We start from the raw sequence: 70,952 nt of genomic DNA, 5'->3' as shown, positions 1-70,952 counted from the left end.
TTTAAAAAAATTAAAAAAAAATCAATTGTCCACAAATGGGTGGCTATCTATCTGAGCACTTTTGTGCCCCATTGGACTGTCTGTATGTTGGACAAGATAGGATGCGCTGTGCTTTGTTTGGGGTAATACGTAACTGCAATATCTCATGGCTTCACATATTAAGTTATTTATTCCTCACTAAGAGGTCACTGGTGATGTGGGAGCTGTGTCAGGGCAACTGTCCTGCATGAATGAAGTGTCTACACCATTGGGAGCACTCTCTATCCAGAGGAGTGAGACTGGAGATTGCCCACTGACTCACCGGGTATTTTTACTCATCATTCACTTCTTCCTACAACACATTTGCCAGAACCAGTCAGAAAATTAAACTCATGTCTGAGGAGCTATGAAATGTTTTCTGCCATGTGCTGGGAAAGGGAGGCTACCCAGATCTTGGAAAAAACACTAGTGACATCTGTCTTCCTCTTTATCCTTGAGTGAAGACCACAGTCTCAATCACTCTACTCTTATAGTAAGACTCAATGCCTGACAGAGTAACTCCTCTGATCCCGTGTATTTCTTCAGGAAACTCTTGGCTAGTCTTGGACCTTGGCAAGTCCATATACAATGTAGAACATGTTTGTTAAGTTCTGAAACAACTTGATCTGAAGAGGCGGCAAATTACTTTGATTTTCTCATAATAAAGCAACAGTCACACCAGCATCCTGGAATTAGTCAAATTTGAGCATGACATATTTTCCTTTTTATATATTGTTAGCTTTGGCTTGTTAGTATTCTGTTTAGGGACTTTTCTGCCTCTCTGTTCCCTGTTCACGAGGAAAATTGACCTGTAATTTTCTTTGCCATGTATTTTTGTTGGGTTTTGGTGTCAAGATTACTTCAACCTTACACAACAAAATGGGGGTTGCTCTCACTTTTTCTGTTTTCTGGAAGAGTTTGTCTAAGGTTAGCATTGTATCTTCTTCAAACATTTCATAAAATTTGCCATGAAAGATATTTTATTTGTGAGAAATTTGTTTTTAATAAAAAATCAACTATTTTAATATAGGATTATTCAGATTTTTAAATTTCTTTTTTTGTTAGGTTTGGTAAGTAATGTTTTCCAAGGGATTTGTCTATTTCATCTAAATTTTCAAATTTATCTACAGAGTTATTAATAATATTTCCTTATTATCTTGTTAATGTCTGCAACATATGTTATGGCTTTTTTTCCCCCCAACATTGACATTAATTATTTTGTACCTTTCCCCTTTTTTGTCTTTCTCTGTCTTAGCAGAAGTTTATCAATTTATTGGTCATTTCAAAGATCCAAATTTTGACCTCTTTAATACTATTTTATTTTTGTTTTATTAATTTTTCTTCTTATCTTTTTTATTTCCTTTATATATTTGAGAGATTGTTTTGCTGTTCTTTTTCTAACTTCTTCTGAGCAGTTATTCTCTATATTGAGAATATTGAGAATCTATATTCCTGAAGAAAATATGTTAAGTCTGCTTACTGTATTCTGCTCATCTTTGTATTTTCTATTGTCTTGTCTTTCTGTGCTTTATTATAGGTCATTTCTTCTGACCTGTCTTTCAGTTCACTATTTCTCTTTCCTTCTTTATTGAATCTGTTATTAAACCCATCTGTTGCAATTTTCACTTTGATCATTGGATTTTTTTTTAATGTTAGCATTTCTATTTGATCTTTTTCTCAGAGTTACAATTATTTAATTTCAGTTGATTGCTGAAATATGCTAAATTCAGTGTTTATCTCTTTGAACATGGTAAGCACAGTTGTTTTATAGTCTTTATGTAAATATGATCTCTTTCTTCAAGCTTTCCAAGTTTCTGGTGGTAGGAGTAGCCATGAAAGGCAAGGGCTCTCTCCTTTGGGTTTCTCTCTTTTTTTTTTTTTTTTTAAAGATTTATTTATTTGTCAGAGAGAGAGAAAGAGAGCGAGCACAAGCAGGCAGAGGCAGAGACAGAAGCAGGCTCCCTGCCGAGCAAGGACCCCCTGATGTGGGACTCGATCCCAGGACCCTGGGACCATGACCTGAGCCAAAGGCAGTTGCTTAACCCACTGAGCACCCATGTATCCCAACTCCTTTGGGTTTCTTTAGTCCTCACTCACATTTCACTCATGACATCTATTATCTTCTTATCTCATTATGTAGGTATCTTTATCCCTTACTAAACTAATGGTTCAAGGTCTATCAAAGAGAAATTTCTCTTTCTGGTTTATCTTTGTCTTTGTTAGAGTATCAAGCAGACTTCCACTCAAGATGCGAAGTTATTATGAATACATGAAGGAATTTCATCATAAATCCTTACCTACCTACCTACATCTCACTTAGTTTTTTCCTTTGGCTTCTTCCCGAACCTCAACTCCTACTGCCTTCCCCATGGCTCACTGTGTTTAAGCCACACTGGCCTCTGTGCTGGTCCCTAAATGAAAAAGCCTGCTCCCACATCAGTGTCCTTATATCTGACCTTCCTTCTGTCTGGAATGCCCTTGCCCCAGATATCCTCCTGTCTTTTTCCCTCCCCTCATTCATGTCTCTTATCCAGTGTGGCTTCTGCAGAAAGCGCTCCTCTGACCACCTTATCAATAACAACATTTGCTCTCCCCTCTGCCTTTCTCTATCCCTCACCCTGCTCTAATTTGCTTCATAGCATTTTTTACTAAGGGACAGAAGGTTGTAAGTGTAGCTGTTTACTGTTCATCTCTACCACAATTTTATAAACTCTCTGAGGGAAGGGTCTAGATCTTTTTGTTGACTGTAATTATCGCCAGGCCTTAAACGGTATCTGGCACACAGAAGGCCCTCAAGAAGTAGTTATTGAACTGGGTGCTGTGATAATTGATTTACGTGAAAGTTTTTAAAAAGTTCTTCTCCAGCAGTTCTGGAAATTTAATATGTCATTATTGTCTCCATGTTACTGATGGGTGGGCTGAGGCTCGGAGAAGTTACTTAACATGTCCGAGGAGACACAGCTAGTGAGTGATTGACTTGGAATTTGAACACAGGCCTCTGCCTTCTACAATTAGGTGGGAGAGCCTGACATAGGTGACAAATGCCTACTGAGACTTGCACAGAAAATTAAGTGACACAGGGTGGGGTTCAACAGCAGTTGGGAAGGATAAGAAGAGAACACTGAAGACATTGGGGGGCACCCTCCCATATACCATTCAAACCATCACCCTGGTCTGATGACCCCCCACCCCTGCCCCTGTATCACTCAATGTCTGTGTGGTGGGTTCACTGCCCTATTTGATTCAAACAGCAGTGTCAACAGAATGACGAGCAGCCATGGAGAGCAATGTCTTAGACAAAAAGGGAGAGGCGGCTCAGATGACGCAAGATCGTCCAGATGTCAAGCACCCTGTGCTTGCACACTTGCCCATTCATGTTATTAATTTTTTCAACATCTATGATAAGAAAAACAGTTGGGCTGCTTCCCCCTGAGGCCTCCCTGGATGGATTAATGCAGACATCTGTGGCTTCAGGTTTTCTGATTGGTTTCTACTGGTCTGGGGCAAAACCAGAAACTTCTGAGCCAAGTGAAGGGGAGAAGATCTGGGGAAAATTGAGGAGGACAATCAAGAGATCAGTGGGAATTTCTCTTGCCAGGATCCTTTCCTATCACTTGACGGTTTAGAAGGGCGGGGTTGGACATCATCCACCTGCCCCCCTCTTTGTAGCTACATTGGCCTCTCACTCAGGAACAAGTGGTAAGAAAACCCATACCCTCTAGAGAACAGGGTTAGGATGCCCCGCACAGAACCAGATGAGCATATCGTTGTTCCCATGATCATTTGGAGATGGGAGTTGATTCCATTCTGGGGCGGGGACCGAGGGTGACAAGGACAGACAAGAGCGCAACTTTGGAGTCAAGCAGAACTTACTAGAATTTGGGTTGTAGCTAGATGACCCAGGGACAATAATTCTGAGTCTTAGATTCCTTATGTGTAAAATGGGGACGATAATAGCTACTGTTTATAAAGTTACTTGTGAAGAGTAAATGGAGTCCTGCATATGCAGTGTCTGAGAATAAGGCTGACACACGATAGGTTGTCATTAAGTGGTACCTCTTATTGGGATGGAAGCCTGACAACCTGGGCTTTTATCTATCTTTTATCTGGGCTGTCACCCAGAAAAGCCTTCTTATCTTCTTGCTGACCTCTCCTTCTCTGTGGTCGATGACAACCTTTTTCTATCTCATAGAACAGTGGCCCTCAAAATTTGTTTTTCATAAGAATCCTCTGGAATGCTAGTTAAGGACACACCTTAACTAAGGTCCCATTCCTCGGATTTTCTGTTTCAGTAGGTGGGGTGGGATCCAGGAATCTGAGTTTTAATCAGACAGCTATCCCCACCTTTCCCACCAGGCGATTCTGACTTTGGGAAACACTGCCCTGGGATTTAGAGAAGGCTGACAAAGCCTGGTTGACTTAAAAGCAAGATATTTTCCTAAAGACTAAAATAGAAATGCATACTCCCTCAAACTCCTTTGGATGTACAGTTTGCATAGTCATAGCACCTTTTCATCAAAGGCAAATGAGATCCAAATCAGTCCTTATTTTGACCCATGAAGAATGGGTTGGGGAGAGATAGAGGAGGCCGAATGCCATAGGGAAATTAACACCAGCCCACAAGACACCTGGGTTCTGGCTTTGCTCTGTAATTCACTAGACGTGTGGCTTGGCATAAGCCCTTTAGCATCTCTAGATGTGTTCCCTCTCTTGTAAAATAAAGTGGTGATCCTTGCCCTGTCTGCGTCTCGGGGATGCTGTGGGCTTTGGTGATATGAACAAGTTTTGAAAAGGACAAGCTCCTCAAGGAGGATGGAAGACAAAGAGCTCTAATATTGACTGGGCTGAGAGGAGAGGTTAATTATCTCCTGTAGCAGTTGGCATCTAACCAAGAAAACAGAAAGGAGCTCCAGTGTTGGCAACAGAGGGACTCTGATGCAGGCAATAGGTCACAACCAGTACTGGAAGCTCTGTGAAGCCGACCAGCATGGCAAGGTAACTGAAAGGTTAACCGAAGCAGAAAGTCACTAGTATAGAGAGAGAAGGGGAGGAAGTGGTGTTACCAGAGTCCCTGATGGGCTTGTCTGGAGGGAGCTGGAGTCGGGGAGGAAAGGAAGTGGCTGCTGGAGGTATGCCCAGGAGAGAAGGCGAGGGAAGAAATACCCTGGCTTCTTCCTTCCAGTCTCTTGCTGGCACCCTCACTGGCTGCCTCTGGGCTGAAGCTGGCTGGCAGGGGAGCCGGGAGCCCCAGGAAAGCCTTCAGCCTCATGTATCAGACAAGGAGGAGGCAGGGAGTGGAAAGGGAGGAAGCCTCTGAATGAAAAGGGGTAGGGAATGGATCTGAGGGCCAACGGGCCAGAACAAGCGTATCTTCTGATCTTTTGCCTGGACATAGGTCTACCCACAGATCTTCGTGAGTGGAATTTGTCCCGGAGCTAAAAAAGCTCCCACTCTCCATCCTGTGCCTCAGCCTCACTTAATGACGAAATTCAGAAATTAAAAAAAGTCTCAAAGGCAAAGATTCAAAGATTACCTCGACAAAGACCAAGATTCATGAGAAAAGACGTGGCACGGAATCAAGTTTTTATTTGAACCTTCAGTCAATATTAGTTTTCCTTGTCCACAGAGGCAGGGAAGTAAGTGTGTGTAGGGAATTCGGCCAACATTTGTCTGAACCCTACCCAGTTCAACAGCAGTCAAATAATGAATCAGATATTCTGGGTCTTGTAGTTTCGGTATCAGCCATGCATGTGTTGCCTTTTTCAAGCCATTACAATCGTATTCTCTCCATTGGGTTGGGAAATGGTCTCTAGATATACTTAGCGCTCTTTTGGTGAAAACACGCTGGGATTTAGAGAAGGGACCACGGAGGGATGGAAGGAGCTGGAAATGCTCATTCCCAGAGAGTTCTGCTTAAGGGAGCGCTGTCGAATATAGAGGCTGCTGGATACAGAAATAGGGCTGTGTGGTCCCTTGGAAAACTGCTTACTTATGGGACAACACGGCCACGGAGGGAGAGAATCACAGAAGCGAGAACAAATGGAGCCGTCCTCCAGTTTGGCTCTCTTGTACACGAGAGGACTGGGTTCCATGGAGGAGAAATGCATCCCCCTTCCCCCCTCCCCCCTCCCCCAGTCCCTCCTCCACTGATCCTGCCGATCCAGGTGATCAGGACGCTTTGCCTAGTAAATGATGAGTAAGCAGGGGCCACATGTGGCCCGTAGAGTTTTGTAATCCATCTTGAGATGGAACCTCAAGATGAAGGGTCAGATACAATGTGACTCGAAGGCCACATGTGCTGGCGTCAGGTGCTGCCCTCCCAAGCCCCCCCTCCATCCCCCTCCCCGCACTGCCTTCAACACCTTCCCAGACCAAAGACTCAGACTCTGAGGGTGGGGGCAGAAATTCTGCCCTTTAAACAAGCCTCCCAAGTGATTCTTACACCTATTAACAAGAGAAGGAAAGGTGCTGAACGGAAAAAAAGTGAATAAAGCAACAAATGGGGAAGCCGTGGATTTATTTATCAACGTATGTATCTGTTCTCCTACTGAAGTCCTTTCCCCAGTTGTTCATTTTACTAACAGTGACGTGATGACTCTCTCGGTACTGTCACCTTGCGAGCAGGCGCTGAAGTATCCTGGGGCTTGTACCTGGATGTGGGTTCACGACGTCGCGGGCTCTCTGCTCAGCGGTGAGTCTGCTTCTCCCTCTCCCTCTGCCTCTGTGCGCGCTCTCTCTCTCCCTCTCTCAAATAAATAAATAAAATCTTTTGAAAAAAGACCATAAGTTGTACAGACACTTGTATTTTCTTTCTCAATTTCGTTTGTGCAAAAAGAGCCACGCCCCCTGGAGGAGACAGTGGTAGTTGCAGACTGAAAGCGCGGCTGGGGCAGCGCTTAGAAAGGTCTGCCTCTACCCGAGAAATGATGGATCACATCTGCAAGTCAAGGCAATCTACCCAATCCAACTTTCCTCTGCTATGATTTCCACGGATTTCTCTGCTGCTGCCATCTGGTTCTCTTCCTTGGGTCCTTCCTGCTGTCTGAAAAGAGGGACTTTGTGACCCAGAGTTGCCTCACTTCCAATCTTGGATTCTCCCAGGAGTTATTGGTAGTTGCCGCTGGAAGCCATTCTAAGAGATGCGGGGAAGGCACAAGGAGCGGGAGAGTCTTCTGCCGATGGTGTCATCAAAAGCAAAGGAACCAGGCTGTACCCCACAGCTCTCTCCTGGTTGCCTTCCCTGATGTATCAGTCATAGTTCTGAAGTCATCGGTCCCATCCCTTTGCCCTCCCCTTCCCTCCTGGCTTTCCCAAGACTAGTGCTCATGAGTTTATGTCTTCCATCTCTCTTATAAGGCGACCTGTTCCCTTTCCCAAACCAGCCACCAAAGTCAGAGTCATCACCCTCACAGGAAAAACCAGATAGATGTGGTATCACCTCTTATCATGCAGGGACGTCATGTGGAACTAGTTTCTATTGAGCCTGCTCGCTTGGATTTCCCACTCCTGTCTTGGAACGACCATGGGGGAAGGGCAGTTTCCAAATATAAGCTCTCTTTCTCTTGCCATTTGTCCAACTTCACTAGCCCTCCTTCAATTATGTGCTTTCCCCTGGCAAGAGCCCAAGACCGTGACAGGATAAGCAGAAGGGACATGGGCTGTGGGATGAGAGGTGGGCAGCTCCACAGAAGGGTACCCCAGGGCAGGAAGTTGGGGGAGAGAGAGGAGAACCCTTAGGTCTCTATGGGTGGGTTGTAGCATGATCAAGAAGAATCTGTTGCCATTAGTCATCCTTATGGAAATGCTCTCCACTGGGGTCCTCTGTCCTAAGGAATGGTGATCAAGAGAACCAAGGCTCTGTGTGGTTACTTGTCTAATTTAATCACTTTGTAGATCTTTACTGAGTTCCAACTGTGTGGACTTTGTTATGCTGGATAGCTTGGGGGGGTGGAAATAATACAGAGAAAACCTGTCTTCATGTCTGTAGTCACTTCACACAGAGCAGGAACTTAAGGGAGGAAAGGGACAAGAAAGCTTTGATCTTCGCAGAGAGAAATGTCTAAAAGAGAAAATGCTATGGGGAGGGGTCAGAGCTGTGTCCCTTAATGGCAGGAGAGGGGGCTAGATGATCAGTAGGCTACAGGTACTCAGAGGAAGCACAGCATCTGGGGATGGAAGCTTCTTGATCACAGATTTTGCCTCTACTTGAAGTTTTTGTCTAGACTGAGAAATGAAGTCGGTAGAGCACCAAACGCAGTACATGGCACATAGCAGGTGCTCAATAAAATCTTCTCTCCCTCTTCTTATTGTTTCTCTTTTCCTTTCTCTCTTTTATTTTTATTCTTTTCCCTTCCTCCATTCCTTCTTGGATCCAGTTGGATTCCACCCCTTCCTCCCTTTTTAGTATTAGTTAGAGTAGGGTGGGCAAACTTCTTCTGTAAAGGCCTGGGCAACAAATACTTTAGGCTTTGCAGCCTATGCAGTCTGTCACTGCCATAGACACACCCCCGAGAACACATCAATGGGTGATTGTGTCTTTGTTCCAATATGACCTCAGTCATGGACGATGCAATGTGCATTCCATATATATTTCATGTGTTCCTAAATATTATTATTCTTTTGGCTTTTTTTCTCCAAAACAAAAACAAAAACAAAAACATAAACAAAAACATAAACATAAAAATAATTCTCAGCTTGCAGGTTGTCCAAAAACAGACCGTAGATTTGCTGTCATTTGCTGATTTCTGATTTAGAGCCATAGTTGTTAAATTTGAGGGTTTACAACCAACTGCTCTGAGGACTTGAGGACAGCTTCATGTCCATTTGGTCCGTCTACACACATTTTGAACACTAGGTTCTCCCAGCCACTGGAGTTACAGCAGTGACAGTCACAGGGTCCTGTCTTTGGGGAGCTTATATTCTATACCCTCAACAAACAAGCGAAGCAAGACCTAGTCTGTGCTCTGGAGACATGGCGAGGGGCTGTGGGGAACTGGGGGTGGGGTGGGGGTGAAGCTGACTCGGTGAGAGCAGTTAGGACACACCTCTCTGAAGATGAGATATTGGCCCTGAACCTGAACTCTGAGAAGGGGCTGCCGTGAGAAGAGCTGGAGAGGAGCAGGAGGCCGGGAGAGGGAACCGCAAGGGCGAAGGCAGGGGTCCGGGCAGAGAGGGAGCCAGTGGGGCCTGAGCATCGTGATCCCGGGGTTCACAGGCGGGGTCCCCTTACGTCAGGGGAAGGGTTTGCCCCCACTTGCAATAAAAATGATGGAGCAAACAGGAAGTGAGTAAAGGGTTTTAGGGTGAGATGTGATAAGGTCTGATTCACATCCCTTGGGCTGAGTATAGAAGCCCTTTCCTAGAAAAATGTGCTTACATGTGTACTCCCAATCATTCTGCTTACTGTGTGTCTTAGGGCCTCCTAGATCTCCCTGAAAGTCCCTTTATGGAGGTACAACCTCAACTCAAAAGTCCTGGCATTAAAGAAAGGGAAAGGCGGAGGCGGGCCCCACATTCTGGAAAGGAAATGGTCTTTGTGTCTTCTGGAAAGTTCTGGACAGTACTCATCCAAATTAGCCTGGTCTCCCTGGTGGGTCATCTGAGATGGGGCTGGCTAAAAAGAGGGGAAAGTAGTATGCTCCAACTTTTGGGGATGTCTGCGAACATATCTCCTTTCTGATAGAAGCCCCACAGTCAAGGTTTATACTGAAAGCTCCAGGGGACAAAGGCAAGGATGGTGGATGGTGAGAGAAAGTCAGGTCGCTCTTTCCTGGGTCCTGGTTGTCATCCACCTTTCCCCCAAACACACACACACACACACACACACACACACACAAACACACATACACACACACAGAGCACCTGCAGACACACCTCCCAGGTGCCCTTCCCAGCAACCCCTGTTAGTGCAGCACCAAACCTCTTGGCTTTGCCCCAGTGGGCCCATGACCCAGGGGCTGCACCTCTGGGTCCTCCCTGTCTCTCGCAGGGAGAGCTAGGCTCTGAGTCAGAGCTCTCTTCTTGCTCTCTTGCTCCAATCCAGTGGCCACCTGTGCTCCCGGGGAGCTCTGGAGGCTGGGAAACCTTCAAACAGCAGTTAATCACTAACTAGCTGGAGATAAGAGAGAATGAAACAATGGAGAAATGCCCAACCCAGAGTTAAGCGCTTCCCTGCCTGCACACGCTGGGACCTGGCCTCCCCGAGGAGGAGCGGGGATCAAACCAAGGTGACTCCACGGGGGGAGAAGTGGCAGGCCAGCCTGCCGGTCTGAGAGCAGCCGCTGCCCCTCCCTCACTGGACCCTCTCCCTTCAGCCAAGCCTCAGCCCCGAGGACAAATGTGGGCAGGGAGCCAGGGAGGGCTCTCTTTATCTTGAAGTTCAGGGTCTGGAATTCAGATTGGCCCATTTATTATGCCAGTTTCGCACAGGACACAGAGATCCAAGATCAATCAGACAGGGTCCCTGCCCTCGTTGAGGTCACGGTGAGAAATGGGGAAGAAAGGAACAGACACGAAAAGGAAGACTTCCAGCCATCCACCTGCTAAAATAGCAGAGTGGATGCCAGGCGGGGCTAGGAGGGCAGGGTCAGCCCGAGCTGGGGAGGTCATATCCACGGTCATTAACGGGGGTGCCACTGGCCGGCATGCTCCTTGGCACTTCCCGTATGTTTTCTTGAATCCCACAGCCTCTCTGCACGGGAGGAACTAGCCCCGACGAGGAGCTTGGTGACCTGCCCAAGGACACACAGCTGGCAAATGCTGGAGCCTGATTCAAACTCAGGGCTTCCCTACCTCGAAACCACATCACTTTCCTTCCAACTGCCCCTTCCCCGTGGCTGACGTAGAAAATGTTCTTAGTGGAGTGTTTTTCCTTCAGGCAAAGACTTGGATTCCGGGGGAAAACAAAAGTCCACACCTTCACTCAGGCTGCTGGCAGCCAATCGTGCCTCTGTGGACATGATGTGGATGGGAGGTGACTTGCTGGGGGACAGGAAAGCTGGGCGGGGTGTGTGTGTGTGTGTGTGTGTGTGTGTGTGTGTGTGCGCGCGCGCGCATGTGTGTGCCAGGAGTAGAGATAAAGAATCCCCCAGCCAGAGAAAGAGGAACCAACCTCTGGGTACCTGGTCCCTAGTTTTTCCCAAGCCCTTGCTGACCCGATGACCCCAAGGACTCTGAATTTAAGCCTTCCGAGAACACCCCTGATAAGCACGCCTGCCTTCTTTTAGACGCTATCTGCAGGGATCTATAGAGCTACCGCATAGCTCTTTATTACCTTCCGGCTCTTCAGGATCTTGGAGATAAAAATGTTCTGCCTCCTGAAAGCTCTGAGAGGCTTTTAGAGAAAACAGATGGAAATGACTGCCAGCTGGGACCTCAGCCCTTCAAGGGGGAGCTCTGCTCTCTGCCTGCTGGGGCACTGTCCTCTGCTCAACTCGCACCAGCCACAGCCACAGGGGGTGAAGGGGGAGGGGCGCATGGTGCCCTGGGCTGCAGGACCATTCCGTGGGCGATGCTGGCTTATCCTTCTTGGCCCAAGACTAGCTGGATGTCGGAGAAGAATGTGTTGACTCGTCTGGGGTGGGTGTCTGGGACAGAAAGCAGGGCGATGGCCTCATGATAAGAAAGGCTCTCCTCTACTTTCTGATGACAGTCCATGGTTTCTGACGCCTTATATGTGCCAGGCACAGAGCAAAGTGATTAACATGTGCTAACTCATCACCTCCCGCCTCCAGTGACTCTGCAAAGCAGGCACTAGTACCACGTCTCGCCCCTTTAAAGGCAAGAAAACCAAGGCACAGTAAGCAGCTCAAGGCTACACGGCTGGTGAGAAGAAGAGTTGGGCTTCGAGTCCAGGCGATCTGGCTACATGATGTTCAGGTTACGGTCCGGGGCTGGCCATGTTGGCATCACCCAGAAGCCCGCCGGGACTGCAGAACCATAGCCCGCCAGCACTCCCGGAGTCAGCATCTGCCTTTCTTGCATGTTCGGCAGGTGAGTCCCGTACATGCTGCAGCTGGTGAAGTGTGGCCCCCACCACATCCCACACTTTTCTCCCTGTAGTAGATTTAGTTCTCCAGCTGTTCACTCATTCACCCAGTGAGTAGTTCCTGAGCTCTGGACGTTGTGCCACCAGGTGACTGATGGCATCCGAGAACCAAATGTCCTTGCGGAGCTGTTGCTTGTGCCTCTTATGTGCACAGTGTGTGGGGAGTGGGGGGGCGTGGCCAGGGCTTGGATCCACATCTGGCACCCCCGGTGTGCTGGCTGGTGGCGAGACCAAGGCTGAGTCATTTCACCTTCTGGGTTCCAGGTTGTACAAAACGAGGCAGGGGAACCAGGAGGCTCCCAACCTTGTGCTGAATTTTCGATGCACAGGGCAGGCTAGCCAGAGGCCATGTGCTGCAGGAGGGAGGGAATGAAAAAAGGAGGTGCTGATCCCCAGCATGGGCTTTCTGTTTGTCCCTCAATTTCCAAGTGAAGAAAAAAGTACTTCAGTGTAAGAGACCCAGGAGGGCCTCCTCTGTCGGTGAAGAGGCAGGCTGCCCCAAGCCTCCCATCCATGACATGGGGTCCTAGGTGTCCCCCTCAATGCTCCTCGATCCCTCGGTGTATTTCTCTCCATGAGAGGCTGCCTCACGTCTGTGGGTCACTGGGTAATGTTGGGCACACATCACTGTAGGCAGAGAAGTGAGGAGGGACAGAGACTCCCAGCCTCTGGCTTTAGGAACCTCACAGCGCGGGAAGGGAAGGAGCAGAAGAGTCTGGACCGCAGCAATGGTTTGGGCTCTCCCCCTACCTCCTTCCCACACTTCTTCCTCTTCCGCCCTTGTCCTCTTGGCAGACCGCTGTGACTTCCTTTCGGTTACCAAGATAGAAACCCAACCCTGTGTTAATACTGGCCCATACTGGGGCACCTGGGGGGGCTTAGTCAGTTAAGTATCTGCATCCTGGGATCGAGCCTCCCATCAGGCTCCCCTCTGAGCAGGGGGTCTGCTTCTCTCTCTGCCTCTGCCTCTCCCACCCCACTGCTGTGCGCTCTGTCTTTTACTCACTCTTTCTCTCTCTTAAATAAATAAATAAAATCTTAAAAAAAAAAAATACTGGCCAGTATTTCGGTAGTTCCTACTTGAAGCCAGTCACTGAGCAACGCACTTTTCATACCTCGTGGAATCCTTCAAACACTCCGAGGACGCACAGGAGCCCCTGCTACCCCCGTTTCACAGCCCAGACGCTGTGGTTCAGAGTGGTTGAGCGGCTTGCCTGAGGTCGCTCAGCCCCTGCCTTGTGCTGCTTGCAGGATTTGAAAAGAGCTTTGCTCAACTCCAAAGCCCACATCAGTAAACCTCTCCACTTACTAACTTGTTAAGATAACTGTGGGTGCTTCCTCAGCCACACCACCCAGCTGAAAGGCCAACTCTGGGAAGAGCACAGAATGCTGCTTGCCAGGCCCCGCCCCTGGGTGACTCTGGCTCGGGGAGTCTGTGTGGGGCCCTAAGGTGCCTTCATGGTGCGGTCGCGCTCCCCAGGAGCTCCTGATACGGAGCCTGCACGGGACCCATCCGCCCCCTTCCCCTGGGAGAAAGCCGGGTTCCCCGGAGGCTGGTCCCAGTTCTTCCACCGCCGAGTAGGAGAAGAGCCCTTGGCTTCTAAGAACGAAGGCAAATTACCTTCCAGAAGCTTCCTGCGAGAGACCCTTGTCCTCAGTGAAAGTGTGCAGATTGAGATAAGGGAGATAAATTGCCGGCATTGCTGGCGGTGGCTGGAAGGACGCGCTGTTTGCCGTCGGGCTCCAGGCCCGGCTCCCGTGGCCTCTCTCCCGGAGACTGCGTGGCGCGAGCCGGCGGTGGCGGCAGAGCTGGCGGGGGACCGCGGTGGCAGGTGCAGCACCCAGGAGGGCCCCAAGTCGTGAACCTTGGAGCTCTCGCGATACCGGATCTTCAAAGCCCAGGAGCCCGGGGCCAGGAGCGCGTGTGGCTCTTGGGAAGCGGCAGGGCTCCTGGCCACGCGTGTGGCGCTGTCTGCTTCCAGCCTCCCCGACGCCCAGGGCTCTGCTCCGGCCACTGACCACCTGTCCTGGCCGCCTCTCAGGTGCTTCTTCAAAAATGATGTACTGATCAGAGAATTTACCTTTATTTAAAGAGTGACCGTATCACCACCTTTCATGGAAAATTAGCATCACTTGCCCCCCCCGCCATGTGTTAATTGTTAATAAGCGAGATGAGAACCCACGGACGGAATTAACTTCTCGCGGGTTCCTGCAGCTGCTCCCTTTTCCTTGAAAGGGGTATCAGTAGACTGAGGCCTCCTTCAGTCTGGAAAGGATCGAGAGACCATTGGAGAGGGCACACCTTTCTCACCAGGTAATTGAATATTGTTGAATTCCAGGCCCATGTGTCATCTGAAATCATGTCATTTATAGCTACTTATAAAAACTGCAGCACCAGAAGATAAGCTCCAGGAGACCTGGGTTTCTTTGTCTTTCTTCCTTTTTCTTTCTTCTTCTTCTCCTTTTTCTCCTCCTCCTATCCTTCTTAATCGGTTTTAGTCCCTGCTCTAGTCCTAGAGTCTGGAACAGTGCCTCGAACATAGTCAGTGTATTTACTCATGTATTTACTGAAAACTTATGTATTTACTGAAAACTTGGACTGCGGGCCATGTGGGCTGGGTGGTCCCATCCCTCACTTCTTCCTGGATGGAGAAGCAGAATGTCAAAATGTGGACGATGTCAGCCTAGCGACAAAATGTCCTGGTTCCTTGATCCTAGCCCAGCCACCTATTTAGGATTGGGAACTCTGGGAAACCAACCCAACGCCTGTCACGGCCTGAGCTTCTTCCTAGTCCGACGCCGCACGCGCCATCCTGGTTTTGTGGGGACCCGATGAGATCATGATGGAAGAGGACTTCAGGCGCCATAAAGCCCTGTACGTGGGGGAAGGGCTGAGGTGTTTGTAAATGGCGGGGGAGATAACTGATAGTGACACTGATGACTTTGTGTCCCTAGGACCTGACTCTAGAACATTTTCTTTGCCCTCTTAAGGAGAACCCACTTGCTTCCCTTTCCCTGGCATTGGGCCATCCTGTTAACATCACAGATATGGTCAGACCTCACACAGCTGAGACCATGTTGGTTCCATGATCCAATGACTACTGGGAGGTTGTGACACCATTTTCCCTGTGAATGCTTATTTTTAGTGGAGCCATTATTATACAGCTAATAATAATGATAATAATAATAATATACTATTAATAATATAAGGAGGCTCCCATCTGTCTGTGATTGAACTGGTCTTGCCTGGAGGCAGGGGAATGGACTCTTGACCTCCTGAGCCTGGTCGCAGCCATCAGGTTCTATTACCACCTTGTAAACATGAGGGTGTTCTATTTTTTACCCCCAAAGAATTGTGGTTGGAACCTACCAGAAATTTCTCACAACACACCTCCTGACTGTTGCTGCCCTTCATAATAGACCTTGTCATTTAAGACTTAATACCTCCTAGACAATGGCAGAGAGGAGCTGGCCGTATGCATCAAGGCAGCAGGATCTAGGTGATGCCTGTCAGGGCTGCCAAGGCCAAGTTCCATTACTAAAGACAGGCACCTGTCATCTACCATGGGGTGACAGCCATACCATGCCATTCTTCATTCATTAATTATATAGTTAGGGATTTCTATAACACATCAGCCACGCGGTGCTAGTCCAGCCAGGGAGAGACACAAGCAAATAAGTCATTACAAATGCAGTGTGGCAAGTGCTTGAGAGACAAAGACTCAGGGGGAATGGGGGCAACCACTTAGTAAGTGGGATGGGGGGGGATGTTGGCAGGGGAGGCCTATCTGGAACTCTCCCCAGAGGAAGGCAAAGTCTGAAGCACGCAGAGCAGTTAGCCAGCAGAAGGGGGAGTTGAAATGCTCTGGGCAGATGGTATAGTTTATGGAATAGTCTGGGAAGGAGGGAAGACGGAGCAGGGGAGAGCAGGGGAGGGAGGCCTGCCTGTTGGGGGTACTGAGTGACATCAATGCGCAGAATGCTGGGGGAAAATACCTGGAGATGTGGCTTAGAAGGGGATGGCAGATCACAAGAGATCTTACGAATTATGCTGGGGAGGCTGGACTTTATTCCAAAGGGCATGGGGCCACTGAAGCATGTGAAACAAGTAGGTGCTTGTTATAGAAAGGCCTCTGAGATCTCTACTCCTACGGTCCCTCTGAGGACAAACCCTTGTGGGTGTCTTGAGCAGCAGTTCATGTGGCATACCTAGGATGGCAGTGGTCCCACCACCACACTGGGGTTTAGGTCTGCCTCCATTCAGCTTCTAGCAAGGTGGAGATTAATGACTCATTCCCAAACAACGGAGCTGTCCTGGGATGGAGGCACCTGTTGGGGTATGCTCACCTGGTTTGCTGATGGAATTATTAAACAGGAATTATTAAACAGGATAATTAAACAGGATGCCAAGCATCTTGTCCTTCTCAAACCTTTTTAATCTCTCCCCTTCTGCTTTTCCCCTCCCCCACCCCCAACACTATCCCCCTCAGCTTTGTTAGTAATGCCAAGGTACTCTGGTTTTCACCCTGTGCTAGAGAAGATGGGAGGCCAGCATCATCTGATTTGGGCCAGGGAAGGAGTATTGCTGGTCTCAGCTGGGAGGGCTGGGAAGGTGCCACTGTTGGAGGAGGACAACCTGGGCTTCTCGCCCTGGCTTTACCCACTACTAGCTGTTTCCCACGCCGCTGAACCTCTTCTCCTCTAGAAGCCTGTCTAGGAAAGATGGGGATAATCAGATGGGGATAGTGTGAGATTCCAAGGAGATTTTGTTCGTGAAAGTGCTTGGTAAACTGCAAAGCACTGAGGAAGTGTTTATTTGGGCGTGATTATGCATTCTTTGCTAGAAGAATCTACCAGAGGGATGGTGGGGAGAAAAGCTGAGATCCATTGTGTTGGGATATTTTTGTCATGTAGACATAAATACACCTGTCACAAAATCTAAACAAAGACGAATGTGAACTTTTTCCCAATCCCACCCCCGCAGGAGCCACTATTCCTGCATTTGTCACATATTCACCCAATGATAAAAATATATGTGTTTAAACAAAAAGAATGCATCATATTTTAAGCTCTATGCTCAGGCTTTGTTTTTGCACTGTTTCATGTCATAACATATAGCTCTGTCTTCTTAACAGGACTTCATGGTGTAAAGGGACCATAGTTTATTTAAGTATCCTACTGATGAGCACTAATGTTATTTTCGATTTTTCATCATATATTTCTGTGGACTTATGTACATGTCTCTATGGGAGAAATTCTAAGTAATGGGATTGCTGAGTCGAAGGATGTAAGCATTATAATTTTGATAGATTCCCCCAAAGTTCTCTTTATAAAGATTGCACAAAAATACCCTCCTACAGTGTTCCTGCCTCTCCCTGCTCGAATCAACACTGGGTGCTGCCTGTTCTGTTGGGGGTTTTAAAGCAATGAAACCTTCCTGCTCCCTGCACTGGTCCTGTGGCCACTGGCCAGCAATATTCCTAGCTCCTCTGCTGGAGTGTTATATGACAGCTGAGGACAAGTGCATGCGACAATGGGTCACCCAATAAAATGGTAGGCACCAGGCCTGAGCTTATCTGGAAGTCTTGCTTTTAGGGCTAAATGGAGTATCTCCATTTCCAAACAGAAAGTCTAGAAGCAAAGGGTAATCTACTTGAAGTACTTGGCACTTAGTACCTGGTCAGGATGGTTTCTGTTATTCTAGAAAGTTCTGACTTACGGATCTCCGTTGTGCTCAGTGGGATGGTAGTTAGAAGAGGAAGATGTGGAGGCTGAGGTGTTAATTTTTGAAAAGTGTCACTTTGTCAAGCTGTGCTGGTCACGTGTCCTGGTCACATCCAGGCCTGGGGTGTCACAAAATGCAAAACACCAGGTAACCAAATTGCATTTCCATGGAAAGAGCCCATGACCTCTGGGAGTGAGCACTCACAGTGAGGGGAGAGGCAGGAGCGTGGGGGCAGGGGGAGAACGGGGAGTCTTTAGTCTGTGAAACCTAAAACAAGGGGCCACTGGAAATTTCCAGGACTGGATTACCAATAGCAGAGGCCCCATGGCTGGCATGTCTGGGATAACCAGAGACTCAGCAACCCGAGACCTGGGTTGATGACCAGTTCAATTGGTTCCATTTTAAAAGTCACCCAACTCGGGCAGGGAGTCAAGCCCAGTGTGGTCTATGGGGAGACAGTGACCAATGGCAGTTGTGGAAGATGGATGGCTAAGTACCGGGAATAAGGAGGCAGAATTCAGCATTATAGGAATAACGCAGAAAATAACTGACAAAGTAGCTCTTTACATAGGTTATCTAAGGTAATCCCCTTAGTGACCCAACACAGTTAGTACTGTTACAGTCTGCATCTAACAAATGAGGAGACAGAAGCTCAGAGAGGTCAAGTCACTTGGTCAGAATCACACAGCTGAAAATAGCAGCTCCGGAACCAAACTTATGTCTGTCAGACTTAACAACCAAAATGCCTGGTAGAGCCTCTATTTCGGTGTGGTAGGGCTCACTTGGCGGGGTGGGGGATGCTGTCCCAGATTCCCTGATATGATAGCGGCAGGTTTTCATTTTCTATTTTGAAAAAGGATCTATTTCTGCCCGGTGGTAGGGCCGCACGAAGAACCACGACTTCCGTTTTTCAACCACATGGCTGGTTTTTGTGTATTTGACAATTCTGTCACACTCCCAACAGTGCGATCCCAGACATCCTCCCACACTTTCTGAGAATATTGGGTGAAGTTGTGTGTGTGTGGTGGGGGAGGGGTGGTTGGCATTGGATTCTTTGGCACCAACTTCCAGGGGAAGAGACACAAGAGGGTTGTGTGGTGTACTGGTCAGGATGGGGGAGGATTCACTTTTAAAATTCCAATGGGGTCTATAGTGGCCAGGTAGAGCCCTTGGCCTTCATGGTGCCTCTCCTAACTGTAATTAGCTAATTAGCTCTGCCATAGGCTGCTGCCTGGCCTTCCTCTACAGTGAGGAGCTCATCCCTGAGATGCAGGTCCTTTGGGATTCCCGTCACTCCCAGGCTCAGATGTACCTACTGGGACTGAGGAGTCCGTGCCTCACTGCCACTGGGGAGGGTGATGCAGTTGGGAAAGAGCGAGGTGCTCCCACGGCAAGGGTGCTCCAGTGGCGAACCCCTCTCTTCTCTCTTGGCACTTGTCAGGAGGCAGGGCTGAGAACTTGGGGAAGAAGGACGTGACCACAGGGGGCCTGTGAGTGGGGCACGTTCACATGGGTCACTTCATGGAAAGCCATGGGGTAGGGACATGCTACAAGAGATAGGATGTGAGGGTAAGGAGGGAAAGCAAGGGTCTTGGGTGGCCTGGCTTTCACACCCAGGCTGGTTCGTTTACTCCATGTTGACTTTGGCTCCATTTCCTAAATTCTCTGAGCTTCGATTTCCTCTACTGTAAACGGAGATTAAAACAGTGACTGCATGGAGCACTGGGTGTGATGAAAAAATAATGAATACTGTTATGCTGAAAATAAATAAAAAATAAATTAAAAACAAAACAAAACAAAAAAAACCAAAACCCCCCCCCCCAAAACAGTGACTGCCTCAAAGCATTTTTGGGAGGAGTTGAGGTTAAGATGCCAGTATTGTGCTTCACATAGTGTGAATTCTCCATGAGGGATGATGTTATTGCTGATAATCCAAGGGCAAAGTTCACACCCACTCTGCAGATGGGAAAACTGAGACTCAAGTTGTCCCAGGTGGCATAGCTATTAAGTGGTAGAGTTAGGATGAAAACTGTCTGTGTCTGGAGTGCCTGGGTGGCACAGTGGGTAAGGGTCTGACTCTTGGTTTTGGCTCAGGTCATGATCTCTGGGTCCTGAGATCGCACCCTGGGTCAGGTTCCACCCTCAGCAGGGAATCTGCTTCTCTCCCTCTCCTGCTGCTATTCCCCATGACCTTGGGCCAGCTACTAAATATCTCTCAGCTTCAGCTTCCTCATCCTTAACATAGGGGATTATAATGCTACCTTGAGGATTAAGTGAGAAATCGCATGGGAATAAAATGTTTCATATCTGGCACATAGTAAGTGCTTAAGAAAAAGAATAAGGCAGTGCCGAGTGGATTGTGGGTTTGGCTTACAGTGCTTTGCCAGCAAGTCTCTTGTTTCCTGCTCCATCAGGGACCCTGGTGAGATGCTATCTGTTTTGGCCACAAGGTCCCTGGCACACTGGCTCATAGGTCCTTTGATTGAACTGCAGTGATCCCTTTTTACACAGCTCCCAGTCCACCTGCAAAGGCATTCATGGCAGCACTTTATGGTGCACTGGTGGCTCCCTAGACCTCGTACATCACCTCTTTAATTCCTGTGGCAGATCTGGGGTGGTATCTCCATTTGCAGCTGAGAAAATAGGGACTCAGAGATGGGGAGTAATTGCCCAAGGTCACACAGCCATGAGAGAAGAGCAGAATGTCTGTGTAACATTCAGCTAGGCTTTCCTGGGCTCACAGGGTTTCCTGCTAAACCCCGGGGGAAGTCTAGGATGAGTGGGTTACTCTACCTGCAGCCTCCCTGCCGAGGCTTGGCCGTGGTTCTGGAAAAGAGAGCGGGGGCGGGGGGGGTTGGGCCAGAGGACAAGAGGGAGATGCAGGGAGAGAACAGGAGGAGCAACTTCGCACTGTTTCTGGAAGGATGTCCAGGGCTTTTCCTGCTCCCGACAGGATTCTTGGGGGGGGGGGTCCTCCTTTTCAGCAGTTGCTAAAGAACTTTGCACAGAGAGGCTCAAGACCCCCATAGGGTCATCAATTCAACTATCTTGGGTGTGTCACATGCCCCAGGATGTTGGGAGGCTCTAAAGAGATACACAGAGGGAACAGTTTCTAAACCACCACACATCCACAGGGTGTGGGGGTTATATCACTGTTTCTAGAACGCTGAGCCCCAGGTCTGGAGTTTCAACCTCTGGGAACGGCCAATTCAAAGTCCTGCTGCTTGAGAGGGAGTCAGGTTCAGTCTTTCTGGGGATAGGACAGTGAAAACCCTGTCTGTCTGCGTAAGGCAGGCTGGCTGGGGGAGGGGAAAAGCAGAACCCCAAAGTGGCCCCGCAGAACAGAATAGGGAACGTCCTGACATCTTGCTTCATCAGATTCTACATTCTGTGATGGCAGGAGTTGTACCTTTTTTCCCCCTCCTACGGCTGCGTCCCCATTGCCAGCCCAGAACTTGGCCCATGGGAGAACCTCAGTAAACTTTAGCTCACTGTTGGCTGTTGAGTGGTCCCAAGTACAGCTCTTCTTTGATGCATGGTGGGATTACATCCTGATAAACCCATGTAAATTGAAAAATGATGAGGTCTGTAATGCGCTTCGTAAGCCTGACCTACCAAACCTCCTAACTTAGCCTAGCCCACCTTCAATGTTCTCAGAGCACTTACATTAGCCCACGTCGGGTAATATCCTCTAACACAAAGCCTATTTTATAATAAAGTGTGGAATATTTCATGTAATTTCTTGACTACCGTACTGGGAGTGAGAGACAGAATTGTTGGGTGGGCACACGAGTGTTTTGGGTGTATTGGTTGTGGACTCCTGGGGTCATGGGGATGATGGGGTGGCTGCCCCACCCAGCATCACGAGACAGGGTTGGACCACGTATCATTAACCAGGGAAAAGATCCGAATTCAGAATCTGTAGTATGGTTTCTATTGAATGTGGATTACTTTTGTCCCGCCACGAAGTTGAAAAATTATTTGACTCAACCATGGTAAGTTGGGGCCATCCGTACAAACGAACTGTTCTGGGTGATTTCAACCTCGATGAAGCAGTTGTAGGAGACCGAAGGGAGGAAATGGGATGCGTCCCACCGGGCGAAGATGGGGACCGGATGGGGCCAGGGGTGGGACATGCTGGAAACTGACGAGCTCGGGACGCATGCGCAGGAGTGGTGGGAGGCCACCGTGCCTGGGAGGCGCCCAGTGAGGTGCAGCTGGGGGCCCGCGGACTTCAGGCATGGGTGGAGACCAAGTAGGGGAGGGCAGGTAAGTGGCTTGCCCTCAGGGAGTTAGGACTGTGCATCTTGAAGCCACTATTTTCCCAATTTCCATCTTATATTTTCTGACACTATTTTTGCCATGTCTGTGTACTTCCCTATTTATTCACTTCATAGTTTTCACATTGACTTACGTGGACCCCCTTTATGCTTTACTAAATTTGACTTCACGTCAAAAACACAGAACTGTTAAAAAAATAAAAATTATGATTTGCACTGAAAGTCATCTCTCGCTTACTGCCCTCTGTACGGTAGACTTCTCTCTGAGGAGCCAGGGAGTGGAGAGGTGGCAAAGGTTGCTGACTGAGGGAAGGATCTAGTGGCTTTCTGAGAAGGCGGCAGACATGAAGCATGGGAGCGTGGGCATGAAACTCTGGTACAGTTGTGACAAAAATGGTAAGAAATATTACCAGGGTGAGTTTGTGGGGGCATTTCCCAGTCTGTCTGCGGGCATCAGGATAAAACACGCAGCTGTCTCTTTCCTTCTTGGTCTCGCTACACCCTTTTTTCTAGCAGCTCAGCCCTAAGACCTAACGTTGGCTGCCGGGAGCTCTGGAGAATGAGGCCTGCGGTTAGGGGAATGGCGCACTCTCAGTGAGGCCGTGGGTGGTGTAGTGATCCGTGGTGGGTCTGGAAGCCTCTTGACTATATCCACACTGGCATGGTGTTGTGACTTCCTTAGACTTGTCTTACCTGGTTGTTCAAAGAATCTTACCCGCAGCCAAGGCTTGCAGAGCATTGACCCATCCCCTAACCAGCCTATTTTCCCTAGCTGTGCGTTCAGCTTCCAAGTTAAGGTGACCTGCCAAGCTGGAAAGAAAAGACATCAGCAAAAATCAGACATTTGCCAAGGGTACCCCCCCTCCACCTCAACCCCACACAATTGTGAGATCTGGGGTTGGAGTCCCTGAGGCTTTCTGCTCTGGTGGCTTTGCAACAGCAATGTGGCAACCCACAAACTGGTGAGTTTGAGGACGGTGAGCCTTGGGCAGACCTTGAAGTCCTTTGGAAAAAGTCCATCAATACCGAATTTGCTGTTACTGAGAACCTCCCCAGGAAGATGACCGTGACTTTCTCACACAGTTACCTTGTCAGAGGTTTTTCCTGCCCCTCACCCTCTGTGTCCCCTTCCTTCTAGCACAATAGAACTCGATGGCATCCATGTTTTCCACTGTAAGGAAGTGGATAGACTGTGGCTGGTCCCTTTTAAAGTAGGGCTGCCCCCCGCCCCCCGCCCACTGACAGAGAAGTTTTCAGATGAACCAACAGTACAGATTTTGGGTTAAGTTTGTAGAGAAGGAGTTCCTCATTTCAGTTTTACTGTACACCCACCTACACAATATTTTTTGATTCTCAGAATTTCAGAGCCATTAACCTCAAACCTTAAATCGAGATTCTCATAAAACTTTCCTGGGGCACTGTCATAAAAGAAACTAGGTCTCAAAATATGACTGTGTGGTACACTGTCCTTGTCCAGGAAGACAGACTGAGTAATTTCAAACCCTGGACTCACATATAGTTGCTAAGAATGGGGGTGAGGGAGAGAGGGGAGAAAAATCATAGATATGCCATGATACACGAGGGAAAATTTCATCTGGACTTCCCCCAAATATGGGATAATTATTCAGAAATAATTCTGAGGGCTTCTTTCTTGACATTCCACCAGTGTGCAGGTGCACATGTTTTGAATGGACTGAATGGATAATTTATTTATGCAAATGAGTTTTTTGCATAGTCCCAATGGATGTGCTTGTCAACTCCCAGATACTGTTTCCAGGAGGTGTCTAGATGCATTCTTTCCAGAGGCATGAGCAGACCCAGAATTCCTAATTTCTTTTTTTTTTTTTAAGATTTTATTTATTTATTTGACTGACAGTAGATCATAAGCAGGCAGAGAGGCAGGCAGAGAGAGAGAGGAAAGGAAGCAGGCTCCCCGCTGAGCAGAGACCCCGATGTGGGGCTCCATCCCAGGACCCTGGGATCATGACCTGAGCCAAAGGCCGAGGCTTTAACCCACTGACACCCAGGCTCTCCACCTAATTTCTATCTGGAATGCATTTAGGGGCAGAATCTGATTAATTAGCATTTAATATTGCCTTGACTCACTCTCAACTGCTTATGGAGAATGGGGATGGAAGAAAACTAGGAATTGATAGCAATTCGTACCCTCAACTGGATTCCACTCAAGCTTCATAATAATGGCTTCATCACTGCACTGACTCTTTGATCTACACCTCTGCCATTTCTGGACCAAGATGCCTACGGGCTTCTCACTGTGTTATTTAGCCTGCCTAGTGCTATTAAGCCTGGTGGGTGGCACAGTGACCTTTGTGTCAAAAGAGTCTCATGATTTCCCAGGCGAGACCAAGTCACAGCTTTTCCAATGGGTTTCCCCTCTACTCTTACTCTGAGCATTTAGCTTTTTATGTATTTGGTACTGAAGGGCAGGGGCTGAGAACTTTCATAATAGGATCCAGACCTGTTTATTTCATACTTCTCTCATTTCAACTTTACCATCTCCTTCTTCCAAGAAACATTCACATTTCCATTCCCTGCCTCAGTAAGTTATTATAGTCCAAATTTCAACAAGCTGTTAAGCTTCTCTTTTTTGGTAGAGGGTTGTGGTTTGGAGATCTCGTTTTGGAATGACACTGACTGTGGTCTGAGCTCTAGCCATTAGCTTTACTGTGTGACCTTGGTCAAATTACTTCTCAGCCTTATGAGGCTTAATTTCCTCATCTGCGAAGTAAGACTGGTAATAGCACCTTTCTGATGGAATTTTATGAGGATTCAATGAGCAGATGCAAATTAAATTCTTGGTCTAGTGACCAGGACATGGTTAAAACTTCATAAATATGAGTAGTTATTATCACTCGCTGTTCTTATGACTTTTCCATCTTCAACTCCCTTTTCCTCTTTTGTCTTTTGAAACATGGAAAATTAGTTTGCTGATCACTGTACACAGCCTCATGTATCATTAAGGGGATCACTGAAGACTGAAGGTTCCTACTTAGAGGAGACAGTACACATTTCCTGAGAGCCCACTGAGTCCTAGGCACTCTGCTAATGCTTTACACAATTTCTCACTTAACTCCCTACAGTTCCCTCAGAAGTCAAGATTCCCAAAGAACATCTAGGGAAACTGAGACCTAAAGTTTAAGTAGATGTGACAAGGTTGTTCTGACTCCAAAATCCATTTCCTCTCCTGAGAAAGCTGAGCCATGTTGTTTTTTTAGGGTGAGAGAATAGGTTCCGAGCACCAGCCTTCCAAATTGAGGGGTTCTCCCAAATCATTAGGCATCTAGGCAGTGATTTCACACATTTTCTCCTTGGGTTTGAGAGTCTGCTGTCTCTCATCGTCCCTGGGTAAAAGAGACCAAGCAGGGAGACCTTCACCCAAGGTCAGGTCCATTAAAATGTCCTTTTAGATGATAGGAACCCAGTCTTCTGGTTTATCATGAATGGAATAATATGGGAGCCCACAAAATATAAATAGATTGTGATGAACAAAAAATTGCTTATTGTCTCTACTGTCACCGACCCCTGCAGGTGTCACTCTGGTAGGCGTGGAGAGAGCCTCTGGAGTTGTGAAGGTGATTCTGAGGCTCCGTCGGCTTAGAGCGAGGAACAGAGTCAGAAGGACCATCTAGCAGAGAGCTGTGTGCTGCCGGGGGAAGCCAGGAAGGGCAATAGATTAGGGGAGAGGCCAGCTGTGCCCCTCATTCACACACAGCGGCATCTCTTCATTCTGTTTTCTGTCTGGGGGCTCCGTGAGAGTGGCACACAGGATTCTTAAGCTAAAACAATATGAAACATCTGCTATAATTATAAGAAACCTCCCCAAACAAAAAAAAAAAAAAGAAGAAAATACTGGCTACAAGCAGGTTGCCTGGAAGTGGCCAACTTTTGCCTCGTCTCCCCTCCTGCTCTGAGAATGAGAAATGTGCCTTCTCGAAGTCGCTGACGGGCATACTGTTTCAACACTCAAAGCTGTTGGGTTGGAGAACCGAAGTGCTTATCTCAGCAGTGGAGTTGGCACTGAGCGTAGAGCTGTTGGCGAGGAAAGATAAGGTAAGAAAGAGCACGATACCTTGCAGGGGAAGGAACAGAGCAGGGTGATTTAAGTCAGGCAAGAATGGGTATGTTGAGAATAATTAAATATGAAGGGGGAGTTCTGAAAACTCTAGTCTGTGCATGGTTGAGACTGGCGATTTACTCCGTAGCCCGAAGGGGAGCTATGTGTGTGTGTGTGTGTGTGCGCGCGCGCGCATACATGCCGGTGGGAAATGGGTCATCCTTTCCAGACAGGGTAAGCCACCCTGTCCCTCTCTAGCACTAGGGTTGCCCCCCACCTCAGAGGCTCATGGTATGTGCCATTGGTGGAGGATTTGCTCAGCTTGTAGGCACAGAAGTGATGGCAAAAGGCATGATCAGAGAGGTGCCATGCAAATCTGTTAGGACAACTGTCAGTGTCAGATCTCCTAGACAGAACCTTCTCCTCGGGGCATTCGAAGATTCCTGGGAATCTAATCTAAGTCAAAATGTAAGGATTTGGGGAACATGGCTTTTAGAGGGGAGTAAGCTAAGAGGCAAGACGTTATTTATGAATCCTAGTTCTTTATTTGACTCTAGCCAGCATAATTGGTGATCATGTTCTGCTCTATGTAACCTTCCTTCCATCATAGACAGAACTTCTCATTGCTGTCTGTCCTACAGTGATGTTCTTGTGTGGCTCTCACTACACAGTTGTCAGGTTCTGCCCTGGAGGTAACTCCATGTCATGAAGAGGGGATGATAGAAATATACACAAACACACACTTGCCTTCAAAAATAAATATAGGGCCTCTGGTTAAAAGGTGCTTTCTAAAGTAAGCAAGCATCTTCTTTCTCGCAAAGCAAGCATGGAACTCTCATTAACCTTGTAACCACAGCCTGTGTTGGTATTAAAATTCAGACCCCTTAGGGCTTTATACTTGGCTTGGAGAGATTCTTTATCTTGGCCTTGTTTTAGGAAGTAAGGTCTCCTGGGGTTCTTTGGTTCTATGTCTACTAGAAAAGGGGAGTCTCCTAGTAGACAACCCAACTGAACTCAGGGTCCCGGGCTATTGCCCACTGCCTGGTCTGGTGTGCTCTACCTTTCTTTTCTTCTGTGGGAACCAGCATCAGGACCTGATTCGAGTGGCTTTGTGCAGATCTGGGACAGGGAGATGGGGCCTTGGGTCTACAGGGAAGACCAGGAAGAGTAACTGGGTTTGTAGAGCTGGTTCTCGATCCCAGTATTACCTGGATCTTGACCTGAGAGCAACCTACATTTTCTTCCTCTCTTTTAAGGAATCTCTTTTAAGATTTCCCATCTGTAAAGCTCGGGCAGTCGGCTCCATCTCAGCACTCTGTTCACATTCCTGTGTCTTCTTCAATCTCTCCCCGCGCCACCACCCCCCATCCCAGTCCTGGGAGCACAGAATGGAAGGCATCTGTGTTAGGATTGGAGGTCTGACATGATAATGAGAACCTTGCCTGATTCCTTCTCAAGAAGGTTATGACTTTTAGGAAACAAAGGACGTATCTGTGTAAAGGCTCTGGTGCACTTGATGTTTTTGTGGTTACACTTGTAAATTTCATATCCAGGAGAGACGTGCTTGATGTATTTTGAGACTCTTGCAACAGAAGCTCTCAGCCCTAAATCCAACTTGTAGCATTCTCAGTGAAAAATCAGGACTTCCACCCATTTTTTCTCTATCAATCTATCTATTGATCTATCATCTATCAGTTAATCGTCTAATTTGATGCAAGTGCTTTCTTGTTGAAACTGACCATAGGTAGGGTGAAAGACCTTATTCTCTACTCTGAAGAAATTTCTCTATGGATTTAACATGCCAACAACAACAAAAAAAATCCAGGTTGGGTGTTTTTTGGGTAGGGGGAGGGAGAGAGGAAGTATTGTTTTTGTCCTTCTTCTAGAAGGTTCAGCTAAGATCCAGGTAAAGAAAAGAACCAATACTTGACAAGAACCCAGTACTAAATACATCGCTAGGTACTTTATATACATGAAGACTCCACAAATAGAATAGCTGGTGAGTATGAGGTAACATCTTTCCACCCCCTTCCACTGCCACCATCCCCAAATGGCTCTTCTGGGGACTGCCTTATGGGAGTAGTCCTTTGATGGAAAATAGCAGGAGAAGAGTGAATAAAGGAATGTAGAGGTACTCGGAACTCTTCAGCTAGGAATGAAAGGGAATGTAAATTTTAAGTGGTTGGGCCTGGAACAGTGAGCCACACCACTTTTGGGATTGTCTTTAAAGTCTACCCTCTTTTTTTTTTTTTTAATATTTTATTTATTTATTTGACAGACAGAGATCACAAGTAGGCAGAGAGGCAGGCAGAGAGAGAGGAGGAAACAGGCTTCCTGCTGAGCAGAGAGCCCGACGCGGGGCTCGATCCCAGGACCCTGGGATCATGACCTGAGCCGAAAGCAGAGGCTTTAACCCACTGAGCCACCCAGGCGCCCCTAAAGTCTACCCTCTTGACCACACAGCCCCTCGCTGCCACCTGCCCCACCGTGGTCTCAGGTTCATCTCAGGCAAAATCGTAAAGAAGGCCAAGTTCACTTCTTGGAGTCACACTAGCACTAATAACAGCCCACAGCACCCTGCCCCCAACATACACACACACACACGCACACACACACCCTTACACACATGTGCACGTGCGTGCACACACGCGCACACACGCGCACGCTCAAGTACTCCCCTGTGGGTGGAGGTGCTCCTTGAGATTGCTCCTGATTCATCTCTCAAGCTAAACATTACCAGTCTGTTCCCTCAGGGCTCTGCTCTCAGATCTGGAGCTGATAGACTAATTGGGGCTAATGTGATAATGCGCACTAATGACATTTACTGTTTTTATCAGACATTTGCATTTTAACAGGGCCCTTGGGAAACACACAGGCGGACCACAGGGGAGGGTGGAGATGTTTGGTGGAGGCTAGGAGGCAAAGGGGCTTTTCAGGGCTGCTTAAATTGCACTCCCCAAACCATCCAAACATCCGAGACCTGCCTGAGTTCCAAGACCCTCCCCAATGCACCCCTGCTCTCCCACCAAGTTTTTCACACATTCCCAAACCTCTGCATTCAGATTACATAAAGTAGGAAGACAGGCAAGGAGGGAATGTTGCTTCCCCTCACCATTCCACCTGAATAGCACAGACACTTACTTCTTGTTCTATTCAGTCTTTGCCCACATACACACTTTCTTTTTTATACAAGGAACTTCTTGGTTTTGATCACAAAATTTTGTTTCTTTGCCAAAACTCAATTTCCCTTTTCTTTCCCACAAAGGGGAGTTCTGATGAGTTAAAGAAGCCTGCATGGACCTTTGGCTCATATCAGGCCAGTGTCCAGGAAGACCCAAGAGAGAAAGTTAATGGTTAGGGGGTGGTATTTTTCCTCGCCAGCAGCCGTCACTCACCTACGGGGCGGGAATGCATTTGTGACCCAGTGAAGCAGGCCCTTGGCCCAGGGGAATGGCAGTTGCCAGGGCACTTGAAATTCATGGATCCTCTCCAGGATACCCCCGTGTAGAGACTGGGACTGTATAGTTCTTGTCCACACTGTTTTCTTTTCTTTAAAGATTTTTTTTTAATTTATTAATTTGATAGAGATCACAAGTAGGCAGAGAGGCAGGCAGAAAGAGAGAGGGGGAAATAGGCTCCCCACTGAGCAGAGAGCCCGGTGCAGGGCTCGATCCCAGGACCCTGGGATCATGACCTGAGCTGAAGGCAGAGGCTTTAACCCACTGAGCCACCCAGGCGCCCCATTGTCCACACTGTTTTGTTTTATTTCCAGTTTCAGCTCTTTTTCTCTCTAGTTCCTTCCTATAGGGAGTGTCAACGTAAAAAAAACCATGTTAAGTGTCAAGAAGGGATAAAGAAGCTGGGTGATCCTCCAACTGGATCGTCAGCCCTTGAGGATTGACTGTTCCGCCTGAATAGCTCAGAGTGGACCCTCCCTCTCAGGACTCTTTCTTCAGATTTCCCAAAGCTCTTATCTGGAGCTGGGGTCGGGGGGAGCGTGACTTTTCCAAGTCCATCGACATTGCCAAGTGTCTCTGTCAAAGACGTCATCATGGCGCCTGGGGAGAGCCCCATCAGACCCTGATACCTGCACAGCCAGGACACAGGTCTTAATACCAAAGTAGAGTTGACTAAATACAGATTAGTACACGAGACAGGTGTTTAAGAGGGCCCCCACTCCCCAGTACCATCATATATATCCTCCATGTTTGAACCTCTACTTAGTTCGTTTCTACGTGTCTGGGGGGAGACGGTGTCTTTGGAGGGCTAGCACGGCGCTTTTCACCCGAAACAGTCTCTAAGCTGAAAAGAACAGTCACCACCAAATCAATTCCTCATCCATTAACAGGTCGTCTCTCTGTTCTTGAGACACAGGCATAACCTGGTTAGACCTGTTTTGTTTGAACACTAACGTGTGAGTTGGCCAAATGCAAATGAGCCAATGTTTGTAATCCTTTATTTTATTTTTTTAAAGAGCCCAGCAGCCAATCAGAAGAGGGGGAAGTGACTTAGGGAATTCCCGGTTGGTGGCTTATTGCTTAACATCCTACAAAATGATTTAAAATTATTGTCATATGCATTTATCTTCACTCTGATGAGGGCTCAGACGTGATAACACCCGTGGTTCCCTGTCCCCGTGGGAGCTGGCGTGCGTGCTGCTGCCTCCCCTCCATTAGCCACAGCTATTGGATTTCCCACCCAGAATCTTTAGGTAAATGAGGTAAGTCTTTTATTTTTAAACCTTCTTTGGAACCTGGAATTCAAACACCTGAGTGGAAAGGGCAGGCTGCCTTGAATCAGATGAAAATAAAACAGGCTCCCGGAGGCAGCTGGCAGGAAGTGCAGCTCGCCTCACCTGTGCTTACCTCACTGGGGCTGGTTGGAGTCTTATTTTGGGAGGTAGCTGGGCTTCTTCGGATATTATCTGTGAATATGCTGCATTGAGTCTGGACTTCCAACCACCACAAATTTAAAGAGCTCCCTGGTTTCCCTCTCTCTGCGTGGCAAAGCCGTGTCCCTGGGTTGAGTTCTGAAACAGACAGGGACAGGTGACGGTGCAATAACTCAGTGAAACACGGGGTTGGCTGAATAGCCATTGGGGCTCAGAGCACATGTTCTCACTTTCTAGAGACGTCTTCTCTTGGTAGTTTTTCTGACTCATCGGTCAGAGAGAAAGGCAGATTTGTCTTTGGTGTAATCTGTTGTTGGAAAATGGCTGGAAACGGGTGGTGGCGTAGGCACTCACACTGGAAACAGTGGTCAGGCAGCCCAAGGAGGCGAGGACCCTGGGGAGAGCGGAACACTTAAAAATGGCTCTTTTCAGAAAAAATGACAAAGGATTTTGCCACATTGCAAGGGGACAGACTAACCCTTCGTTTGTGCCATCATGGGCTACTAACACCGGACAGGCGGACGTGCGTCAGCAGCACCAAATGCCTTCCAAAACAGGGACTCTTTTCATTTGTTTGACCACCAAAGGGAAGCGTCGTTGGTCTCAATGTGGGTAGAACTGGGAACAGTGTGGACTTACCTTGGGAGTAAATAACAACATCGAGTCAGGAAAGTAACATTTTCACTGCCTGTCTTTGAGTTTTGTGGAAGGTTGTGTCTTTCTAAGATGAACTGGGAGACCCCGTGCATCTATGTTCACAGGTGTCTCTGCTAGTCATCTGTGCTGACTTCAGTCACAGGGAGAAAGTGGGGGATTTTGGATTGAGAACTTTCCGATGGGAGGACTAATTCAGGAATTGGTTCTGCAGGCATGGGTGTGAAGACGTCTTCAGATAGAGACTTTCAGTGTGTAAAAGGGTAGACAAGAACCGTAAGTGGCCACGCATTAACGCCACTGAGGTCAAGGGACGTGTTGATTTCCAGGGAGGATGAGGTCATTAGGAAGCACTTCATGGGTAAGATGTCCCACCAGAAAAAGGCTCTTCAGAGATTTCAAGAGTAATTTTAACAGCTGTATTTGAAGTTGACAGAAGGCTTCACTTGTCCTCTTTTGGAGATGAAGCATTCTGAGACTATGAAATAAGTCATCCATTCTGTGTTCTTATAATCCAGCGTGGTGTAGGACCGTCATTTCTACACCAACTGCTGATGACTGGTGTGGATGGATGTGAAAAACCATGGGAACCTGAAATGAGGGTCCCTGGGAAGTCTGTGATCACAACGGAAAAAATAACAAATATAATGGAGACAATCCTTCTTCATGTTTTTGAAGTATTTTATAGAAGTGTTTTAAAAGAAAATAACTTGGAGGGCATGACTGTTGTAGGTTCTCTTGCATTGCTGTTCAGGATGGCAGCATTAGGCCCCTTCTAGAATGACTGTGGGCAGAGCAAGGAATTTGATTCAGGCCTTGTATGTATGGAAGATTGCAAATTCAATTCTATTTGTCCTTTCGTGTTAGAAAGCATCTGTTTGTTAAGTTCAAACAACAAGTTTTTGATAGTTTTGCTCCATTTTTTAATATATTGTAAGCTCCCCCAAACGGAAATGTCTTGGATCTTTCTAGACCTCTGAGAAGCCCTACATTCACACTTAATGGTTCCATGCCCTTTCGGCTCCCATTAAATTACCTCTTTCAATATCTTTTTGACCCTTGAGACGCTGAGACAAAAAGGAAATTGAGAGGTTAAAATATTTACTCAACTGTATTCAATTAGCTAATTGGAAAGTGGAAGAAACTCAGATTGAGTCGCAGGTCAGAATGTGAGTGCTTTGGGCCAAAGTTCACTTCTAGGAAGTAGAATTTAGCTTTCTGGACTCTTGTAATGTTTTATATTCTTCTCATTCTCCCTCTGCTCCGCAAATTATGGAATTTTAGCCCTGGGCTGTATCCTTTAGACTGCCTCTGCTCGATGCCAAAGCATCAGACACAGACAGAAAAGGTTAAACAAATCATTTGGAAGCCCTCCACTCTGTTCCTCTTTCTCCAGGTGGAGGCCTCTCTACCCCCTTTCCAACAGATGTGATTTTCAGAGAACTCTGCGCGGTGGGGTGGGGGGGATACCAAGAAAATCATGGCAGAACCAGCTAACACACTTGAGGAGTAACGCCACGGTTGTAGGAAACCAAATGTGAACTTGGAACTTGATATCAGTGACACCTTTTGGTGGCTCTTTCAGCCCATTTCCCTAGTTTGAGATCTCTTTCTGGTAAAACTGAAGTGATAGTCATTCCTGCTTGGGTGGGGCTCTGGTCAGGAGGCATGGAGTCCACCTTGGGCTCTGTGTTTAGAGACTGCGTGTTGCCACCCTGGTTTGTTACCAGGTAACTGATGCCGCGTCGAGGCTTTCAGCTTGAGTAAACTGAGTCTGAGGTAGGGAGTTGCCCTCCGAAGACAGAGGGAGGACGTCAGGCACAATCTTGCCAGTGTTGTCTTAAATCTGTTGCCGAACAAGGGAAGAGATGAGGACGATAATAAATTTTATTTAGTGTTTTCTTGTCTTATTTTTAGTAATATGATTTTAAATAATATGATCTGTTTTAAGATGCAGGTGATTGGGCTCTCGCTAGACATAGGTGACTATCATGTTTGTTTCGTTTGATGGGGTTTTAAAAGACCAACAGGGAACAAATAATGCAGTGGAGATATTGGCTCCCACAGCAGCTGATATTAGGGTGAGGTGTATGTTCAAGCCAAATGACATTAATGTCAGATGCTGAGAGGTGCTAGAGTAGAAATTTCCATGGATCCCTCAGAGTTATTTGATATAAAATGTATCGGGCTGCAGAGGGGAAGGTAAAAAAAAAAAATATTTCTTCAAGAATTTCTTTTCCCCCAAAGAATTTCAGACTTTTGGAATGATGGGAGTGGAGTGTGCATAAGGCAGTCCACCAGACTGCCAGTCAGGAGACCTGCCAATCAGGAGACCTGGTTTTCTAGTCCTGGCAAAGCCGGGTGCCCAGGGCAGCACACTCCATCTCTCTGGGCTTTAGGTCCTTCGTCCGGACAAAGGCATTTGAACCTGATTATTTTAAAGATCTGTTTCCACCTTCAGATACTGATGCTGGGAGAAGGCAGGTTAAGCCTAGCAGTCAGCAGGTGTTGCTTGAGTCTGCAGCAGCTGAGAAGGGCTGGGGGATACCCTGGTAAGGATGATACAGGCAAGAAGGTCAGTGGGAGCCCTTCCTTAAGGTCTTCGGAACTTGGCTGAAGGGATCTCCCTGGGGGAGGTACGAAGCCCAGATTCCTGGAGTCTTCATTAAGGGTGTCAGCGTCTGCTTGCGTGACAACGTCTCATCTCTATCAGTGTGCCTCGGGCATCCGAGGTGGGTGTGGGTGTGCAAGTGGACCAAAGCACGTGGCCACGGGGTGCTCTGATGCTGTCTTCTGTAGGACACCAGAGTAGCCCGCTGAAAACATTCGGGCACCCAGAGGAGCCCACTCCGTTTGTGGGGTGCTGATCAGCTTGCTTGACTGGCTGCCCAGCGATGATTGGCCAGAGATGGACTCCCATCTCCTAGAGGGGAGCCGAGACGCAAGCAAAAGGAGAGCATGGCTGGCCCAGCTGCTGGACAGCCCCCCCTGGAGACTTGGTGTTCTCAGAGGGCCTCAGCCTGAATCTGAAGTAACCAGACCTGGCAACAGGGTGGCCCATTTAAGGAGACTCCAGGGGGGTTAATTGGTCTTGTTTTGAAAGAGATACCCTGTAAAATATTCCTTTAAAAATTCATTTCGCTAGCACCTAACCACATTCTGTCTTCGGTTTGTTTTGTGGGCTGGGCACCCTGTTCTGGTTCATTAGATTCACATTATCTCTCCTCTTCCTATCTTCCTGCACACCCAGACCCTTAGAGCCTCCATCTCTGTCTTTCTTAGAAGCATCTTCAACATTATTTAGAGTATCTACCTATTTATTTAAAACATGTTTTCTGAGGAAAACAAAGCCAAAAAATAAAAAGGAACCAAATGCTTATCATAATATTTTAGACACCTCCTCATTAACCCCATTATTTTACCATAGCTGCTTATTTTTACTTTTGCCTGACCTCATCTAGATGCCCACTTTTTTTTTGAAGTTGTTGTGATTGTGGTGACCTTAAAATTACATCTTTTGTCACTTCCCCCTCACTCTGTATCATGGTCACACCACAAACAGTCTTGGGGGCTGGGTCTCATTGGGTCAACCGTGGATAAGAGGAGTTTCTGCCAGCCTGCCTGTCCTTTCTCAACTTGATACAAACGTCTTCTAAGAGCCTATTGGGTCTTTCATGGAATACAGAGAGGGCTTTCTATGTTTTGTATATGACAACGGAGTTTGGAGAATACTGTTGTCTTGTAGAGATTATTTTGTGATCCCTCTCAGGAACCTTTGAAAATACTCCCTCAGGAGGACCAACAATAGATGAGGTTAGTGAGGTCTGGAAGGTGAAGGCTATTTTCGGTGCAGTCTTCATGATGACCGCTCACGAGATTTGTTCTGTCTTTGCAGGGGGCTTCAGACTGGGCCCCAAGTTCAGCCAAACATCTCAGCTCACCTTTCACCCGTCTTAACTCCACCAGCTGGCAGGCTGTGGGTGGAAAGATGTTGACGAACAGTAGTAGACTTTGGCCGCTTGTGTATCTGAACCAGGCAGGAGGCTATGAGATTTTGGTTGCCTGGAAGCAGCTGGAATGTGTTACAGAGAATACCAGGTCTAGAGTCAGAGTACCTGGGTTCAGTTTTGACTCTGCCACCGAGTCGCTGAGTGAGTTTGAGTGAGTTATGTAAGCTCTAGATTATAAGTTTCCTCATCTGGAAAACGAGGTTAATGGCATCTGCCCATGGCTGTTGTCAGGATTAAATTATTACAGAAAAATCTCAAAACACCCGGACAAATGCTTGTGAGTAAATAATTAGTAATCTGTAGAGTGGAAATTGAGGATAGGTCTTCAATATGGGCGTTCTCAGAGGACATCATTTGGGTCAGACTGGTTATAGAATTCTGGGATTCTGTTTTTCAAGGTGATCGACGTAGGTTCTGCACTGTGACCTTGGGAAAGAAATGCGATAAGGTTTTCACCGAGGAAGACAGGCAGCAGGGACATGGGATGAACCATCTCAATGGGGGACCTCCGGATTGAGCTTGTCTTGAGCTGGTTGCAAACCACAGCCTGGGGGAGTACCACGGAAGACCTGATGTGGGCACCCAGCATGTTCCTGTCTGTGCGTTTGATGCCTGGCATGTAAGGGGCTTCCAGAAGAAACTGATTCCCCTCCAGGCAGTTCATTTGACTAATCACAACATCATATACCATTGCCCAACCTTAAAATTCTTAATAGGGTCTCCAGATGTATACTGACTACTACCCCCGGGGTTCTACAGGCTTTGAAAAAAAATCACCAAGACTCATGGGGTCTGCCTCTTGGTAAATTGTTCAAATGACACTTGTAGTGTCTGATAGTTTGTTTTAGTCATGGGGACGTGGTTTCTAGCAGTTGAACAAACAGTCCCTGCGGTTAATAAAAGTGCCAGATTCTAACATAGGATCCAAGAGACTCCTTGTGTCCGTAGAAAAAATTCAGGGAGTTGGTGAACTTGGACGTGTAAGAGAATGATGTTTTTATTCTTAATAACCTAACTAAAATTTAACATTTTCTCTCAATATAAATATAGGCAAAATCTAGGATAGTATTAGCTGTGACTGACTGTCCCCAAGAGAGATTAACAGACATTTTCGTATCACATTATGCCTGTTGCTGATGTCTCACAATATCAATTTTCATCACTACTTTGGTTTCCTGGATGTTATATGACCTGCACTAGATATTCTTGTTTAATGCGATGTTTAATGTTTAATAAAGAAGCACCTATAATATTATGATTTCACACATTAATTTTAAGAAGTACACTCATAATCGTATTTCAATATAAACTTCCTTTCTAATCTTGTAATTTTAATTTGTCATTTAAAAGCATTATTTTGGGAAGGGGTCAATAGGTCTCAGCAGACTGAAAAATGGGTCCATGTATATAATTAAAAGTCAAAGAACCTGGGGCGCCTGGGTGGCTCAGTGGGTTAAAGCCTCTGCCTTCAGCTCAGGTCATGATCTCAGGGTCCTGGGATCAAGCCCCACATCAGGCTCTCTGCTCAGCGGGGAGCCTGCTTCCCCCTCGCTCTCTGCCTGCCTCTCTGCCTCCTTGTGATCTCTCTCTGTCAAATAAATAAATAAAATCTTTTAAAAAAAAAGTCGAGGAACCCTTAATTTATATCATTCTCTTACATGGGGCCATTGAAATGATTTGTGAATGATGTCAGCTAATAGATGGTCTCTGTTAAAACAAGGGTATATGTTCTTCCCACTCATTGTTTTTGCCTATGGGTGGCTCTGGAGTTGTGGAAGGATCCTGGCATAATGGAGATAATGATTAATAATAATTAATAATGATAATAATAATAGTAATAACAGCTAGCGTTTGCTGGGTGCCTGCTGTAAGCCAGGTGTTATTACAGGCATGTTCAATGTCATACTTTGTTTAATACTACCACCTACTTCAGGAGGTCATTTATGGGGCAAAGACAAAAGATTCCCCCCTGCTCCCCATGGTGACAGAGTGTTGCTACAGATAAAGGGAAGGGATGGAACTGACCCCCTGAACAGGGTCAGTGTCCTGGATATCAAACCCATGGAGCACAGGGCTCCACACTTAGAAAGGTCTTGGGCATGGTTTAATGCTCTGCTATTGCGGTCTTGAAATTCTTAAAAAAAAGCTTTCAAATGCGGGATACCGAGCCCTGTGAATTACAAAGCTTGGTCCATTCCTGCGTGTGATGAAGTTGTGGTAATATGTAACAGCTCCTGATACTGGGAAGCTGGGAATCTGCTTGGAGATCCCCCTTACTCATCTAGCTGACCTTTGGTGAAAAGCTGAAGGATGCTGTACTTTCTGAGTTGGTGAATTTTGTGATTTTTTTTTTTTAATATAAAGATTTCTTTCCTCCAAAACAATTGGAGGAAAGGCTGAATAACTGGCTGGAAGGTACCTGGTTCCTTGGAAAGTCTTTCTGGTAGGGAGTTGCTTACCTTCCTATGGTTTTTTTCATTTCTTATTCTCCAGGGTGTTTACTACATACACAGGGAGCTAGGAGAAGCAGAGCAAAGCGTGTTACTGGAAGGGAAAGTGAGACTGGGTGCAATGAGAGACTATCATTCTTGTTAAGAGGGTGATGTGCATGAACTTGGCCTTCTTGGCTATTGTCACTTAATGATTATCTGTGCAGAAAGAAGACCCTATTTCTTCTAAAGAGGAGATCCTCTAATCCATGTGGAAATTCAGATAGTAGTAGTTGCTTCTCAAGTTCAAAGATGATCATGGAATAAACCTTGTGAGGTTCCGTCTGTATTCTATAGCTATGTTTTTACAAACTGTTCCAGGGTCATGGACATGGTGGAAGAAGGGGGGGGGGGCGGAGGTTTCCTAGATCTGTTGGTCAGAGTGATGGAATTCAGGCTCCCAAATGACACTTCCACAGTCTGTCTGTCCCCAGTGTGATATCTACAACACGACACAGCAGGTCTGTCATCAGGATCCCTGTGTGACGGCTCAGATGTCCAGAGCTCTTCTAGAGGAGCCATAACTTCCCCTTCACTTCTCAACAGTTTTTTTTTTTTCCCCTTGTTATTATTACTGCTCTTTTATCCTGGCTAATAAGTCTGAGGTGGCTTCAAGCAGCCAAGCCCAGTCTCTGAGTCAATCTGGGGCTTTCAACAAGAAGTCAGACTAAAGTTTTCACAGGTGGGTTGGAGTGGCCATGATCTGCTCTTTCTAGAACGCTGGGACAGTTGGACACCTAAAGGAAGTTTTACTGTTGGGCACAAGGAGGAAAGGTGTGATTCCTACTCACATTTAGGGAAAAAAACAATGGGAGCCATTCTAAAAGGATCTCAGTTCCCAAAACGGAAGTGTGAAGTTCTAAAAGACATCCTCTTCCACTTCAGAAATACAAGGGTTCATTTTCAGTGACAGAGAACGATGTTGCATTTCCTGTCATTTCCATCCTCCCCGACTCCCCAGGACATTCATTGTAATATATCCAGGCCCTTTACTAGCTCTGTGTCCCTGGCTAAGTCACTTAAACTCTTGGGCCTCACCTGTAAAATGGGGATAATATGAGTACCCGTGTCCAGGAGTATGGCAAGGATTCAATGAGATCATTCATGTAAAGCCTAGCTCAATCAATTCCTAGCGCACTGGGGATGCTCCAAGAATAGAAACTATCATCGCTGTCGTAGTTTTGGTTGTTATTTTGCCATTAGTCCGTGAGAGGCCATGTAGCTGCTATTGATGTTTCTTTGGCTGGAACATCTTGATTTTTTCTTGGAAAGAAATTTCAATCTCGAAATGGTCAAATCCATTGTTCCAGGCCCTCCCAGCCCCTCCCTGGCTCCAGTCCCCACCTCTTACCTCTCTCCACCCTTCCCGCATTCCTGCACAGTTGGTCTTGTTTATTTTTCAGTCAATGGAGGGTGTCGTTAAATCTCATATTTTTCTGGCTGCCCAGTTTGGTTCTGAGGCTCTCCACTCCCTGCCCTGCTCACTACAAGAATGCCGGGGATTGCCCAGCCAGCCATATCTCTCCTCTGTCGGAACACCCTGTTCTTCACGCTCCTTGAGAAGCGGTGTTTCGGAGACCTCCCCTGGCTGCCATGACCCCCCCCATTAAGCCAGTGGTCTGGTGGTAACGAAGACCCGACGGCTGAGAGAAAGCTGGGGAAAGGTGGCAATCTAGGGGGACATCGCACATTGCCATGTCCTGCGCTTTCTTCTCAGGGCTTACAAAGCGGTGTCAGGAGGCTTTCTCCGACTGTGTGTCTGTTGAAGGCTGCGTGATGATACCATTGCTTAATTAGTGTTGTTGTGATCTGCATTGGAGTGATTTGTTTAGCACTTTGTGGCCCTTTTTGGCTTGAGCTCATCATGTGATATTGACAAACCAATGAGAAAGAGAGTGTGGTGAGGCTTGAGTTAACGCAGAAATCACACCCTGAACCCGGACATCTCAAGCCCTTTTTACCTGGGACGTGGGATCTCAAGTCACTTAGCAGGACATGAGCGAGTCTACACAGTCCACCTTCAAGGTAGGTATGGCTAGCCTCGTTTCACCGATGGAAAAACTGGTCCAGGGACCAGAGGTTTTCAAATTATGCCTGCTGCCCAGGGCTGGACGTAGGAAGTCTGTGGGAGAGGCTGGACTGGGACTCGGCACAGCACGCTAAGTCTCTGCTCTAGGTTACCTGTAGACCACACCTACTCCCTGGGCCGTGTTGACTTTCGGAAGTCAACCATTGGGAAGGGTGTGGTTTGGGTTTTGATCATATCCCGGCAGTCCCTTCTCTGCCCCTGTTGATCTGATTCATGAGCTTAACCTAGGCTGACTGGAGCCTGGCCATGTCATTCTGCAGATCTTAGACACCCCTCGGTGCCCTCACAGGACCAGCCAATGGAAAAGTACAGTGTCTTCTGGCTTCCTGGCCCTGCCAGCTCTGGCGGGTCAATTCGATACCTCCTTTTCTTCTGAGGGAGTGGGAAGGTAGCATCCAAACTGAAAGCACAGGTTTTTCTTCGGTTTTTATAGGAAAAACAAATTGGCATGAATGCTTAGCCGAACCAGCTTAGGCTGTTTGGGCAGATGCCTTTCTTTGCTTTTTTCTGTTTATTTTCCAACAAATCAATGCTTAACTGCGTTGTTATTGGAGCAGAGCAACAGGTGCAAAAAAATAACTCTGCTGCCAACTCAAATGAAAAGGTAGGGCTTATACCCTCTGGGAGGTATTCAGAAGATAACAGAAGACCCTGCCAGCAACTGAATTAACAGCTCTGTTTACGGTGGGTTTTGTGTTAACAACGTGCTCCCTACCCTCCCACACATAAACACGCCATTGTCTCGGGGAGAGACAATCAGCCACCCAGACAACTAACTACTTTATCCTGCCCTGAGTGGAGACTGGTTTTGGCTGAGGCTGCTTTGTGAAACTCTGGGGCATGATCCTGGCCGCCAACTCGACAGCTCAGTAAGGGTTTCCCGTGAAGGCAAGGCCCTGAGGTTACCGGACAGAAGAGGACCTGCTTTTCGACATAGTCGCAGTTCTTTCCAAGGTTGGTTGATTCCAAATACCAACAGGTGGCCTGGCCCCCTCCAGGCAAGCTTCACTCTGTCCACAGCAGGAGGTGGGGAATGAGCTCAGAAGACTTTGGAAAGAGCCACCATTGTTTGGGAAGCGGTGTCTTTGCTGAATTAGTCCCATCAGGGCAAGCAGCTCTGTATTTTGTTCATCATTGTGTCCCCTGGCCTAGCAGACTGCCCAGCATCTGGTAGACATTGAATAAATACACAGTAACTGGAGGGGATGAATGAATAATTATATTAGCAAGACAAGCATGTCTCCTTGACCCTTTCTCTCCACTGAAGGCTAAGACGTCGATTTTGTTGGGGTATGAGGCCTGCAATCCAGGGAGGCTAAGTCATCTTTTGAAGGTCTAAGATGGGGGTGGGATTGGGTAAGGGCTGTCTCGGCCAGGTATGAGATTCTCTGGATGGAAGTGATGGTCATAGAAATCCTTGACAAATGCTGTGTTCTGAGGCTAGGTTTGCTCACTCAGTGATCAGAGTCCCGTACTTATGAGTAACCCAGCGCTGGTGAATTTCACAGTTCGGTGGTACTGAGCCCCGGGAGCTGATCTATTTCAAGTTGTAGAATAATACATCGACGGAGTCTCCACAGCTGGTTTGGAGCTCCCATTCTCTGGATGGGATGTGTTGTCTTTGGCTTTACATGGATTTCCATTCATAGGTGTTTCCTTCAAGGATACTATCTCCTGGAGGCGGTTATCTTCTTGTGAACATCGAGGGAAGGTGAGAAGGTGAGGTTCTCAACCATGAGAATGCTTGAGGCTTGGTTAAGGGAGGTTCTAAAAAATGAAGATTCTGGTTCAGAGGTTTGGGGTGGGACCCCAGGAAACCTGACGTTTTGCCCCTCCTTGGGTGATGATGATGGTGGTGGTGGTCTATAGATCAAACCTTGAGAAGCCCTGTATGGTCTCTTCAGCCTGGATGGAAATGAAGCATCCTGGGAATCTTGGGTGCTCCTATCTCCATATCTGTGCCTTTCCAAAGACCTACAGAGACCTAAGGGTGTACAGGAAGCAAGGCCTCTTTTTCTTTTCCTATTCATTTTCCTCTCTATTTTATGATTACTTGGTTTTAGACTAGAGAAGGGGGATTAGCAGGGAGACAGTGATGTGGGAAAAATGGTGAATTCATTACTGCATTACCAAACAGAGGTCCAGAATGGCCCTGCTGGTCACAGTCTGGTTCCTGCTTCACCTGTCAATGAAGAGGAACAGTGGGGCTCTTCCCGGTGTCACTGTAGGGGAATAAGCCACACCCATGCTAAGAGAGAGGGCAAGAATAAAATCTCTGAGGCTTTCTCTCATAGGTTGGAATAAACTTAGATCTCCTAAACCTGACTCCACTACAAAATTTTCTTTAGATTTCAATCCAACTTGGATGTAAGAGAGATTTCTTAAAGATCCAAGAGATAGGGGTCAATGATCTGTAGAGATGGTCTTCAGAGGGCCCAGCACCCCCCAGAATATATGCAAAGCAAGGTACGGATGAGTGTAGATGAGTGCTCCAGTGTCAAAAGGCTCTATGACCTTTTAGAGTCAAGCTTGCATCGTTCTTCTTAGTTTGCCACATCTGAAAGGGACTGATAAAGGCCCTGAAAGTCATGTAAGGCGATCTTGTCTTTGGATCGACTTTGGTGCCTGCCCTCTGTCAGTATCTGCATCTTGTCTGGGTCTGGCACCAAGAATGATAACGATCGGCATAACATGTATATTTCCAGATGGCTTACCGTCAGGAAAGTGTATCTATCATGGATCAACACTTGGCTTCCCTACACAACATCATCACTCACGAAAACGCTTGAAAGCCCAGGAATAATACTTCAGATGTTGCCCCTGGGAACATGAAATGTCTATTTCAAAACACATTATGAGGGTATGAAATTACCTGTGATGTAATCCCGAGAGGATCAAATGCATTCCCTAAGCTTGATTCACATCTTGATTCATTTGGAAAGCATGAATTATTGCCTGTCTTAATCCAGTTAAATTTCACATGTTTGTGGATTTTCTTTTCTCCTCTTTGTGAGTAGTTGTTTTGAAATTATAGTCATATTGAAACAGGAAGTCAGCACGCTGTTGCAATATCCTTAGGGCAAATACTGTGAATTCACCTGCTGGTAACTTTGATTAAGGCCTGAGAATGGTCTGTATATCGCTGTCATCATAGAAGTAATTATTTAAAATGCCTAATTGCTTCTCTGGCTTGAGGAGTAAAAATACCCACAAGATAGCCAATTCTGTGGCAGTTCGGGGATGATGTGGTTGAGTGAATAAAGGAGTCAGGAGGAAGGCAGACCGTGACTTTGACTCATAGTCCTCTGAGCCTGGTGATAGGGAATGCAGGCCAAGCCTTGCTTAAGATCTGCTCTGTGACCCTGATTGCTCCCAGTGTATTTTCACCTTCACAGCAAACACTAGGCTTTCTGTCCTGAGGTCTAATTCAGCTGAAGAAAATAATTATGGGTTGTTTATTTCCAAAATATAAAATAAAAATAACTTTGAGTCATAGGAAAAGTATTTATATTATGTATGTATGCATGGTATATATGTTCATATATATGTATGCACATAAACTGTACATATGCAGAGATCTATTCTAATGGCTAAAGGAGTATCACGGCCTAGCTTTTAAGCCACTAACGCATTCCTACCTGCTCATATCATGAAGTGGCGAAATGAAGGCGACTTTCTATTCTTTCATTCTGAAGGCTCGCTCTGATACATTGCCAAGAGAGATGACTTCAGGTTGATCTGACAAAGAGGGAAGAGAGGCTCAGCCAGGGTCCCAGCATAATTGAATGAGCCAGAGAGTTTTATAATTTTCGAGAAGCTTGGTAAAGGTGTGAGGCCCCAGATGGCCCAGGGAGAAGGCTATGACTATGTGTGGACAGCAGGTGGGGGTGAGGATGGGTTGAAGGCGACTTTGTGCTCTGACAAAGGATCCCCTTCTCAGCAGAAAGTGGCTCATTTCCCACGGTTTGTTGCTAGACAGTCCGAGTTTGAAATCTCTTCTAGTTCTAATTCTTGCTAAGCTGTGTGACCTTGAACAAGTTACCTGGCCTCTCTGAGCCTTAGATAGGCCATCTGTTTAATGATATCAGACCTTACAGAGCTATTGTGGGTATTAACTGAGATAATGCATGTAATACTCAGCACAGAGCTCACACATCTTAAATGTTCAATAAACCCCAGCTTCTATAGTATAGTTATTACATATGTATGTGTGTATGTACGTATGTATTTTTTATAGCTTTAAGCGTCCAGTCCTCCACACCACGAAGCAAAAGGCATACCTCCCTCCCGACCCAAGCTGGTTGTGTTGGTCTCTGCTGGCAGGTTCTCTCTTATATTTAAGAAGAGAGAGCGGCCGAGCAGTCCTTGGCCTTGTCAGGGGCCCTGAGATGGGCAGAACCTTCTAGGTTCTGGAGTGAATGGCTCCAGCAACCTGCCAGAGTCTCAGGGGTGCCTCCTTCCCACTGCTTTTCTGTCCCTGTGAGCTGGAATCCCAGCTTTGCAGTGACGGAGGGCTCCTTGTGCTAAGGGAACCTGGAGGACAGAGAAGCTCTCTGGCCACCCTCTGCCAGGAACCCCCATTTTAGACATGCTGCTGTCCTTTGCACCTGCAAACCAGGTGAAAGTCCGATGCGGAGGCCGAAACACAGAACCTGTGGGGCTGTGGTCTCCCATGGTTCCTGGCAGTACCAAGGATGGAGTGTCTGCTAGGAGGAATGGCTGTTAGTCCCTGAGCAAAGACCATGCCCAGAGGACCATAGCACGGCTTCTGTGAACCGGGGCCAAGAGGGGCGGTTCACAGCTGAGCCTAACAGCATTTCCACACAGAGGCCCCAGACGAGGGGTGGGGAGGCACGAGGTCCAACATAGACTTGACTGTGCCAGCTAAAGCTAGAATTGCAAAACATTGTGTAGATGGTAGAAGTTCCAGGCCTTGCTTGAAAAAACTTGGCTGTCAATTTCGTCCTTGGAGATTCAATAAAATCCTAGTAATAACACAATAAATAAATAATAATTATTATTATTATAAAAACCAGCTAACATTCCCCAAGTCCTTACTACGTGTTGAACACTTTTCCGAGGATTTTATAGGCATCATCTCATTTTGTCTTTCAACAACCCTTTTCATATCATCTCCAGTTTATAAATGAGAAAATTAGGGCCCAGAGAAACTGAATAACTTGTCCAAACTTGCCCTTTTAGCAAATTGGCAAAGCCAGAATGTGAATTGTGTTTGTCTGACCCCAGAGCCTGGCGCTCCCAACAATTGCACTCTCCAATCTTGGAAGGGTCTACCAGGACCCCAAGACTGTCCTTGAAGCCAACCAGCACACTTTAAAGAGAAACTCACGGGCAGAACTTCTAATAGCTGACGCGTGGGGGGCACTTGTCACTCACAAGCTAATATGTGAGAACTTTACAAACATTTTCACTTTCCCCACACATCAGCACCATGTCCCCCCACTTTTTGTCATATAGGGAAACTGAAGCTTTGGAGAAAATAGTACTTCCTGGAGGTCAATACAACCTGCCAAGGTTCAGAATGAAGATTTCAACCCCAGACACCTGGGTGGCTCAGTCACTAAGGGTCTGCCTTCAGCTCAGGTCATGATCTGGGGGTCCTGGGATTGAGCCCCCCATCAGGCTCCCTGCTCAGCGGGAAGCCTGCTTCTCCCTCTCATTCCCCCTGCTTGTGTTTCCTCTTTCATATGTCTCTCTCTGTCAAATAAAAAAAAAAAAAAGATTTCAACCCTTACCATTGGAGGCATGAGCTCTTCCTCTTAACGAGCCATTCTTGAGAGGCAGAGCAACGCGAGGCGAGGTCTGGAGCTCCCCACACCTTGACTATATAAGGGACATTCAGTCTCTGTTGCTAGGCTCCACCATCTCCCATTTGCGTTCCTGAGCAGTAGCCAAAGTGTGAGACTCTTAAACTTCAGGGCCAGGCCAGGTGCTGGGTCACCCCATCAACCCTTTGTCTCCCCCACCTCCACCACCTACCCCATCCTCTGTGTTGGGGTCAAGCTGGTATTACATGGGAACTCAGGCTTTGACGGAAGCCTGGAGGAGGACTGGCCACGAGGATGGTGGCTCGTCTCTCTGTGTGAATGATGCAGACGTGGTCCAAGTCCTTATCGACTAGGACACTGTGGGGATTGTGTGTAACTTGCAGCTTTGAAGTGGTGGGGGGGAGCAGGAAGTGGCCTGTCTCTCCCCCCAGAACATGGGCTGTGGCTGTCCCAGCACACGGCAGCGCTGTCTCTCTGCAAAAATGCCTTTGGGATTGGCCAAACTCTAGCGGCTCATCATCTGTAGGGGAGTTGATGCCTAAGGTCAAATAGGTCCTGATTGGAAACCCGGCGCGAGAGGTAGGCGTCGGTGCAGTCTCCTGGCCGCGTGTGTGCCTTCCCCTTTACAAATGAAGAGCAGGCTTCTGTCTCCAAAAGTGTTGGTCTTAGAAACTGCAGTGCAGATCGGGGCGTCTGGCTGGCTCGGTTGGAAGAGCATGTGGTTCTCCAACTCAAGGTTGTGAGTTTGAACCCCGTGTTGGGTGTAGAGATTACTTAAAAAACAATTTTTAAAAATCTTTAAAAAGAAAGAGAGGAAGGAAGGAAAGAAAGAAAGAAAAAGAGAGAGAGAGAGAGAGAAAAGGAAGGAAAGAAGAGAGGGACGGAGGGAGAAAGAAAGGAAGTGCAGTGCAGAGGGCGAGGTCCTGGCTGAGTGTGGGACCAGTCGCTGGGGCACAGAGTCAAACACCATTCTCCCTGATGCCTCTTGTGAAGGGAGGGAGGCGTAAGAGAATGCAGATGGAAAAAAACCTCTGGAGAATCCACATTTCATTTCACTTTGGGTTTGAAAGAAGTTTCTGCTCTGTTCCCAGAACGCACAGCACCTAGGAAGAGACAAAGGTGGCCCGGATGCCCCTGCATTTTCTTTTTTTTTTTTTTTTTTTTTAAGATTTTATTTATTTATTTGACAGAGAGAGATTACAAGTAGGCAGAGAGGCAGGCAGAGAGAGAGAGAGGAGGAAGCAGGTTCCCTGCTGAGCAGAGAGCCCGATGCGGGACTCGATCCCAGGACCCTGAGATCATGACCTGAGCCGAAGGCAGTGGCTTAACCCACTGAGCCACCCAGGTGCCCGCCCCTGCATTTTCTTCACCACCACTTACCAAGCAATTACTCTTTATTTGTACCAAGCACTACATAGGGCAGGGGCTTTAAAGCTCCTTATCTTTTTTAATCCTCTAGCAAACCTCTGTGGTAGGTCCTAATGCCATGCTGGCCTCCCAGGAGAGGCTCTTAGCAGCTCAGAAAAGTTAGGGGACAGCCCAAGGTCACCACACCAGCATGATCAAAGCCTGTGGCCACCACAGACTCCCTTTTAACCAGTGTTCTCCAGGGGTGGTGGTGGGGGGTGATGTGGCCCCAGGGACATTTTGGGGGGAGGGGCCTGGCAGGGGTTGTGTCTGGCTTGCAGTGGCTAGAGTCTGGGGAGACGGTTACCATCCCGCGATGCGCAGGACGACCATGGAGCCCTCGCAGCCCAGGATGTCAGTTTCACAGACGCTGAGAAAGTCGGCTTCTCACCCTGAGCACGAGGCCAGGGTCATTGCCAGAATTCCCCGTTGAGCTAGAGATGAGGAGTCGAGGATTCTTTTCTCTGCTTGCGTTTGATTCAAAAGGTGGAATCGTTCTTATTCAGGCTCCGAATTTACTTCTTCCAGTCTTGGGAACAAGCTAAATGTGGTGGAGAAACACCTTCAGAATTGATGTTTAAAGAAAGGGAAAGAAACTAATTTTTGCTGGAGGACGCGTGTGCCGTGCTGGACTAGCCCTCTTTCAGACCAGTAGGTTATTCATCCTTCGAAACAGGACATCGACCTTCCCCTCCATGCCCCGTTGAAGGCCAGAGAAGAAACTCAGTTTGGAAAGGTTATCTTGTTCAAGGTCACGTGGTGTGTGGATGGGACGTCTGCTCTCTACCTGTATCTAAGTGATGCTTTTTTCTTCAAGAAACAATAAAAACTACTCTGATGGTAAACTGGGAAGCCTACAGAGGAGCATTAAAAAATCCCCCTACTTTGTAATTAAAAGGATCACTTTTTATACCCCATAAAGTAATCCCTACGTGTCATAGAAAGTGTACTTTAGTATATGGGAGTGTGGGTGAGCTGGTTATAATCATGCTTTTTTACAATTCTCCAGGGACATTTATTATCTATTATCTCATTTGATCTCCTCAAGACGCTTGGGAGGCTGTTGGTGGGGGGCAAATGTCCTCATTTTCCACCTGAGGGACTGGGCCTCAGAGGGAGTAGGACTTGGGGAGAGGCTCTGGAGGGATGCTAGCCCTGGGCCTTCTGGGCCCACCCCAGGGCCGTGGCCAGGCAGCGCCATGACGGCTGACCTGCTTTTCTCAGGAGCCTGGGTGAGCTCAAGTGAACTCTGATTCAGTAAGGGTTAAGATACATAAAACTCTTTTATGAGTAGTAACCATTTACTGTGCCCTGTAAAAAAAAAAAAAAAAAAAAAAAAAAAGAGCCCTTCACTGAGCTGGCTGCTTTCCCTGGGCGGGGGAGGGGTGGCGTGGAGGGGGACGGGGTGGGGGAGGGGAGCAGAAGGGAGCAGTGCTCTTGCACATAGGCCAGCCTCTTGTTTGGGGGGGGGGGGCAGTGTTGGGGCTGCTGGGACCTCCTGGCCCTAAAGGCTTCTCTGTGGGTTGAGAGTAGTTCCAGATGCCTTCAGGAGATGGCAGAGAGAAAAGAGCACCTGCCCCAAGGGAAGGGGCTTGTGGGCGTTTGGTCACAAGTGGAGAAGTGGCCCGTGCTGTCCTGCGACATTTATTGAATTCCTTGTTCTAACCTGCTAAGCTTTCCACACGCATGACCTCGTTTGATTCTCTCAGCTTTGAGTCTGGGGTTGTTCTCATTTTATGGCTGGGGAAAGGGAGGGAGGATCGGAAACTTTTGGGGGCTGTACAGGCTTGGGACTGGCTTGACCTCATGCACGGCAAGTGGGGGATGTAGGCTCTAAGCCCACCTCTCCCTAGATCCGAAGCTGGGGTGCTTAGCGCTCATATCAGCCTGCCTTCTAGATGTGGAGGGCGGGGGTGGGGGCGGGGTGGGTGGGAATGGAAACCCTGGACTGGCTGAGGAGTAGCTAGGGCTTGGCCCAGGGCCCGGCCTGCTCCCACTGAACGGCCACTTGGAAACAGCTCTGCAGGCAAACCCTTCTGAAAGGGTTTCAGGGAAGATTCCCCCTGCCCCCCCACCAAGCCCAGACCTAAAGGCCGGTCCTTTCTCTCTACAGATGGGCAGGGCTCCGAGCTTCAGCTCTTTCAGGGTTAAACAGTAACCTTTCTACTGCTTGTGGTTGAACAAACGCTGGCAAGGAACAAGCCCAGCCTTGAGCAAACAGGACACCAGGCCATGCCCCTCCCCTCCCCCAGCCACCTCTCTGGGGGACCTGCAGGTTTTCTTCTGCTCTGGAGTTCCCCCATCGGATTGCTTAGCTGAGGGCAAGTGTTCTAGAAAGCTGTATGGGAAAAAGGAGAGGAAGGTTTGATTTGGGTTGGTCTCCCTTCTCCGGGATTGAGAAAAAGAGGCTCCTGGGTCGGGCACGGAAGAATCGAAGTAGTCACCTTCTTTACATTTTTGTGTGGGGAAACTGAGGCCTGTGATTGTTTCTGGTTTGAGTTACCAGAGGGGGAGCAAGTCTCCTTCTCATCACACCGGCCATATAGCTGTGCCTTACTTCGTGCTGAGCACTCCAGGCATAGAGATCCACTTAACCATCCAGCCAAAGCACACAGTAGGCACGGTGACTTGCAGTCTGCATGGGAGGAAACAGGTTCAAAGAGGGTAGTGACTTGTCTGGGTTAGTACTAAGCATCTGGTAAGGGGTAGAGCTTGGAATGAAGCTCTTTCTAGCTTTGAAGCTCACATAGATGATGCCACCACCCAGAACCCGGCTCTGCCCTCTTCCCAGCCCGTGGTCTGCTGGGGTCCTATCTTTCCTTCTCTACCTGCTACTTAGGCACAATTCAGGCCTAATTACTTGCCTAACAACCATGACACTGTTAATAATCATCACAAATGTCCTGTTTGGACTAGCTTGACTCCCAGTCACTGCTCTGTCCCTGGTCCCTGGAGCAGTACCCAGCCTGTTGTAAAGCGGGTAAATATTTGTTGAATAAATCAATACACGAATGAATTTTTATACCTCTGCCAGACCCCTCTTCCTCTCCCTGAAGCCCTACATAGAACCAAGAGAAGTAAGAGCTAAGTTAGAGGGAGGGTTTTGGGGGGCTGGAACTGCCCTGTTTGATCAATTTCAACCCTGGGGACATTGGTGACACCCAAGGATGAAGATTTCCCCAAAACAGGCAGAAAGATTTCCATGAGCTGCTGCTGTAAGGTTCCCTCCTTTCCCTGCCCCAACAGCTTAAAAAGAGCAGGTTATCTTTACAGGCCCTGAGGGACGCTCGGTCGCCTTCTGGAAACAGGCAACTCTTCTTTTGAGTGATTGAACACATTTCTAGGGCTTGAGTCTGAAAGGACGAGGGTGGCCGGCCTCAGGGAAGAGAACAATATACACTCCGAGGACAGAGGGGACTGTTTCTAAAGTGTAACATTTTTACGTCATTTCAAAAAAATCCAAACGGCCCCATGTGAGAAAGGCTCTTCCTCCATGCCCTTTCCTGCAAAAATGAGATGAGAAAGTCACGTCCAGTTTGGCTTCGAAGCCTCTGGTATTCTTCTAGGGCTCTAAAAGGAGAGAGAAAGTTGTCAGAATTTTCACCAGGAAGGAAGGACAGGGGCAGTGTCTTGTCGGAGAAACCGACTGATCCCTGATGTTATCATGGAGCCCAATACTGGAGGTGCTCTAGGGACACAGGACTCAAGTCCTCAGAGGTGTGGCCATGACCATGGCCATGGCCCTGGGCCGTGGCAGCTGTCTGCACTAAGGAATCTTAGTGTCCACGTGTCTGAGTGCAGGGCTGCTCTGTTGTGGGGACTTGTGAACGTCGGATTTCAGATCCGAGCTCCCGCACAGGTGCCCGGGGTTGGCCGCTACAGGCTTGGATTTTTATTGATTGTAATTCCACTTCACACAAAATCTCTTTGGTATTTTCACTTTTGTAAAAAGGAAAAAAAACAAAAAAAACCAAAAAAAAAAAAAAAAAACCAACCCAAAAACCAGCTCCGTGGCTGCTGGCCAGACTCGCCCTGCGAGCAGCTATTGCCTTTTCCTCTGCTTCATTCCTGATCAGAGATTATTCATTTATGAATAAGGGGCTGTAAAAACTTGCCTCATGCATATGAAAGTTGAACCTGGAAATTTTTAATTGCCGGGGAGTTTTGCTTTTACTGAAAGCGCTGTGGTAACACGCTTTGGAGGCAATGGATAGAAGGACAAATTCTTTTTTTTTTTTTTCTTCCTGAGTTAACTCTATGATCTGTGCTCTCAGACGACGTTAGTCCAGGAGGCCCTGACTGAGTGCCCTGTTTGGTCCCCTTACAGATCATGATTCTGGAAGGAAGTGGTGTGATGAATCTCAACCCCAGCAACAACCTCCTCCACCAGCAGCCAGCCTGGACAGACGGCTACCCCACGTGCAATGGTAAGGGGCCCTAATGGGTGTCAGTGTCACTCCCCTCGGGGACTTCCCCCCACTCTGCTCTCATTAGGCTTCATTTCCCAACTTCATGTTTGAAAAATACAGGTTTTATTCAGCAGGGTTGTGGAGATGCAGGGAAATGGAGAACACATCATGCTGGAGGTCCCCAAGGGCTGCTGGGGCTCCAGACAGAAGCCCGTTGGAGATTTTCCATCGTTTCTTCCCAGTATCCGAGGCAGCCTGGCAGAGAAGGTGCTAGAAGATATGCCAGAAGGGAAGGCCACCTGTTGATGTTTTTAACAGTGTTTGGCTGGGATATCAAGACAGGATATCGAGAAAGGGGTGTGTGTGTGGGGGGAAGGTGTGTATGTGTGTGCACATGTGTGCATGTATGTACGTGTTTGCATTCATGTGTGCGTGTGCGCCTGCGTGCGTGTGTGTTGTGCAGAGGCATGGAACTTAGGGAAGACAGGGTCAGCATTTTATCCTTTCTGCTTCATCTTCCAGTGGCCTCCCTGTGTAAAGGGAGAGATTTGTTAGGAGACCATGTGCCTCTCTTAAGTGCTTTCATTCAGAGCCCTGGGTCAGAAAAGGGAGGGCCTGCTTCTGGGGCTTAATAGAGGGTTTGGGGATCAAGCCGTGGCTTACTGTGGATGCGAGCAGAATTCAGATGTTGCCCAATCTGGCCCCACCCCCTGCCGTGAAAGCCTTAGGTCTAGGCAGACTCCGGTGCCTCAGGCTGCCCTGGGTTTAAGGAGCTCCAGGCCCTCTCCTGCCCTATATGTGCTGTTGATCTCCTTGAAGGAGGTCCTGCTGCTCCTGCTTCTCCTGAGGAAAGCAGAGGACCTGCTGCTGAGCGGAGTCTGTAAAGCAGGAGGCGGAGGATAATGGAAGGGTTGTATTCTCCAGCAGAACCCCAGTCAAACAGGGCTGGGAAGTGTGGTCAAGGGACCTTCCCTTACTTGGTCACTTAGCCACAAAACTGCTGTCCTTTCTGGGCAGTGAACTTTGCTGTGGCAGGCCTCAGCTTCCTTGTGAGGCTCTCAAAGGAGGGTTCCCAATTGGGTAGGAAGTTTCTTCAGACTGGAAAGCCTTTGGCGTTCCCAGTCTGGGCCCTGGATCATGGCAGCGTTCCTCCTGCGTGCTTTGGAGAAAGCTGGGGCAGTGTGCTTGTCAGGGAGTAGAAGTTGGGTTCCACTTGTATGTTTTAACTTCCAGAGGCCCCAAAGAAGGCCCAGCTCCCAATCATGATTGATGCGGTGAGGGAGGTAAGTTGATCAACAGACAAGAGCTGAACTCAGAGGCATTTCACAGCTTCTCCTAAAACTTAGGGAATGTAAAGAGCCCCCCAGCAGCTAAAAGAATCCCCTGGTCGATTTGAGACAAAATCCTCTGGTTCTCCCAGGTTCTAACAGGATACGATATCGGGAACTGTCCTTTAGTCCGGATCATGTGAAGTTGGAAGAGGAAATAGAGAAGTTTATTGTTGGGTTGTTGAGAGTTATTGTCTCTTGTTGGCAGACTCAGAGCTGTACTGTCACAGTCATGTAATTATTTTGGAAAAAAAGATCAAAGCCTCAGGGAGCCGTAAAACCACAACCCATCCTTAAACAGCTCTTTTTGTGAGACACCCCAAAATTGGAGGGACATGGAAGTCTTCAGTCTGAGTTCCGTGTGTTTGTGTATTTGGGAATATTTCTGTAGGATTTCTATAAGGATTGTTCCGCTCCTTGCCCCTGTTCCCCACCACAACTGGCTTCCCTTCCAGGCCCCAGGAAGAGGGTTTTAGGGCTGCTTTTGTCTGGCCATGATGTATGAGGAGTGAAGATGTACTGCGAGTGGTAAGCGTGACCCATGGCACTCATCTTCATCCCTAAATGACCTCCATCTCCTGCTGTTAGTGCTCCTGAGGTCTGCAAGCAGGGGATGGATTCAGAGGGGATGAGCACAAGTGGGACTGGGTTGGACACATTCCCCCTTCAGCCTCTCTGGGGGTGCTGAGGGCCAGGGAATGGCCCTTTGGAGCTCTTTAGCTCCTTGGCACTCAAACCATATTCATGGGCCATCATCTTCATTGTCATCATCACCATCATCGTCTTCGTATGGAAGCTTGCTAGGAACTCAGGCTTCACCCCAGATCTATGGAATTTGAATCTGCATTGGAACAACATTCCCTGGTGATTGACAATCACATTAGACTTTGAGAAGTACTGATCTAACGTGCCTTTGAAGAAAAAAAAAGTAGGGACAGTTTTCTTGCCCTCTGTTTTCCGCTATTGGTCTATCCTTCAGTTCAGTTCCCTACTTCAGCTCAGTGGGCTCCAGTAGTGTCTTCCCCTCATCCCTGCCCCTCCTCATTCCTGGATGCGAGTTCCTCCCTGTGACCTCTGTTTTCAAGGGGTCGGTAAGATCTCAGGTCCGTTACCATGTGCCCAGAGGGTGGCTCTCTCTTCTCCATCCTCTCCCAGCACTTTGGGCTAACTTTGTGATGTTCTCTGAAGGGAGCATGGGGAAGTCCCTTATGCAGAAGTTTAACCCATCTCCAGTTCAGCAATATCAATTAGCTTGGACGAACTTGACTTCTTCACTGGCATTTAATTTAATCAGGTTGTGAATGCATCTGGAACTCTTCTATACTTCTATATTATCTCTTCTTTGGCAAAAAATTCCACCAAGAAATATACAGAGAGTACCTATGATGATGGCATAGTCTCTGAGGTGGTTTTTGTAGGAGAGGCAAAGATGACTAAGACAGAGTCCATGACCTTGGCTTTACAATTTACAAAGGAGAATAAACCAAAACCTAGAGATGCGTAAAGCAAAGCAGAACATGACAAAAGCCATTAGGAGAAATACCAAGAACATCTGTTGGAGAATCAGGAGACATCAAGCCCTGAATGATAATTTTTTGGGGGGGGTGGTCTGTGATGAGTTTTTGGGGTGGCCAGACTCTGCAAGCTGGGTAAGTATTCAACAGGGAATGACTGGCAGAATATAAACCAGGCTGAAAGAACCAGAGAAAAAGGGCAGAAGTGATGGGTCACTTGGAGGAGAATTACGGAAGAGCCTCAATGGCTGGCTTGGCCATTTTTTGCCTAATTTCAGTGAGTAACGGGAAGCTCCTGAAGGCAGCAGAGTAGGGAAGTGACATCACAGCGGCTGTAATAGCCCATGTGGGGCTGGGGTAGATCAGCACAGTTAGCTGGCGGCGAAGCAGGACCACTCTGGGGAGGAGCAAAGGCATCATGGAGAAAAAGAATCTTACTCTCAGGCCTCGGTTTTGGTTGAAAATGGTCTGAATTTGGGGTTATGAGTGTGTGTGTGTGTACGAGTTAAAAATGGGAGTGAGAAAAGAGAGGAAGGGAACTGTGTGGGTGTGGATGATAGGTAATAGGTTGGTGAAACTATAACAATGTGTTAGCCTTCTCTGTACTTTGTGGGATGTGCTCCTAATCTCGGGGCATTTCAGGTTTGTGTCCTCCTGAAGCGTCCAGGGCTAAGTACTCTGCTAGGGAGGGCGGGAAGAGTCAGGGAGGCACATTCCAGACAGCCTCCTCTCGAGAGCCCGTCTCATGCTCCAACGCCCCCACTGCCATTGTGCCCACACTTGGCAGCCGAGCAGTGCCTCCCTATGTCCGAGATTATGTCCCGGAAGAACCACGGGTCACTCACGGGACCGCCCCCTGTTTTACAGTTGCCAGCGGGTTTTTCGGAGGCCAGTGGCATGAAATCCATCCTCAGTACTGGACCAAGTACCAGGTGTGGGAGTGGCTCCAGCACCTCCTGGACACCAACCAGCTGGACGCCACCTGCATCCCTTTCCAGGAGTTCGATGTCAACGGCGAGCACCTGTGCAGCATGAGCCTGCAGGAGTTCACGCGGGCAGCGGGGGCTGCGGGTCAGCTTCTTTACGGCAACCTGCAGCACCTCAAGTGGAATGGTGGGTGATTACCTCTCTTTACCCCACTAGACATCCAGGGCTGGGGTGGGGGTGTGTGTGTCTCACCTCCAAATCACTGTCTCCTGAGGGAGGGAAGGAGAGAGAAGGCGAGAGAACAGGTGCAATCTGAGGTTCCAGGTGTCCAAGCCCACAGGAACTCAAGGTCATTGCATTTCTCCTTCTGGTTAATTTTTAAGGAGACAAGGCTAGTTGGGCATTCACAGAACACTTGCTCTCAGAAAACCTTTTCTTCGGGCTCCTGGGTGGTTCAGTGTGTTAAGCCTCTGCCTTTGGCTCAGGTCACGGTCTCAGGTCACAATCTCAGATCATGGTCTCGGGGTCCTGGGATCGAACCCCGAATTGGGCTCTCTGCTCAGCTTGCCCGTCTCTCTCTGCCTGCCTCTCTGCCTACTTGTGATCTCTCTCTGTCAAATAAATAAATAAAATCTTTTAAAAAAAGAAAACCTTTTCTTCTTCTGCCCCCTGCCCCACCTCTACAAACAGGTTTGGATAGCCTAGTTTCCAGTCACTTGCTTGTTGAGATCATCATGGGTGCTTTTTCTTTTCTTTAAACTTCTAGACCAAGGTTCTTAAGATGGGACTTACATGTGGTAAGAAGTGATGGAGGATTAATTAGGTCTGTGTTTGTTTTGGGGAAGAGAAGGCTCTCAATATTTCAGCAGATTCTTAAAGAGTCCAGAACTCAAGAAGAGAGAGAGAAGAGAGGGAAGGAAAAGGTTAGAACCAGTGGTCTTGACACGTGTGGGTCATTTCTGCAGATTTCTGGAGTTAGTGCTGCCCTAGAGCCCCCTATGTGTCTCTCTGGAGGCCGCACCTAGAGCAGAGGCAGCCTAGTGCCTCAAACGCTGTTCGTCTGCGGTAGTTTCTTCACACACGTTTATCCTGGCTTCTAAGACACGACAGGGCAAACAACCAGTCTTGCAGAATGTCTTTGACACTGACATAAGGTTCTCCTGACAATGCTAGTAAAAAAAAAAAAAAAAGTAAGTTCTTCTGGGTGCTTTGAGCATCTTGGAAGACAGTAATATTATACAGGAGTAGTGCGCTGGTCTGTCCATATCAGAACAGGCACGTCTGAGCAGAACCTACGTTTGGGCAGGTAGCTGGAACTTTGGGAAGCGTGAGGTCCAGGGCTATGAACCAGATTCGGACCCTGATAGCTGCATCAACACTAAGAAGGACCCAGGGTCTGGCCGTGAAGCTGGCAGCTGGGGCGGCCATTTTGGATGACCTCATTCAGCTCCCCGGCACTCCCTTCTTCCCGTCCACCTCACAGAGATGGTTGCTCATTTTTCTTTTACTAGAACCAAACCAAACAAGGCTCTATAAATAACCCCCAGGAGTCTTCAGAAGGAGCAGACTTACACTTGAAGATGTAAATATACTTACCTCCTTACCTTCAATTAGATCCACTCCTTCAAAGCCCTGATTGAAGCCAGGGGCAGAGGCTTAGGAGGCAGAGAGCAAAAGGGTGGTGGCCATCTTTGACCTTCCCTCTCTGCCCTTCCATAACTTCTTTGTCCCCACTTCATGCTGTCGGTGCCTCTGAGTGTCTAATGACCAGATTTCTCTCCTTTGTTTCATTGTTTGCCTTTTTGCAGACATTCTTTTAGCTTATATTCATTGAGTGTTAATACTGGACACTTTAAGTGAATTGATTCATTTAATGACCTTATGAAAAATAAACATTGTACCCATTTTACAGATGGGAAACGTGAAGGTCAGAAAGGTTAAAGTTATGACTCTGCTCCTGAGATATTTGTAAAAATATCTGGCTGGGGAGGAAAAAATATGCTAAACTCATTCACATGTGTAATGTATATATGCTTTTATATTTAATATATAAATATATATGGATATATATATATATATATATATATATATATAGTTGCAAGGCATAAAAGAGGAGTATTGCTTCATTTATCCAGATATATCTCATAGACTGGATCTAATCAAAATGGGTTTGATTACATTTAAGATCGAAGAAGAATCAAGCTGGTGAAAATGATTCTTCCTGGATTTTTGCTCTCTTCCTGTATCCTATGTTAGTAGGAGAAAGCACCTTGGAGGCCTTTACTGCCTTTATCTGGTTTAATCCCCTCCTTTTCCAGACGAGCTAACCAAGAACCACAAAGGCCAAGTGCCTGTGACTATCAGTGGGAAAACTGGCCTTCTGACTTCTTAAGTTCTATTTCCACCATCCTGGGATAGCTTCCCTCGACAAGGTCAAATAATTGCATCGGATGTAGATGCCCTAGTTCCTGCTTTTCGGGGCCAGGGACTCCAGGCTCCAGTTTATAAACGCTGAGAGGGAAGCCCGCTGACCTAAGCACACAGAGGTGGATAGGCGGCAGGACTGGCAGAAACCCTTCCAAAAGGCTAGCTTTGTCTTTGTTGGATCTTTTGCAGCTGGTTTTAGTTCTGGCTTCATATGGTCCGGCTCTGACTTTCCCCATCTGTCCTCCACAGGCCAGTGCAGCAGTGACCTGTTCCAGTCCACACACAATGTCATCGTCAAGACAGAACAAAGTGGTGAGTAGGCAACTTGGGAGGCCAAGCCTGGGGAGGACAGCTGGGAGGGCATCAGGAGAAAGTGGGAGCAGGGCGAGTCTCGTGCTCTGGCAGGAAGCCAAGGGGTGCTTCCTCCTTGGCTCTCTCCAATGGGCCACCCTACTGTGAGTCTTGTTCCTTGCCTTGGGGACCAGGGACTGCCAACTATTTCCTATCTAGGCTGAAGCTGTCCACACCTCCGTCCACACCTCCCGCTGCTGGTTAAGGCATCCTCCAGGCTGGAGTCCAAGAGCTGGGGAAAATGCAGGGTTTGGGAGGGCCTCCTTCGCACACGGAGCGAGTCAGGGTCCTGGGCTGGGCCAAGTTAGAGAAACCAGGGGCAAGAAAAGTCCAGCGTCTCCTCCCCGCTCGTCCTTTGGGGGGAGTGCATTTCCCAAAAAGGAGGAAACTACAGATTCGCTGTTGCAGATTCTATAGCTTCTGGAGGGTCTGGGGGACATCCAAAAGCAGCTGCGGAACCCATTCCTACCTCAGGTGCACTTTTAGACAAATGACACTATTCTGGACTCCGAGTAGGGTCTGCGGTCTCATAGGATCTACGTTTATTTTTTGTTCTCCTTTCCCGGTCCAACCTGTCCTCCTTTCTCTGTCCCAAATCTTTCTCCTGGAGACCTGTTGGACTTGTGGTGGTGGTTGTGAGGGGGAGGGGCAGGCAGTACTGCCTGGAGAAATGCGCCCGAGGGCCTCGCCTTGCATCCATCAGAGATCCTTGCATGTTGACCTTTGACCTATGACCTCTCAGTCTGGGGAGAGCTCTGTTAAGTCCCCCAGGGTCCCCTGGCTGTGATAAGACCACCGCTGCCCCAGAGTCGCTCCCCACATCCACAGCAGTGAGACTGGGAGCCATGTCGGATGGCCGAGGTCGCCACAGGCCTCCTTGAGGCATGCATGCAGGTCACCATGGACAGAATTTGACCCGGGGTGGTTTGAGAGTTGCTAGGGGCTGAAATTGGCCCCATGCAGTTATTTACTCTTTTATGAGGGGCTAGTCACCATTATTAAAGAAAAAACAACAGCTGTTAAGCATGTTCATTAGGTCTTCCTGGCCTTGCCCCCCACCCCGCCCTGCACAACCCCCAACCCCCACCCACCACAGAAGCCAGGGGTTGGGTTCCCTGGATGGCTTGTGTTTCTGGGTCTGACTGCCCTAGAGGCAGATACAGGATTTGGCCCAGAGGCTGGGGCTCCACCCCCATTCCCACCGGGACCTGACAGATAGCCCCACTGGAGGAGCCTGCTGGTGTTGGAGAGGGCCCAAATAACTCGGTAATTCCTCCTTGACCATCCAGACATTCTCGTGTTGCCAGTTCAGAAAAGCTGAGCCAAGGGGTGGAGAAGAAGGTCCACCCTAGGAGGAGGGGAGAAGAGGCTCTTAGAGGGGCCAACACCCCCCAAACCTTTTTGGTTCAGTTTGTTTTCAGAGACAACAACAGGTGTACGAGGTGACCCAACGAGGAGAGAGGGTGTAGCCCCAAGAGATTGGGCTTGGGGTGCCCAAACACGTAGCTATTAGTTAAAATACCAGCTAAATCCCTATGTCGTAAACAGGAGGACTTAGCCGGTGAGTCAGGCTTTATATTATTTATGCTATAAAAACAAAATGAAACTCGGCCAGTGGCTTACCACCCTGACCCTGAAATTCAGAAGGCAGACAGGAGGGGAGCTGAGGGCAGCCTCCGTCTGTGAAGGGGGGAAAGCAGGAAGTTCCTGGTGGGGACGAGGTGAGAATGCCTGCCCGGTCTCACAGCTTTTGGCCAGGAAAGAATATGCTCCTGTTGGAGATCAGCCCAGACGTGGGGGTTGTGTAGGAGCTGGGCTTCATTTGGGGTAGGTGGACGGGAGTTTCCTTGGAATCCAAAATCCAAAGGGTCAGACATGCTTCCCCAGCCCTCTGCAGGGGTGTGGTGGGGGGAGAGGGAGCGCTCTTCTTTTTCAGAGATGAGGCAATGGGGCTTCCCTCTTAAAAGTTGTCTGCTTGATTTGGTAACACTCTCTTTGCCTTCTCCTTTGTTTTGTTTTGAGAATTTTATGTCATCGCTTGAGTTAATTGGAGAAATGCTGAAGGAAGGGAGGTGTCACCCCACTGGAGGGAGAGCTTCCAGAATTTCAGTCATGAAAACACCATGATCAAGACTGACTAGACTTTCCTGAGAGAAACATTAGTTCTCCCAGGAAGATATTTCTAGGAAACGATGATCATTAATTAAGAATTATTTGACCATAATAATTTCTTTTTCTACTGTAAGAATATTCCGGTGATTATACAATAGCAGGCAGGACGAGGCCAGGCTCCAGAGCCCACTGCCTGCTGTGTGCATGCTGGGAAGATCCCCAGGAAGCCAAAGCATGGACCTAGGACAGGGTCTCACTATAGTGTTCCCTTCACCTTTCTAAAGAGGCATAGGTGTAGAACACACAGTTGGGGCCAAAACAAAGCCCATCTCCCGTTGGACACTGGGAGAAAAATGAGTTAAGATTCTTATAAAATAATATGTGGTAGAAGCAGAACGTTCTCCTGCCTCTCAGAGGACCACCCACAAGGTCCAGCTCCTCTCTGATGAGCAGTGAGTTAGAAAAGGCAAACTCATCACCTAGGAAAATATGATGACTGACCATTCCCATTTTCTGTCTTTTGTAGACCCTTCCATCATGAACACCTGGAAAGAAGAAAACTTTTTATATGACACCAACTATGGTAGCACAGTAGGTAACTAACTCCCCAACACATAAGGGCCTTTGACATTCTTTTTATTCTGTTTTCTAATAGCCACAGAATTACATTCTAAGGAGGGGGCTCTTAATGTCGTTTGTCATTTCATTGCTACAGATTTGTTGGACAGCAAGACGTTTTGTCGGGCCCAGATCTCCATGACGAGCACGGGTCACCTTCCTGTCGGTAAGCTGTCCTGACATCAGAGGCTGAGGGTGCCTCGTGCAAGTGCTTACTGAAAACTAATGAGAATCATAATACCCTATGTTTCCACTTTGCTGGAGTCTTTCTCGTTAAAACACTGGGAAGGGAATGGAGTTACTATTTTTAAAAGGTCTGTTTTTGAGCCAATATCTGTACATTGAAAATGACCAGCAAGGAAGCCTCTAGAAAAAGTGTTTGTCCCCTGTGAAATCAAGTCACTCTCTTGTGACAACAAAAAATCCTTTCAGCAAAAGCTTGCTCTTAGGGAATTATCTGATAAAAGTGTTCGGACTTGGGTCTATGTATGGGGGAAGAAGGCTGTATTGAATCTTCAACAAACTAGTCTGACTTCAGAGAAAGAAAACCTAAAAGTGGCCTTCAAAGGTCAGAGAACCTGAAGGGATGATCTCTGGGTAGTGGGGTAGCTGTTGGAAATTTCTAGAACCCTGTCTATCACAGATCAGCCTTTAAGCCTGAACCCTGATGGTTCATTAAGACTCTGATTAGTCAGAACCCCTGTGCTTTATGAATTACTGTGGCGATAGTTGTGCTTGGTTAAAAATGGATGCCAGTGGGGGCTATCCGTGACTCCCAGTCAAGGTTCCTCTGAGACGGTTGGTCCCTCGGGAGTTCGGAGAGGGACTTTCAGATGACAATCCCCCCTCCCCTTACAAAGAAGCCCATTGGCACATGCCCTGTGAGCATGAGCGCACAGGGGAGGTGAACAGAGGGTTTTCTCGTGTCCCTTGACCTGGGTGCGAACTTGTAAAACCGCTTGGGTCTATGAGATTTGGAGCTTAGACTTGTCATGGGTCAATTGCTGTTTTCCTGGAATTGAAGGTGGGGCATCTTCAGAATCAGGATTTAAACGCATGCTTGTGAAGGAACATGGAATCACACTGCCTCTCCTCCCTGGAAAACTTCCCTTGTTTTTGCTTTTGTTCAGTATGTTTTTAAGAAATGAAATCATGAGGTTTTGAGGTTTTGAATGAAACAGGGATGGGAACCAATGTCAGTGGTTCTAGAATTGAGGTTAAGAATGAGGGACAATTCGTTTTTCGACTTCCCCCAGTGGGTACCGTGTTAGGTGTCACTCTTAGTATTTGTTCCACTTTGGAAACAGATCAGATACTGGGAAGGCTCTAGGTGGGTCTGCTGTTCTGGGGGAACTGAGCCGATCGGGGACGGGGTGGAATTTCTGCAACAATCATTGTCACCCAGTCAAGACCAAGGGTTTCAGAACCAAGGAAACCACCAGGTCACACACTGACTTCCTCTCCCACCTCGTCAGGTGGCACCTCCTGTGTCCTTCCCGTTCTGTCTCTGGCTTATGGCAAAAAATTGCAGCTTTAGAATAAACTTGCACCAACCACTTCCTGAGCCTCGGGGCCTGTTGGGTCCTGAGGTGCCTGGAAAACAGAAAAGCCATAGTCACAACCCTCCTGCCCTCTCTGCCTGGCCGCCCTTCTCTCTTCTGTGTCCTGACTTAACCCTCTAGAATTTCACAGTCCACACCGGACCATTCTGTTTTCATATCTGCAGGAATAGGGAATTCACTGTCCCCTGATTCCATTTTTACATAATCCTTAAAACGGGCTTTGCAGATCAGCACTCCTTTATGTCCCTTGACCCTGGATTCCCTTGCCGCCCATTCCTATCCTTGGATTGTAACATGGTAAAGAAACCGGGGACCTCTACTGGAATTATTCCTTATAGAGTCAACTCAGCGTCTGGGGCTGGCAGCTTCTTTGGAGTAATTAACTAGCCCTGGGTCCTCCAGAAAGCTAGTTAATTACAGCCTTGCCTGGGGGTCCATTCCTTTCGGAAAGGTTTAATCTCTACTGGAGGGGACCAGAACACCACCTTGCCTAAAAAAAGGACCTTTGTCATTTGTCAGAGTCTGTAGATTTCAAGTTCCCATGAAATCGGGTGCAGTTAAACATCTTGCTATGCTCTAAAGCAAGTTACAAGCCAAGCAGGCGAGGCTCGGCATAAACTGATGCCCTCTGTGATAAACGCAGGTGGGGAAGCGGGCTTTGTTTTGATTTCTCTGTCATCTGCCCATTTCACAAAATGGCCGCTGCCCATGTTCCTGATCTGCCCGATAGTCCTCGAGCCAATCACGCCAACTCGGGCTTGATGTGTTTATTCACTGACTTGTTGAGCCTAGAGCTAGGGTGTCATGGTCTCTTATAACACTGACATTTGTATATCCCGTAAAGAAATGGCTCACAGCTGAATCACATGCAAATGCTTCTAATCTTCGCTTCTTGCAAAGCGGCATAGCTGAAGTCATGCCCTGGCACTTGCGTCACACACCCGTGGCTTGATGCTCCCCTTGCCCAGACTGGACCTCGGCCTCAGGTGCCTGGGAGCAGAGCGAGAGAAAGCCGGGCCGGACGACTTCCCCAGAGCAAGCCATTATTTTACAGGAGTGAATCACTTAACCACACGGCTAACTTCAAAGCTTTTGGCTTTTATTTTAGGGTGAGGGGAAGACACAGGGGGAGAGGCCATCGTATTAAGGGGAGGTTTCAGATCAAAAGACTTCAGTGCCAAGGCAGGTCGGTGATCCCACAGCTTGCCCACACACACTGGGGACGGGAAGAGGAGGCTGGAAGAAATCTGAGTTTCTTTTGCCTTTGGCTGCATATTCCTCCATGTGATGATGGAAACATTTTTATTGGGGGATTTATTTTGTTTTCTGTCTTTGGTTTTTCTTGAAGCTGGATGGAGGTCCATTCTGGGTAAATGGCTGGCATCTCACAGAGAACATTCCCTCATGGTCTGTCTGGTCTGGGGTCTTTAAGTCTGGAGTCCATGGACTCGTTGAGAAAGCCTAGATCCCTGAAGTTGCTTACAGATTCTCACGAGGATACACATACGTGCGTTTTTCTGGGGAGAGGGCCCACGATTTCCGTCTTAGTCACAAAGGTGCCTGAGCCCCCAAAGTAACTGATTCTATACCAGCTTGAAACACCTGAACAGTGATGGAAGCCAATCTGCTGAAAACCCTTGAGTTTTCCTGAATTCAACCTTGGCTCTGAAGTAATGGCCCTGTATCCCTTCTGGATGCCTCTGGAAAATGAACTTTGCTTGTGGCCTCCTGGGTAAATGCCACCCTTTGTCTGCAGAACAACGCGGCCCTGTCAGAGTGATGTATCACTTGGAAACCGGGGTGAGTGCCAGACCTGTCGCAATATTGTCACATCCTGACGGGATGTCGCAATCTCACCCTGAAACCTACAGGGCGGGAGAGCGGAGTCTCCTTGCCTTTCCTGCGAATTTGCCCTTCCAGATTTCAGAGAAACCCAAGTCAGGTGCAGGCCCATCTGCTGACAGTGCGGGGGGAGAGATCCTCCGCCTGAAGAAGAGGTTTCTCAGCTGACCAGAGCTTATGACATCCCTGTCCTCCTCCTACCACGGCTCACGGAGAAACAGCCGGGAATGCTGAGCCGTGATGAGCCGGGTGCTCCTATAGGTGACTGTATGTGAGGATGTGTCCATGCATGCTGGGGAATCCAGAATCACTGAGCTGGAATTACTTTTTCCCACGAACTCGGGCATTAGAGAACTGAGCCTGATTCTCGGCAGGAAAGACTTCTGTGAAATCTCTTAGGTGCCATCGTCTCTGGGACTGGTTCCAAATGGTGTTTGTGACCAAAGCCTCTGGATTTGAATCATGTGTCTTCACATCGTGGCGCCACTTTCAGGCTGTGTGACTTTAGACAAGTCACCTGACCTCTCTGTGTCAGATCTTTGGTTCGTAATAGTCCCCACCTCAGAAGCCTACTGAGTGAGGTGACTAGGTTATTCTTGTACCAAGCCTAGCACAGTGGTGGCACATAGTAAGGGCTCAGTAAATAGTAGCTCTTCTTCTTAACCGTCATAGTAGGACCTAATGGTTATTCTAACTTTTTCGAATCATCAGCCACTCTTGACAATGAAGTGAATGCCATGGGTCCTCTCCATCTACATGCAGTTTCAGTCAGTTCATAATGCCCTGGAAGGCCACATGGGAATCAGTGAACCCTAGCTTAGGAAGCGCTGATGTACTATGCACTGGGAGATGCATTTTACTGGCCCGGTTGCTTAACAGGATTGGCTTGCATTTAGGGACTGCTCTGTATTCAGATTGCTGGGTTACTGATTGAGAGATTTTTTGGTAAACTATGCCCTGGTCTTCCTGACGCCTGAAGTGCCCACTCACACACACACACACACACAAACACACACGTAAACACACACACACACACACACACACGTGTGCACAGTCATCGCCAGACCACTTATTTTTCTTTTTAAGAAGTTTTATTTCACCAGATCTGCCTCTGTCATTGTGTCTTTGGTGATATTCACAAGGGTTACCATAATGAGTCATTTGTTAACTAATCTGTGTTTCCATAGTCCACTGGTGGCCCTCTGTACTGAGTACAGACCAGTCAATGGCCCCTTTGTCAGACTGATTAAAATATAACTTTGCATGCCAAAAAAGGGCACTCCTCTGGCTTAAAAGCCATTTTTCTTTGTTATAAGTGTTTACATTTTGTATTATGTAAAAACACACACACATACTTCTTTCAATGTTCTATATCCTTCAGTGGCTTCCTCGCTCTCTCAGAATAAAAGCTAAAATCCAAAAAGAGTCCCACAAAGCCTTACTGATCTCAACCTCTGCCCCTTGTTTACTGTCACGTTGGCATCCTTCTATTCTCTGAATGTACCAAACACATACTGACCTCAGGGCCTTTGCATTTACTGTTCTTATTCATTGGCAGTTCTTCTGCAAGCTCTCTGCATGGCTGGCTTTCTCCCTCACATCTTCTGGTCCCCTTCTCTGAGATGTCTTCTGTGACTGCCTTATATTTAATGGCAGATTATTTCCACGTTCACACTCCTATCCCCATTTCTTACCCTGCAAGATTTTTCTTCATAGTACATATCATCTGTTTTGTTCTGCTCATATACCACACACGCAAACAGTGCCGGGCATGTAGTAGGTGCTCAATAAATATCAATTAAATGACTGGATGAATGAGTGGCATGGATGACTGTAGGTGACAGGTAAATTAAGCAGCTCTCACTGTTCCTTTCAGCAGAGTCACCTGAGATGATGAAAAAGGAGCAAGACCACTCTTCAAAGTCCCACACCAAAAAGCACAGTAAGTCGGCTGGCTTTCAGGTGGCGGTTGCCCATTCCCTTCAGGGTGGGTGTAACTGGAGGCCTCTAGTTTTTATGCAAATACTGCCTCTGCCTGTCCCCTCCTCTTATTTATCTCAGCCTGTTTAGGGTGAGTCAGTGGGAGCACCCCTTGCTGGCACGGTGAGTCTCTCTATAGTTTCTCGAAGTGGAGATCCCCTGGATATTTTCTCCCTGTGCTGTTCTTTTTGTTCGCAAACTGAGACACCCAGTGAGTGAGAACTGCTTGCAGGCACGAGGCTAGCCATTTCACTCTCTCCAGAAAAGTGGATGGGAAGAGAAAATGAGCAGAAACAATGGAGATGTATTCTTTTTCTCTTTTGTTGACTGTTGGCTTCCTACCTTTGTTGAGTGATTGATCCAAGAAAGGACTGTTTACTCTTAATAATAGTCAACAGTGTTCTTGGGAAGTCGTCATTCCCTTGATAATAAAACCTTAAGAAAATATAGGAGCTGTCAGAGCCATGAAGGGGAGGGCTCAGAAAGAAATCAATTGGACATTGTTAACTATTTGTTACTCCATGTCATTCCCGAGAATTGAAAGAACACAGCACAGTAAATGGCAGGGAGGGGTTGTGTAGGGCAGGTCTTATGGGGGTCAAGTAGGATTTGGTTGCTAATCTTACTGTAGTAGCTGCTTCATTGTCAAATTGGCCCCCTCAACTCCTACCAGACCCTGTCCCAGTATAATCTAGGAGCTCGAGTTCTAGAGCCCTGTTGATGTGCATTGGACTGAACCATAGTTGCTGGGTGAGAGTGCTTTACCTGGGGTGAGGTTCTAAATGAAAGTGGTTGAAGTTTGCTCTTCTGGGAAAGGACAGAGCGCAAGGAATCCTGAGCAAGGAATCCTCTAGTAATTAAAAGAGACTCCCCTGGCATAGGAGGTCTAAGATCTATTCCTTTGTCTTAGATTTGCCACTAGCTAATTGGGTGATCTTGGTTAAGTCACTTGAATTCTCTGTGTCTCCGTTTCTTTTACTTTTCTTTTTCTTTTTCTTTTTTTTTTTAAAGATTTTATTTATTTATTTGACAGACAGAGATCACAAGTAGGCGGGGGTGGGAGAAAACAGGCTCCCCGCTGAGCAGAGAGCCTATGCGGGGCTCGATCCCAGGACCCTGGGATCATGACCTGAGCCGAAGGCAGAGGCTTTAACCCACTGAGCCACCCAGGCACCCCTGTGTCTCCGTTTCTTGATGTATAAACTAAACAATTGTGCCAGTTTGTTCTCAAATGCCCTTTTAAAAGATATAATATTTGGTGATTCTGTGATCTGACTGTGCCAGTGGATAGGGGAAATTTGAGACTCTTCTCCTTGATAGAAGATGTGGCAACTCTATGCTTCCTCTCCTCCTTCTTTGCTGTGACTTAGGCCCTTTATAAATTCCTTTTTCAACTTGTCCTCAGATCCACGAGGGACCCACTTATGGGAATTCATCCGTGACATCCTCCTGAACCCAGACAAGAACCCAGGGTTAATCAAGTGGGAAGACCGGTCTGAGGGCATCTTCAGGTTCTTGAAATCAGAGGCTGTGGCTCAGCTATGGGGCAAAAAGAAAAACAACAGCAGCATGACCTATGAAAAACTCAGCCGAGCGATGAGGTGAGGTGTTTCCAGCCCTGACCATCACCGCTTGTTTCCCCTGGTGGTCTTTGTTGATGGCCACCTTATGTGATGTCCTTTGTTACAGATATTACTACAAAAGAGAAATTCTGGAACGTGTAGATGGAAGAAGACTCGTATACAAATTTGGGAAGAATGCACGTGGATGGCGAGAAAATGAAAACTGAACCTGCCAACACTGAGCACGAACCCAAACATTCCCCCAAATGATAGCCAGCAAAGAGCTCCTGGACATAAGTATTTCAAAGACTACTTTTCTCTGATATTTATGTACCTTGAGGGGGAAAACCATCTACTTCTAATGGGAAGAAGGAACACTACAGTTGATAAAATTGTTACTTTGAAGTATGTCCTATATGGGGGACAAACGTACACAGTTTTCTGTGAAATATGATGCTGTATGTGGTCGTGATTTGTTTTTGCCTCTATTGTGAAGTTCCTTTCCATGGCAAGAAGGGCAGGATTTGTAGCCTTGTGCTTCTTGCTAAAAGAAAGAGAAAAAAATTAGAGGGCATTAAATGTTTTTATATTAGGAAAAGGTGACATGTCCTCTGCGTGTAAGCATCCACGTGGCCTCATCGGGAGAGGCGGGAGAGGTCACTAAGGTGAACTCCAAGGTCTCAGATTGACAGGATGAACCCAAGGATGCTGGGAAGTTTAACCTGACCTTTTGGAGCCAGTGAGGGGAGCATGAAGACTTCCAAAATCCAAATGGACTATAATCACTTCATAATCACATGACTTGCTGTGCTTAAATCAGCAGAATAATGGTGAAGGCTTTCTACTCATTCAAGAATGATTTACCTGACGCCAAGGCTGTCTCTCTCCCTCTCTCATCGATGACTGGGGGAAAAAAACTTCAAATGCTGTCTCTGCTCATTTCTAGGTATTTAAGAGAGAGTTTAGCCTTGGTTGTTTTCAATCCCAATTGTTTGAAAATAAATGGGAAAAAGGAAGTGGTGATGAGTTTGCTCTTGTATTCACAGCCCATCGATTCTCGATGAACAAAATGTGGATGTTTTTGGCTGAGTGATTCTTTTTTGTGCATTATTTGGCTGTCTTGTGCTTGTAGGTTGTTTAGCGGGATCCGTGATCTTTACCCACTGGATGCCAGTTGTCCTCCCTTCCCCAAAGTTGTGACATCTTCAGACGTTGCCACATTTCCCTTGAAAAAGGGCAAAATTGTCCCTGATTGAGAACCACTGAGGCAGCCCGCCGAGACAAAGATGGCGATTTACTCTCAGAACAAACATATGTGTAGATCTTTCAGCTCCCAGAGTGAAGTAAAAGTAAGACGTCAAAGTCCATCAATTTTTACGTTTTAAAATATTAGGGACAATGGGAATGGTAGAAATGGGGAATCTAGAGGGGATTTTCAGAATCCCAGATGAGAACCAAAGTCAGAGAAGTTAAACAGAATTATGTACCAAGAATTATAATAGAAGACATTTCACTAGAATGACAAAGCAGAGTAAAAATTACATTGCAAAAGGAAATGCTGAGAGAAGAATGAGAGGGGGAGAGAGAGAGAGAGAGAGAGATCGGTCCAGGGAAAATCTTTGTTCTTTTGGATAATTTCTTTCCTGTCTTATCTGGACTCATCCCAAAGTGAATGGTGTGTTGCCTAGATTTGTGTCCAGAGGATTTTTTTTTTTTTTTTTAAAAAGACAGAAAAAAGAAAGGTAGATGGAAGAGAAACAGAATGCTCAGTTCAGGGGCTATGGTCAGTAAGGAGTTGGGGATTTCTCCAGTGGCATTGCTCTGGGCTGCCTGGAGACTTAATCCTGGGCCTTGCAGCCTGGGAGGAACATGAGCCTGTAGACACTTTGAAAATGGGTTTGAACCCTGAGATCCCTTTTGCACCTTTTCTTTTTGGCTCCCCACATCCTTCGCTTTCTCCCCCCTTTTGCCTCTCTATTTTGAGCAATAATATGGGGATGGAGACAGCTAATGTCATCCACGAAGAGAACACCTACCACGGTGTCTCACCCAACGAAGGTGAACGAGTCATAGTCGAAGGTTGTGGAGTGTTTGTAATGTATTCAGAAGGTTGGAAGTAAGAATTCAGAATTTGTCCTGATCATAAGGAGAACCATTACGGACGGCGACCTTGGAGCGGCAGCTTAGCGAGATGATCTTCTGAAGGTACAACCAAGTCCGTTTTTGCTTCTGCCTGGCTTGGTCACTTCCACAGAGGTGTTACTGGGTGTTGTCAAGTAACAGTTACCGAGGGACCTGAGAGAAAAAACAATGAGCCACACAGACCCGAAGCACACTGCCTAAAAGACACACCTTGCTTTCCCAGCGAAGCTGAAGGACTCTGAGGCTTTTCCAGCATTTTACTATGTTTCACCTGGAACAAATTAAACATCCAAACATCTGAACTGGTATAAATGCATAAATGTTTGCATGTCTGTGTACATCTGAATTGTGTGGAGCTATTAGGGACATCTGCTATTTCGTTCTCTGTTCTTTCTTCCCTGGCTTTGCCTATTCATCATGGGGGGCAGGGGAGGCGCTAGATACTTCCCTGAGCTTCCCCAAACCTGCAAGTTTCTCACATTCCTCCAAATTGGCCTTGGCTCTTTCTGCACCCTCCCCCTGAAGAGCAATTTCTGCTCGGCAGTAAGAAAATCTGGGGAGTACTGATTGGAACAGTTCTGCAGATAATTAACAGATTGTGCTATTTGTTGAAAGTGACGGTTTCTTGGCACCCAGTTCCTGCTTAAATAGGCTGGAGTATTAAGTTCTCAGCATATCTCTCTATTGTCTTGGCTTGAGTTGATG

The 70,952-nt window shown here is 47.4% G+C and overlaps 1 protein-coding gene across 3 annotated transcripts; it reads left to right on the top strand.

Annotated features, from left to right (window-relative positions):
- The first annotated feature begins 30,707 nt into the window (after positions 1-30,707).
- On the top strand, positions 30,708-69,121 carry EHF (ETS homologous factor). 3 transcript variants are annotated; one of them, XM_004755972.3, is made up of 10 exons: positions 30,708-30,864; positions 41,927-41,996; positions 51,801-51,900; positions 55,592-55,837; positions 58,328-58,390; positions 61,068-61,136; positions 61,257-61,325; positions 66,440-66,505; positions 67,949-68,144; positions 68,233-69,121. In XM_004755972.3, the coding sequence occupies exons 3-10, from the start codon at positions 51,804-51,806 to the stop codon at positions 68,330-68,332; spliced, it is 906 nt and encodes a 301-aa protein (XP_004756029.1). In that variant the 5' UTR covers positions 30,708-30,864; positions 41,927-41,996; positions 51,801-51,803; the 3' UTR covers positions 68,333-69,121. The 3 variants fall into 3 exon arrangements, with proteins under 3 accessions (XP_004756029.1, XP_004756028.1, XP_012913437.1); XM_004755971.3 differs by lacking the exon at positions 41,927-41,996; XM_013057983.2 differs by lacking the exons at positions 30,708-30,864; positions 41,927-41,996 and having other exon boundaries at positions 66,443-66,505.
- Positions 69,122-70,952: the final 1,831 nt, after the last annotated feature.

Source organism: Mustela putorius, unplaced genomic scaffold (genome assembly GCF_011764305.1).
Source record: "Mustela putorius furo isolate JIRA1106 unplaced genomic scaffold, ASM1176430v1.1 tig00003859_pilon_pilon_pilon, whole genome shotgun sequence".
Taxonomy (NCBI): Eukaryota; Metazoa; Chordata; class Mammalia; order Carnivora; family Mustelidae; genus Mustela; species Mustela putorius.
This window is presented reverse-complemented; position numbering and strand designations above follow the sequence as displayed.

Excerpts from the sequence above, each read along its gene's own strand:
- EHF (XM_004755971.3), top strand. The coding sequence starts at position 51,804 with ATGATTCTGGAAGGAAGTGGTGTGATGAATCTCAACCCCAGCAACAAC. Across the intron at positions 55,838-58,327 it reads GCAGCACCTCAAGTGGAATG|GCCAGTGCAGCAGTGACCTG; the intron begins GTGGGTGATTAC and ends TGTCCTCCACAG. Across the intron at positions 61,326-66,439 it reads CACGGGTCACCTTCCTGTCG|CAGAGTCACCTGAGATGATG; the intron begins GTAAGCTGTCCT and ends TGTTCCTTTCAG.